At 39.0% G+C, this 72,089-nt stretch overlaps 3 protein-coding genes and 1 long non-coding RNA gene across 4 annotated transcripts; 2 read left to right on the forward strand and 2 right to left on the reverse strand.

Moving 5' to 3' along the window:
• Positions 1 to 24,712: 24,712 nt before the first annotated feature.
• LOC104244222 (uncharacterized) lies at positions 24,713 to 26,494 on the reverse strand. Its single transcript, XM_009799598.2, has 2 exons — positions 26,157 to 26,494; positions 24,713 to 25,445 (listed from the first exon to the last, which is right to left on the reverse strand). The coding sequence occupies exon 2, from the start codon at positions 25,438 to 25,440 to the stop codon at positions 24,751 to 24,753; it is 690 nt and encodes a 229-aa protein (XP_009797900.1). The 5' UTR covers positions 25,441 to 25,445; positions 26,157 to 26,494; the 3' UTR covers positions 24,713 to 24,750.
• LOC138880358 (uncharacterized) lies at positions 25,263 to 27,090 on the forward strand. Its single transcript, XR_011402985.1, has 2 exons — positions 25,263 to 25,350; positions 26,494 to 27,090. It is a non-coding gene; the product is annotated as an uncharacterized lncRNA (long non-coding RNA).
• Positions 27,091 to 27,795: 705 nt separating this feature from the next.
• LOC104244223 (probable voltage-gated potassium channel subunit beta) lies at positions 27,796 to 33,801 on the reverse strand. The gene is made up of 4 exons (XM_009799599.2): positions 32,947 to 33,801; positions 31,015 to 31,158; positions 29,037 to 29,201; positions 27,796 to 28,161 (listed from the first exon to the last, which is right to left on the reverse strand). The coding sequence occupies exons 1-4, from the start codon at positions 33,514 to 33,516 to the stop codon at positions 28,048 to 28,050; spliced, it is 993 nt and encodes a 330-aa protein (XP_009797901.1). The 5' UTR covers positions 33,517 to 33,801; the 3' UTR covers positions 27,796 to 28,047.
• A 13,567-nt stretch (positions 33,802 to 47,368) lies between these two features.
• On the forward strand, positions 47,369 to 48,998 carry LOC138879012 (uncharacterized). The gene is made up of 4 exons (XM_070158584.1): positions 47,369 to 47,427; positions 47,833 to 48,059; positions 48,487 to 48,587; positions 48,720 to 48,998. The coding sequence occupies exons 1-4, from the start codon at positions 47,369 to 47,371 to the stop codon at positions 48,996 to 48,998; spliced, it is 666 nt and encodes a 221-aa protein (XP_070014685.1).
• The last annotated feature ends 23,091 nt before the right edge of the window (positions 48,999 to 72,089 follow it).

The raw sequence follows: 72,089 nt of genomic DNA on the forward strand, positions 1-72,089 counted from the left end.
CCAGCTGCATTTAGTGTATCAGCATCCTGATCCACCTTCTTAGGATTTGGAGATTTTTCTACACGTTCCACAGGTGCTACAATATCTATATTAAGACAGGTAAATGCAGCTCTATCCACTGTTGTATTCAGTGCAACATCAATCTCCATATTTGACCCTATAGTATTAGGAAATTTTACATCTTTTTCAACATCTCCTGCCCCTTGACGATTCTGTCCAGATAAAGTAACAGCTAAATAACTAGCAGCCTTCAAAGCACCAGCTGTTGCTGCATTCATTCGTTCAAAAACTGTTGCAGTAGGGATGTCAGCTGGAGGTTTGACTTTCATAGGAGATGATGCATCACCTACTGCTATCCCTTGTTTACCAGCATGAATTCCTTCATCATCCCCCTTTTGTCCAGTATTAGCCAAAACCAAATAGGCATTAGCCTTTTCATTAACATTAACACTTTGTTGTCCTCCATTGGGATGCAAAATCAACTGGTTCACGACTACACCCTCAACCTTTTTCCCAGCTTGATCTTGCACTTGTTGGACCTGTATGTCCTCAATTGTCTTGTTCACAACCACCTCTTTACTACCATCATTCACAGTGGCCTTCAAATTATTTTTCTGCCCAGAAATTGTATTTTTTCCAGGTCCTTCAATCAACAGTTGGCTAGCTCTTTTTGAATTTAAATAGTCTCGTGCATCACCCTGTAGTTTCTCCATCACACCTGTTGCATCCATTTCATCCTCCACCTGTTCATCATGTGTTACTGGTTTTTTTCCTAAAAGGATGCAACATGTATATTCGTCATGTCCTTGATGCTTGCATTGGTTACAATACAAAGGTAAATTATCATACGTAACTTGTTGAAGCTGTTCAACAATCTTTCCAGTTCCTCCATCAACATATTTGAGCCTTATTTGTTCTGGATGTTTGTCCAAAATATTCAGAATCACCTTGACCCTGGTTGTACTAGGTCTAGATCTAAGTTGAGTAGCCTTATCAATAGCAATAGGCTTTCCAACAGCTGCTGCAATAGACATTAAGGCACGCCTAGCAAACAACTCAGGGGGTAAACTTGGAAACGAAATCCATATCACTGCCATAAATGTCTCTTCTTTTGGATTGTATCCAATCGTCCATGGAAACACTCTAACCTGATATTCTTTTCCTTTGTTCGAAAAATAACTAACTGACCTTGCAAGACAAATTACAAAGTCTTCATATTGATCCAGACGAACGAGAATCTGTCTTTGCGCAAGAAGTCCGATCCAATAGTGGCCTTTGACGCCAAACTGTTTTGGAAGGATTGTACGCAATTCTTGCAATTATGGAGCATTAGGAGAAACCTTCACTACAATGGCTTGATGTAAACCTTCCTCCCTTGCAAAGTCTTCCCGTTCCTCCATTATAAACTGTAACGTTGGGATTCCTTGAACTACTTCGTTTGGCTTCAAGATTGTTTTTGTAACTTGTCCAGTTGTTTGTTTATGGATCAAACTTGCTGCATATGAATTGGGTTTGTTGTTTATGGAGTTATTAAGGATTGGAGGGATGATTTTAGATGGCTCTCTCACAGCTTGGAGCTGGGGAGAGACGACAACATCCATGGCTGCTCAAGACGTCACCATATCATTGACGTGAAGAGCAAAAATTAACGATAAAATATTGAAAAATCTGGAAAAAGAGTTGCCTGCTACAGTAACCGCAAACTAAATTCAAGATCTCTTACAAATGGCTATGGATTTGAGGATGAAAACAAATGGGGTTTGTGCGCAAAGACTAGATGTTTCTTTTGACACCAACTTTGCGAAGATCCACCACCGGATGCCGGAGTTGAGGCGCGTGAATAGTGACGGAATTACTATTCACCCTTCTTCCTAGAGAGAATGAGGAGGATTTTAGAGAGAGATGGTTTTTAGACATCATTAGTGTCTTCTTGGAAATGACAAGATGCTCTTTTTTATTGGTTTGAGAAGTGGGGCTTGTATGTTGAGTTGGAAAGGAGTAATATTTCATCTAGTCTCATTTGGGTTAGATGTAACACAGTCTTTAAAGACCTGTGTAATTCTGTATGCATTTTGATACTGTTCTTTGATCAAAATTGCAGAAGAGGAAGGCGTCTGACATGATTGGTCCTCATTGGAGTGAGGAAGACCTGACACACTTCTATCAAGCGTACCGCAAGTATGGTAAAGATTGGGAAAAGGTCTGTCCAAATTCAAAGTATATCCATTAATTGAAGTTTCTTGATTATCCCGGTAAGCATGTTTTTGCTGTTGGTTGATCCCTGACGCCTTGCCTGTAAGAGCTGCTTTCTACTTATTGCAGGTTGCTGCTGCAGTGAAACCCCGAACTGCAGAAATGGTGGAAGCTCTTTACATAATGCATATGGTAGGCTCTGAGTGCAGACAACAAAGTCACATGTGTCTTTATTATTGAATCCTCTTTGCTTATGAAATCATTGAATGTCGTATCTTGATAGCAGTACTTCTCTTCATCTTCTTATCCATCTTATGAACTATGTTCCTGCTGATGTATAGCTGGACTTAAATGTCACCTATACTGATAGCATGGTGAGAGAGCCCATTTTGTCAGAATCTCGATCTAATGTTTCATGTTGTTGGCTTGTGAAAATTTCAATATAAGTTATTTGAGGAACACAATATCTAATAAGTCAAAAAAATTTCACAATGAAATCTGGTTAGGGTTGTCAACTTTTGTGGGGTCGTATTTTTCTGATGTTCAGATTCTCTTTTTCTGTAGGCAATCATATTACATTGCCTAAACTTGACCTTATAAAAAACATCATTTTACATTGCCTGCGTTGGTTACACAGCCTTTGTTTCTCTGTCTTTTGGAAATAACTTAGTCTTTTCTCTTACGTGGTCATGATTGCTGATAATATCATATGTGTTTCCAATTTGTATCATAGACGTGCGGATGTTATGAACATGCGCTCTAGTCTCCTATCTCCATGAGTGTGCTGTACATAATCAGAAAGTAACTTGTGTAATCACAATTTCTTATTTTGTACTCACCAGTTGTATAGATTTCAGCCGTTCAACAATAGGTTTCCATGAGTCCTCTAAGATATTCACGTAGTCGAGCACTTTCATACATAATTTTCTGTTTTCTACCTTGTTTCTCTATCCTTATTTGGAACACGTGTTCTAACATGTGGGTAATTGATGTTACTTGAAAAGATTTGTATCAAAGATGACCCTCAGATCCATAAATCTGCATTACCAGTTGGTGAAATGATTTGTTCATTTTCTTTTTGATGCTATTATGTTGCGTTAATACAGTGAAACAGCCTCCATATGCCATCATTGCATTTGATATAGAAAACTGTCATTTCCTGGTGAAGTGCATGATACTTAGAATGAGCCATCTCTTTCAGAAGAGAATACCAATAGTCTTTTGGATTAACATTTTGGTGAAAAAGAGTAATCGCTTCATTTGTGAACGTTGTTACCCCTTACATGGTTATATACATAAAATACATGGAGTGCCATGTTAAACATCATGAACCATTGTCTTTATGAAAAGATCATCAAAAATCAGGGTCTTGTGATTTTTTCCAGCAACAGGGATCAGCGTCAATTTTGTCATTGTTCTTGTGGTTATATTTTACGACAACAGATGACGCTGAATAATTATTCTACATGAATATATTGTTAAGTCATACGTGAAGATGAAAGTTACCTATTTTATTCTACTGTATTTTCAGGCTTATTTATCGCTTCCAGAGGGGACTGCATCTGCGGTTGGGCTGATTGCCTTGATGACTGATCACTACTGCTACTTGGTATGGCTTGAGATATATTGAGTGAGTAAGGGGAATGTGCGTTATATTACATGTTTTATCTGCCCATGCCTCACTCCCTTCCCCATCCACCAGACATATTTTTCCTTTTCCTATTTTTTTCAAGTGGAAGGAGTAGTGTTATACATGAAAGAGATACTAGAATTTTATCGTCGTGGCATCAGTGTATTGGAAACAACCTCTCTACCTCCACAAGGTAGGGGTAAGATCTGCGTACATACTATCCTCCCCACAGATCCCACTTGTAGGCTTTCACGGGGTATGTTGTTGTTGTTGGCATATTGCTTGAATACTTCAAACGAAAAGTGAAGCTTGTCTTGAACACAAATGTCTTTGCAATCTGTTATTAGATAAACATCAGGAAAGATGATTCTGTGCATTAGGCCACAGATTCTGATGGTCAGCAGTAGTTTCCTTTAAAGAGTAGTGAATATCTGCTCAATGCTATCTCTTATATTTGTTCATGATTTCTGAGTTCTAGTGTTTAAATTTTGTAGCTGAGTCTTTGTTTTTGGAAATTTCTGTTGAAGTACCTTGACTATGAGATATCAGGCAGAAAGCAACAGTGAGCAAGAAAGTAATGAGGATGCTGGAACATCTAGAAAACCTCAAAAACGTGCTCGGGGTAAAAATCAGCCTAATGTTTTAAAATCATCTGAGGTGGCATCCCCAACGTTAGAAACTACACATGGTTGTTTAACTTTGTTGAAGAAGAAGCAATCAGGAGGTGCGTTGTCCCTTCTACCCCTCCCACAACAAAAAAGGGATAAATTAAAACAAATGAAGAATTATTCATACAAAAAATATAGAGTAATAAAATAACTCTAAATAATTTTCCTGCTGGACTTAGATTTAGACTTTTCTTAGGTACATTTTACTGTCATTGCATTCTACTTACATGCACTAGTAGCTCTCTCCTTTTTTTTTTCTTTTTTTTTTATGTAGGTTGCTTTCCATATGTCCTATTTACATACTGAACTGATGCTTGACCTCTTTGAATGCTAACAAACAAAATCTTGCTTTTCATTTATTATCTGTAAATGCAGATAGAAGAGTACTTTCTTTTTCTCTTGTATAAGGATTGAGCCCTTGTCATGTGATATTATTGATGAAGTTTCTCTGGAGTTGCCTTTCAGGAAGCCGGCCTCGTGCTGTTGGAAAAAGAACCCCACGCTTTCCTGTTTCTTTTTTTATTGAAAATCCCAAGGGTGAGAAGTATTTTTCTCCAAGTAGGCAGAGTTTAAAACTACAGGCAGATGACACTGATGATGATACGGAGATAGCATTAGTTTTAACAGAAGCTTCACAAAGGGGTGGTTCTCCTCAGGTCTCTCAGACAGCAAGCCATTGGACGGATAGTGCTATGTCCTCACCTATTGAGACTGCTGAAAGAAAGGTATTGCTCAATTTTTGTTTAATATTGTGACTACTCTCCACAAACTATATGTGCTCAGCAGATCAACTTTTTGATACTTTCTTATTCTTTTTCTCGACTAGCGTGTTAAAATGGACATGGGCAATGCAAAGCTTCTTAGTAATGAAGTGGATGAAGAAGAGGAAAGCATGGAAGCAGTCACTCATGAGCTGTTGCGATATAATAATGATTTGGCGAGATCTGGAACCATTGGTCGAACAGCACAGAAGGGAAGGAAACCTTATGGTAAAAAGTTAGAAGTTGATGATAGTGGCGACAATCATCTTGATGATATCAAAGAGCCATGCAGTGGTACAGAAGAAGGTCAAAAATTGGGTGCGGTGAGGGGTAAACTTGAACTGGAGGCTACCGATGAAAAGAGTTCAAGGCCCTCTTTACAAGTCCCTAGAAAGAGGAGCAAAAAGGTTCCTTTTAGGAGAGGTATTACAAAGTTGTGTAGGTTACTATTCTTCAGAAACTTTCCATTTCAATAAACATACAGCATTTTAAATGTTCCTTTTTGTCCTCTTTGATTATAATATCTTATCTTTGCTATTAGTTAAGAGAGGGAAGGGGGATCCACGTATGGAAATATAAGAAAAGTAGAGGCCCTAATAGGATTTGAACATGCAACCTAGTTTGACAAGAGAGTGATGGATTGCGTATAGGTGTTCGTAACACGCAGCGGAAGACAATAATAATCCTAGATAAATCTTTTTATATTTAAAGTTTATTTACATGTCAATAGATCACATCTAAGACGTACCTGGTGAAGAGAGTCTCGTTTCAAAATTTCTTCAATAGTGCGAAGACTCTATGCGTATTCACACCGAGACTGATCCTTGCTATCAACTCTTTGATCAATGAAACCCGCGAACAAATTGAACGAAATATTGTGTTGAAATTTTTCACAAAAATCTCAACTCAATGTTAGAAGAACAAGAAACAGTTTTCTTGCAATTGTATTTTCTCTCTTGGCTTTGTATTGCACTCTCACTTTCACAAAGTGAGTTTTCTTCTCAAGAAAAAAAATTGTACAAATTTTTGTTCCATCACTCTTTATATAGCATCACCTATAAACCCTTTTCCTATTTGGTTGAGGTAGTGATTTACTTAGGGTAAAAATTTATTTCAAAAATAAACTTTGTACAATTTTTTCATAAAAAATTCGAATCCATCCAGATGGGTTTTGCCAAAGACGGTCACATGAATATTATTCCAACTCAAAGTTGGAATCTATTACTTTCATATTAGTAAAATACTAATCCCATTCCAATTGGGATTAAATATGCACGTGAACTATTCCAATTCCAAATTGGAATTACTAACAAGTCTTTTATTAATATTTTATATAACATCTCTTATATAAAATAAGTGTTAATTATATATATCATATATATATATATATTTTTTAACCAAGAGATATAATTTAATTTTCTATTCCAAATAGAAAACTTTAATTTATTCACAATATTAATCATACCCTTTGTGCTAGCAAAGAATATAATAATATTTCATTTGGACTAATAACTAAATTTATTTGACTAATTAAATTCCTTAATTTAATTATCAAATAATAAGTTAATTAATCCTTTAGCAAAGATCAGAACACTCGTTAGTGTGCGACCCCATAGGTTCAATACTAAGCCGGTAGTAAATTGACCACATCAATATACTAATCAAGGGTGGTGTCTAGCAACACTCCTTAACGACCAGATAGCATGAAGTATACAATTTACTCTCAAGAACCACTAGAAGAATAATGTAGTAATTCCTCCTGTCCTTATAGCTCTGGATTACCCTAGGATATGGTTCAACTGTCAAATCCTAATAGGCGACCAACTATGTGTTCATGTCAGATATAATCGACCATTGAATGACCTAAGAAACTCATTTCTTCTTTCATTCAATTGCCCTAGCCAAGGTCTTAGTTTGGTCATTTATAATTCATGACAACATGGAGCTTAAACTCATTACCAAGAGTTGACAGATTCCATCTTGATCAATCACGAATTCTACAAGTATTTAATCGTACCCAATATCCTTTCAACTATCGTCCTAGGGCCATAGGTGTCTAGTATCAAAGCACAATAAATAACTTGTCAATTACTATGACGATCTCAGGTCAAAGGAAACTTTTACATCACATTCTTCAAGAGAACATCCTATTGACAGTTATGGTAATTCTAACCATTAGGAATTATCCAATGAGTCGGTTCAATAATCATATCTCTATATGCATCATCTATCTATGTAATTTAGTTAATGAGATCAACTAATCTTTATTCCATAAAGACGATTACATAAATATTGATCTAACCGGATTACTAATATCCAAATTAATAATCCTACGATCAAGAACAAATTTAGATTAAATTATAAGAGACTTTTCTCTCATTATCATGATCTCTATCACGATGACAAATCCCAAAATTTAATCAAGGACCTTATCAAATTAATCAAACAATTGATAATAACTATGATAAAAGAATGCCATATATTTTTATATCAAATAACGTTCACAAAAATATGTTCAAATCATCAAATATGATATTGGATCTAGGGCATATCTACTTTATCCCTAACAATCTCCCACTTGCACTAGAGCCAATCGCTCTTGTACTTCATTCCCAATTTCCACTTGTGCTTGTCAAACTCCTTTGCGCCAAGAGCTTTAGTGAATGGGCCTGCAACATTTTCTTTTCCATCAACCTTTTGAATCTCGACGTCTCCACGTTCAATGATCTCTCTTATCAAGTGATACCTTCACAGAACGTGTTTGGACTTTTGGTGTGATCTTGGTTCTTTTGCTTGAGCAATGGCTCCAGTATTGTCACACAATAGTGGAACCGCACCTTCTATTGAAGGAACCACACCAAGTTCAGTTAAGAACGTTTTCATCCATACAGCTTCCTTAGCAGCTTCACTAGCTGCTATATATTCTGCTTCAGTCACTGTATCAGCTACTGTAGCTTGTTTGGAACTTTTCCAACTCACTGCACCACCATTTAAGGTGAATACATAACCAGAAATAGATTTGCTATCATCTCTATCTGAAGAGAAACTTGCATCAGTATAACCTTCAAGTTTCAACTCAGAATCTCCATAGATGAGGAATTGGTCTTTAGTCCTTCTTAAGTACTTAAGAATGGTCTTCACCACCTTCTAATGTTCCTCGCCAGGATTTGTCTGATAGCGGCTAGTCACTCCAAGTGCATAAGCCACATCAGGACGTGTACATGTCATGGTATACATGATAGCTCCCACTGCACTAGCGTATGAGATCCTACTCATGCGTTCTCTCTCTTCAGGTGTATTAGGACAATCCTCCCTACTGACAGTAATTCCAGTGCCTATCGGTAGATAGCCTCTTTTGGAATTATCCATATTGTACCTCTTTAAGATGGTATCAATGTACAAAGACTGGGAAAGTCCAAGCAGCTTCCTAGATCTATCTCTATAGATCTTTATTCCTAATATATAAGCTGCTTCTCCCAAGTCTTTCATGGAGAACTGTTCAGATAGCCAAATCTTGGTACTTTGCAATGCCGGTATATCATTCCCTATGAGCAATATATCATCAACATACAACACTAAGAATATAATTGTGCTCCCACTAACCTTTTTGTACACACAAGGTTCTTCTTCGCATCTAACAAAATTGAACTTTTCAATTGTCTTGTTAAATCGAATATTCCAACTTCGAGAAGCTTGCTTTAATCCATAAATGGATCTTTGTAGCTTACAAATTTTACTATGATCATGTGAAACCTTCAGGTTGTGTCATGTACACATCCTCTTCTAGCTCACCATTAAGGAAAGCTGTTTTCACATCCATTTGCCATATTTCATAATCATAGTATGCTGTTATAGCAAGCAAAATCTGAATTGATTTGAGCATTGCCACAGGAGAGAAAGTCTCGTCATAGTCGACTCCTTCTTTCTGACGATATCCCTTGGCAACAAGACGGGCTTTATAGGTCTCCACCTTTCCGTCTGCTCCAATCTTTTTCTTTAAAACCCATTTACAACCTATAGGTTTTATATCCTTTGAAGGTTCAACTAAAGTCCATACTTTATTTTCCTTCATAGATTCCATTTCGGATTCCATGGCCTTTTGCCACTTCTCATAATCAGAACTTTGTATAGCCTCTTCATAGGTCTTAGGGTCATCATCATTATGATCAACCTCATTTGATACATCATCTTGTACCAATAAATTTAATCTAGTTGGTACATGATGTTCTCGTGTAGACCTTCTAAGAGGTACTTGTACAACCTCTTCACCTTGTGCTGGATTTGATTGTTGTTCAATTTGGTTTAGAACTGGTTCATTAACCTGTTCTTGAACTTCAGTTAGTTCTTGAACTTCAACCGTTGAAGATGGCAACTTCCTTGGCAACTTCAAAACATCCAATAAAGGTTCTTCAACTTGGGTCTCATGATCTTTATATTGTGTTGATTCATTAGTTTCTTGAACTTCATCAAGTTCTATTTCTCCATTATAATTTCCTTCTAAAAAGAAATTCCCTTTCCAAAAAGGTTGCTCCTCTTTCCACAAACACTTTATGGTCAGAAGGGTGATAGAAATAATATCCCATTGTTTCCTTGGGATACCCAATGAACCTACACTTATCTGATCTTGAGTCAAGTTTATCAGACTGTAGTCTCTTAACATAAGCTGGACAACCCCAAACTTTAATATGTTTAAGGTTAGGCTTACATCCTTTTCATATCTCATATGGTGTTGTAGAGACTGACTTAGTGGGAACTTTATTAAGTAAGTATGTTGCTGCTTCCAAAGCATATCCCCATAAATTTATTGGAAGATCAGTGAACCCCATCATAGATCTCACCATATCTAATAAGGTTCGATTTCTCCTTTCAGACACATCATTGTATTGTGGTGTTCCTGGAGGTGTCCACTGTGAGAGAATCCCATTCTCTCTGAGATATCTGGTAAAATATTCACTAAGATATTCTCCACCTCTATCAGACCTTAGTACTTTGATACTTTTACCAGTCTGCTTCTCAACTTCACTACGGAACCTTTTGAACATTTCAAAAGATTCAGACTTGTGTTTCATAAGATACACAAATCCATATCTTGACATATCATCAGTGAAGGTGATGAAGTAAGAATATCCACCTCTAGCTTGAATTTTCATGGGCCCACAACCATCTGTATGAATTAGTCCCAATAATTCAGAAGCTCTTTCTCCACTTCCAGTAAATGGAGATTTGGTCATTTTTCCTTTGAGACAAGATTCACAAGTTGGATATGATTCAAAATCATATTTGTCAAGGTACCCTTCCTTGTACAACTTGTTAATTCTTTTCTCTCCAATATGACCAAGCCTACAATGCCAAAGGTATGCATGATTTACTTGATCATCTCTTTTCCTCTTAAGACTTGAAACATGCATAATCGAATTAGCATTCACATTAGGTAAGACATAAACGTCATGTTGGAGATAGCCATTCACATATAAATTATCACTATAATAAATAGAGCAAATACCATTGCCTATATTAATGCGAAAACCACGTTTGTCTAACATAGAAGCTGAAATTATGTTCGAAACAAATTTAGGAACGTAATAACAATCATCCAACATAAGTACTTTGCCCGTAGGCATTATTAAAGAAATTGATCCTACAGCTACGGCCGCAACTTTTGCACCATTTCCAACTTGTAGATTAATTTCTCCTTTCTTCAACTTTCTACTTACCTTGAACCCTTGCAACATATTACAGATGTTATAACCACTGCCAGTATCTAATACCCACAGTGAAGAATTAGTAGTAGCTAAAGAAACCTTGAAAACATTTTTCATTAATGTCTCACCTTGTTTCTTGTCCTTTAGAGTTGCAAGATACTCCTTGCAATTTCTCTTCCAATGCCCTTTCTTCTTACAGTGAAAACATTCAGCATCATATACTGACTACAAGATCAAATCTTCAGAAAGCTCTTTACCAAGCTTGTACCCCAACTTCTCATATTCTTCTGTAAGAACAATCATATAATTGACAAGGGGTACAACTGGAGAGTTTTCAATGTCCAATTGTGTATCAACCATCTTCTTAAGATATTCAATGATTGCAATTGGATCCATATTCTGATGTTTCCTCTGGAGTTCAGAACTCATAGAAGCGAGAATGATGTGTTTAATAGCAAGACATTCTTCCAAGTATTTCTGAACATCATTCTCTGGTGGAATTATCTTTGCAGGCTTATCGATCACATCAATGAGCTTTTCATGCATGAGAACAATTCTCAAATTTCTATACCAGTCATCAAAGTTTGGTCCTACCAACTTGTTGGTCTCAAGTATTTCGCGCAGTGATATAACAGACATATTGAGAAATCTAAAATATAGAAAAGAAAAGGCAATAATATAAGAACATATTTGCATATATCATAAAGACATGGACTTTTATCTAAATGATATTTTCACTAATTATTTTAAACTATTTACCCTCATTATAGTTTAAGAAATCTTTATTTCTATTAGTGGAGTAAAGGAATCCTTTAACAATATGTATGAGCCCCTTGGAAGTCAAGTCATTTCTCACATATATTTTAAAGGTAGGTACTTTTACCAATTGTATCCCCATACAATTTCCTTAAATAGCTCTATGTCAAATAGCCCCCTGGTAGTCAGGTCGATCCTATTAGCATAGTTGAGTTCAACCATCATGATAGCAAAGAACTTATTAAATTTTATATTCCCCGGGTAGTCCAGGCATCTAGTATAAAATTGAATAATTCTTTCAATCCATACATCTAATGCAAATAAATAATTTTAATATATTCTCGAACTATAAGTCTCCTGGTAGTCAGGCCGCTCCTTATAAGCAATAAATAAGTAAAATTATTTACCTTGATGGATAGCTCTTATAATAAAATATCTTATATTTTATTATTTAAGAACTCATATTTTAGTAAGAGGAAATTGTTACTAAAATAATTTTTAATAACATGAAGATCAAATCTTTTGTAGCATGTGAATTTAGTTCAAGTTGTCTACATGTTTAGTCCTAAATTGATTTACATCACATGTAATAAATAATTCAAAATTATGTAATGAACAAGCACGTGACATAAAAATAAAATTCAACATTCTTCTAACATGTTTAATCTATATATCACATATATCACAAAAAAGTAATTTATGCCAGAATATCATTATTAGTTAACATCTCATGAACTAATAACAATTAAAAATAACAATAGAATCATGTAACCGATTATAGATTCCCATTGTATCTAATACAAAATTTTAAATTCAAGTTATGAACTATCTCAATAGTTCAAACGATTTAACTATTGCACAAGACACATGTATTATGGTTTAAACTCTTCAAATATAATATAAAAATATTTCGTAAATAAATTTTAGACACGATAAACCACTACTCTGATACCACTGATGGATTGCGTATAGGTGTTCGTAACACGCAGCGGAAGACAATAACAATCCTAGGCAGATCTTTTTATATTTAAAATTTATTTACATGTCAATAGATCACATCTAAGACGTACCTGGTGAAGAGAGTCTCGTTTCAAAATTTCTTCGATAGTGCGAAGACTCTATGCGTATCCACACCGAGACTGATCCTTGCTATCAACTCTTTGATCAATGAAACCCGCGAACAAATTGAACGAAATATTGTGTTGAAATTTTTCACAAAAATCTCAACTCAATGTTAGAAGAACAAGAAACACTTTTCTTGCAATTGTATTTTCTCTCTTGGCTTTGTATTGCACTCTCACTTTCACAAAGTGAGTTTTCTTCTCAAGAAAAAAATTGTACAAATTTTTGTTCCATCACCCTTTATATAGCATCACCTATAAACTCTTTTCCTATTTGGTTGAGATAGTAATTTACTTAGGGTAAAAATTTATTCCAAAAATAAACTTTGTACAATTTTTTCATAAAAAATTCGAATCCATCCAGATGGGTTTTGCCAAAGACGGTCACATGAATATTATTCCAACTCAAAGTTGGAATCTATTACTTTCATATTAGTAAAATACTAATCCCATTCCAATTGGGATTAAATATGCACGTGAACTATTCCAATTCCAAATTGGAATTACTAACAAGTCTTTTATTAATATTTTATATAACATCTCTTATATAAAATAAGTGTTAATTATATATATCATATATATATATATATATTTTTATATATATATATATATATATTTTTTAACCAAGAGATATAATTTAATTTTCTATTCCAAATAGAAAACTTTAATTTATTCACAATATTAATCATACCCTTTGTGCTAGCAAAGAATATAATAATATTTCATTTGGACTAATAACTAAATTTATTTGACTAATTAAATTCCTTAATTTAATTATCAAATAATAAGTTAATTAATCCTTTAGCAAAGATCAGAACACTCGTTAGTGTGCGACCCCATAGGTTCAATACTAAGCCGGTAGTAAATTGACCACATCAATATACTAATCAAGGGTGGTGTCTAGCAACACTCCTTAACGACCGGATAGCATGAAGTATACAATTTACTCTCAAGAACCACTAGAAAAATAATGTAGTAATTCCTCCTGTCCTTATAGCTCTGGATCACCCTAGGATATGGTTCAACTGTCAAATCCTAATAGGAGACCAACTATGTGTTCATGTCAGATATAATCGACCATTGAATGACCTAAGAAACTCATTTCTTCTTTCATTCAATTGCCCTGGCCAAGGTCTTAGTTTGGTCATTTATAATTCATGACAACATGGAGCTTAAACTCATTACCAAAAGTTGACAGATTCCATCTTGATCAATCACGAATTCTACAAGTATTTAATCGTACCCAATATCCTTTCAACTATCGCCCTAGGGCCATAGGTGTCTAGTATCAAAGCACAATAAATAACTTTTCAATTACTATGACGATCTCAGGTCAAAGGAAACTTTTACATCACATTCTTCAAGAGAATATCCTATTGACAATTATGGTAATTCTAACCATTAGGAATTATCCAATGAGTCGGTTCAATGATCATATCTCTATATGCATCATCTATCTATGTAATTTAGTTAATGAGATCAACTAATCTTTATTCCATAAAGACGATTACATAAATATTGATCTAACCGGATTACTAATGTCCAAATTAATAATCCTACGATCAAGAACAAAATTAGATTAAATTATAAGAGACTTTGCTCTCATTATCATGATCTCTATCACGATGACAAATCCCAAAATTTAATCAAGGACCTTATCAAATTAATCAAACAATTGATAATAACTATGATAAAAGAATGCCATATATTTTTATATCAAATAACGTTCACAAAAATATGTTCAAATCATCAAATATGATATTGGATCTAGGGCATATCTACCATATCCCTAACAGAGAGCTGAGCAGTAAGTTTCTTTTTTTACTATTGCACTAACCCGATTAGGGCTTATTCCCTTGGAAGGAGAAAATGACATAGTATGTTGTTTCATTACAGTGACCACTAATTCTTTGAACCAGGTTAAAGTGCATTAAGAATGAGTCCCGGAGAGTCTTATCAGGAGGTAGTGAGATAAAAAAAATAATGGAGAGCTTAACTAATTGCTCAACTCAAGCCACAAGGATAACTTTGCAAATCTTCAGCTTCCATGATAGACAAGAACTTAGCTACAAGTAGAATTAGACCTGCAGAAGTAAAGGATGTCATGGGAAACATGAAAGTTAAAAACTTGTGGACCAGAAGGCGTTCCTATAGAGGTCCGATACATCGAAAAGACTGAAGTAGAATGGGTTACCACTTACCAAGTTATTCAATACTCTATTGATGAGTGGAAAGATGCCTACCGAGTGAATAAGATTACTTTGGTTCCCATCTGCAAGAATAAGGGAGATTTTCAAAGTTGTGCTAATTATGGGGCATTAAACTTATGAGCCATGTAACAAAACTGTTGGAAAGAGTAATTTGTGCGGAGACTTAGGTCCACTACAAGGATGACAAAAAACCAATTTAATTTAATGCCTGATAGTTCTGCAACATAGATTATATTTTTTACTTAGAAGATGGATGGAAATTTATTATTTGGATTTATGCTTAGTAGGTCTACTTAGAGAAAGTATATAATAGAGTGTCAAGAAGTGTCCTTCAATGGATATTGGAATAGAAAATAATTCGTGTCAAATGTATAAATGTCATAAATGATATGTACGAAGGAGCTGCTACAAGTGTGAGAACAATAGTAGGAGAGACGAAAGAGTTCCCTATTACCGTGGCTTTGCATTAGGGATCTACGCTAAGCCCGTACCTCTTTCCCTTGTTATGGATGACCTAACCAGGATGAGGTATCATGGTGCATAATCTTTGAATGATTAGTTAATTGATGAAGCTAGTGAGGGTGTCAATCGAAAGCTCGAGTTGTGGCAAGCTAAATTGCTCCGACACGGCAGTTTAGGTGCTGCACCCATGTCGACACGACACTAGTATGGGTGGCGGTATGGGACCCGTACCGGATCTGGTCAAACAATTTTGGGTACTTTGGCCACGACAGATGAAAAAATTCGAGACGAGATACAATTTGATTCTCAAAATCAGAATCAAAACTAGGGTAAATTTGAAGAAAATAGCCTACCTTGTCTAGGAAATCAATCTTTTACTTATCTACAACTTGAGAACAAAAAAGAAATCTACACTTTACAAGCTATACATAATTATTCCACACAATTTCTCATAATTCAGAGATATTTTTATATTTTTATTTTTTGAATTATTTTTAGCCGGATCCCACCACCCGTTTCCGTACTTGGATCTGTATCCCTTAATTTTAGAATTTATATCTCGAAAGATCCGACCTCTAGATCCGCATCCGTGTCCGACACGTGCACCGGTGTCCGAGCAACTTAGGTGGGAAGCACTGCAAGTTGAAGTTCCTAACTGTAAACAATTCAGATATTGTTTAGATATCTAGGACCACAGTTTTAGGAGAATGAAATGATATATGAAGATGTTATGCAGGAGATTAAAGTAGGATAATTGAAATTGAGTAGTGCCATAGGAGTGTTATGTGATAGGAAGATACCTACCAAAGCAAGTTTGTAGAACAAATATGTGGCCAACAATGTTGAATAGGGAGTGAATGTTGGGCCTCTGCAGTCTAGTATATCCATAAGACGAGTGTCGCAAATGCATATGTTGAAATGGATGTGCAATCATGCAAGACCAGATAAAATCATAAATGATCACATCAATCATAAGGTGTAAGTAGCACTATAGAGGAGAAAGTGAGATAATGTCGCTTGAGATGGTTTAGCAACGTGTTACTTATGCTCAAGATGCGCCATTTCATAGATATGAAAACATGATGATTGAAGGTGTTAAAAGAGGAAGAGGTAGACCTAAAAAGTAAAATCACAATATCACATTGAAAAAGTTATCTTAAAGGTTAAAAGGTTTAGAATTCTTGGAATCCCGGCAGATCTAGCAAAAGATAGAATCCTATGGAAGTTGAAAATCCGTATAGGTAATACCAACTAGAAGATTAGTGCTTATTGGAATAATCTTTATATATTAGAAATATGACGACTAGAGCATATTAGAGACCCTAGTGTTAGGTAATCCTTTAGTATGAATTTTTGAATATATTCTGGACCCAAACAGAGCATTTACAATTTTGATGATTAGTACAACCAATCCCAAACTAGTTAGGGATTGAGGTGTCGTCGTTGTTGTTGGTGGATTGTCCCATTAAGTAGTGGGTGAAGGCCTAGTAGATTAGAGCTTCGACGTACAACCATGCTTAAATTATTAGGACAAGCTGAAGTATTCTTTGGACAAACAAATTATTGTTAGGAGAGAACTTCATTCTTCCAGTTCCTAATCAAACTGATGTTTCCTTTTTTAATCTCTGTCTTTTGTGATGCTTTTTTCCCTCATTCAGTTATTCCTTTCTGCAATCTCCCTTCTAGTCTTTTATATCACATATTTTCATAATCAATCAAAGCATTTGTACATATTTTCAATGATTACCCACCTTTGTTTTTTCAAAATTTAGTTAATTGAGGCGAAACACCACATCAAAGCAGGCCACCTGAACAGAAAGGGTTTATTTCTAAGTTTTTCGATTTAAAGGCTGAACTTTAATTTGGTTTATATCAGAATTGGAAAACCAATCAACATGGTTGTTAGTAGATTTCATGATTACCATTTTAATTTTTTATCACAGCAGGGAAGGGAAAGGGGATGCTATGCTACTGAAGGGGTTTGAACCCTCCACCTCAACCCTCCACCGCAGGAATCAAGGTTCCTTGTCAACGAGATAATAGAAAGTTCAAAAATCAAAGCCCGAGCTATGGTAGATGCAGCCGTGCAGGTACACAGTCATTCAATTGTTATTTCTGTTGGGATTATTTCTAAAAGCAACGCGTGACCCTAATCGTTTTTAAAATGATGTTTGAAAAGTTTCTAAAGATGTTATGATTAAGCATAGCATGTCAATATTTATCAGTTTCTTAGAAAACTGCATTCACATGGTTTCCAGGCCGATTTATCCCTGACCCACATGCCAACTGTAACATCTTTTAGCATGTGTCTATTTCACAATTGATTTTGGTGCATTGATCTGTTGCAGCTACCTGATCCTAAATCGAAGAATATATCAGATAGAAACAAAGCAGAAATTCCTTCAGATTATCACTAAATGCGTTGCGACTTTGCTTATGATTCAGGCAAATACAACTGGTTGCTTCAGTTCTTTTCCTGTGTTCTGTTGACAAGTTTTTTCATACCGTAATTCCAGTACATTTTCCAAGTTTTTATATTTCTTCTGACTGGCTTAGTGGCTTTTGTGAAAAGATTATTGCTCTAGAACGTTCAGAATGGAAATTACCTTGCTTGGATTACTGTTAGGAAACCAGAATTTCTCCTAACTGTAATCAGTGAATTTGCAATACAGAATAACACTTCAACTATTCTTTATTGCTACCAACAAACAGAATAAGTTCGACAGAGAAACAAACAACAATTAGAACATCAATACACCTAACAACCAAGGTATTTTGAGGAACCTTAACCTCCAAATCTGCCAGAGAAAATACTACAGAATAAACTGCATGTCTTCCTTTCTTCCTAATATAATATAACACAAAATACCTGCCTGAACTGCTAGTTAACTGCTAGGTAACTACTACCAAAACAGATACATAATAATACATAAATAAAACAATTACATTTAAGCCTTATTTTCACCCTTCTTTCTGCGGTTATAGACCCTAGTAACAGCAGGTCTAATAATACCCGCCCCAACAAGTTTCACCTTGTCCTCAAGGTGAAAATGAGGAAACTGCGCATCAATGACTTCATAGGATTCCCAAGTGTTCTCAAAGTCTGGTAAGTCCTTCCACTTAATCAAAACTTCTTGGGAGCCATTCAAGAGTGTCCGACAATCCACTACACTTTCAGGTTGCACTTGCATTTCAAGTTCTTCAGACAAGAAAGGAGGGAGCTTTTGAACTGGAGTAGAATCTTTCACACCACGCTTTAGCCAAGAAACACGAAATACGGGATGCACCCGTGAATGAGGGGGTAGATCAAGGCGATAAGCAACTTCACCAATTTTGCTCAAGACAGTATATGGCCCATAGTAACGAAGACTTAACTTTTGATTAACCTTTTTAGCAAGAGAGCGAAGCTTGAAAGGTTGCATGCGAAGATAAACCAAATCACCAGGCTGAAATACAACTTCACGACGCTTAGCATCAGCATAAAGTTTCATTTGAACTTGAGCATGGGTCAAATTTGCTTTGAGTTCATCCAGAATTGTGTTGCGAGCAACAAGCTGCTGGTTGACCTCTTCGACTGCAGAAATTTCATCAGTGAACCTCAACAAGGAAGGAGGATCTCGTCCATATAACGCTCTAAAGGGAGTCATCTTGGTGGAACCATGGTAAGTGGTATTAAACCAAAATTCAGCCCAAGGAATCTATTTTGGCCACTGTTTTGGATGTGCCCCTGCAAAACATCGTAAATAAGTCTCCAAGGAGCGATTGACAACCTCAGTTTGACCGTCGGTCTGAGGGTAATAACCTGAGTTTAATTTGAGGTTAGTGCCGGACAATTTAAATAATTCCTGCCAAAATTGGCTGATAAAAATCCGATCTCGATCTGAAGCAATAGATTTGGGAAAGCCATGCAGTCGTACAACCTCACGAACAAACAACTCAGCAACACTCTTTGCTGTATATGGATGAGATATGAGAAGAAAATGGCTATATTTGGTGAAACGGTCCACCACAACTAGTATAGTATCGTACCCCATTGCTTTTGGTAATCCACTGATGAAATCCATAGAAATATCATCCCAAACTTTGGTAGGAATAGGCAATAGTTGCAGCAAACCAGCGGGACTAAGGGCTTCATACTTGTTCTGCTTGCAAACTTCACAACTAGCCACCCAGTTTTGCACATCTCTTTTAATTCCATTCCAATACAATACCCGTGAGATACGCTTGTATGTCCGAAAAAAACCTGAATGACCATCTGTAGGTGAAGAGTGAAATTCTTTAAGGAGCATAGGAATGTGTAATGAAGAACGGGGAATCACCAACCGACTTTTGAAAAATAGGCAGCCATTTTTTAGAGCATAATTCGGTTGTGAAGCTGGATCTCGAAGCAAATCTTGTGTCACTTGACGAAGTTGATCATCTTGTTGAATTTTCGTGACAAGATCATCTAAGGTACTGTTGTGTAAAATAGAAAAGGCCATGAAATGAAACTGGCGGGACAAAGCATCAGCTGCCTTATTCTCACAACCGGGCCGATATTGAATCTCAAAATCAAATCCACAAGTTGACCCATTTTTGTTGCTCTTCAGCCATGACATGCTGGCCCATGAGAAATTGGAGACTTCTTTGGTCCGTCCGGATAATGAAATGTTGACCCATTAGGTAATGACGCCATTTTTGTACAGCTAAAACAATAGTCATTAACTCTCTCTCATATACTGATTTAGATTGTGCTCGAATAAAGAGTCATTGGCTGAGAAAAGCAATGGGTCGTCCTTCTTGCATTAAGACAGCTCCAATCCCAAATCCTGAAGATCCTGAAGCAACAGTTTCAAGCACAAACACCTTGTTAAAATCCGGTAGTGCCAAAACCGGCAAAGTGACCATAGCCTTCTTAAGAGAATCAAAAGCTAATTGAGCTTCATTATTCCAACTAAAAGCATCTTTCTTGAGCAATTGTGTGAATGGCCTGGCTATCTTCCCATAGCCACGAACAAACTTCCTGTAGTAACCAGTAAGTCCCAAAAATCCTCTCAAACCTTTAACATTTTTGGGAATTGGCCAATTAACCATACTTGTTATTTTGGAAGGATATGCTAAAACTCCATCTGCTGAAATAATATGCCCCAAATACTCCAGTTGTTGCTGTCCAAAATGACATTTTTTCCGATTGACGACCAAGTTATGAAGTTTTAAAATTTGCAGCACCTCCCGCAAATGATCCAAATGAGTAGCAAAATTTGCACTATAAACTAATATGTCATTAAAAAAGACCAATACAAACTTATGTAAGTAAGGACGAAATATATCATTCATCAAGGCTTGAAAAGTAGATGGAGCGTTGGTTAGTCCAAAAGGCATGACCAAAACTCATAGTGGCCTTTATGTACGAAAAGCTGTCTTCGCTACATCCTCCTTGCAAACCCGGATTTGATGATACCCGGATCTTAGATCCAATTTCGAGAATATAGTGGCACCTCCAAGCTCATCTAATAACTCATCAATTGTTGGAATTGGAAATTTATCTAGAATAGTAATCTTATTAAGGGCCCGATAATCCACGCAGAATCTCCAACTACCATCCTTTTTGCGAACTAGCAATACTGGACTAGAGAAAGGACTTGTACTTGGTTGGATGATACCAGCTACTAGCATTTCCCTTACAATTCGCTCAATCTCATTTTTCTGGTAATGGGGGTAATGATATGGACGAATATTGGGTGGATTGGTTCCTGTTTTAAGTTGGATAGCATGATCATGGCTCCTATTAGGTGGTAGCCCTTTTGGTTGCTCAAATAACGTTCCAAATTCTTCAAGTAATTGCTGCAAATCCAAATTCTCTTGTTCTTCCCTTACTGTTAACTCATTCAGATCAACATAATATCCTTCTGCATCTTTTTGCAAGGCTTTAAACAGATTTTTGAGTGAAGCCACCGATTTGCACAATGATGGGTCGCCTCGAACAACTTGTGTTTGCCCCTCTATTTCAAATTTCAGCGTCAATGTTTTGAAATTGGCTTGGATATCACCCAAAGTCTCTAACCACTCGATTCCTAACACTACATCGGCACTGCCCAAATCAAAAAGAAAATAATCATGTATTCATCAATCCACAATTCCACTTCTTTGCAGCTTCCCATGCTTTTTACATGTTGTCCATTCCCAACTTCTACCAAAAACGGCTTTGTTTCTGTTTGTTTTAACCTTAATGCTTCAGCAACTGTGCGAGAGATAAAATTTGTTGATGCTCCGCTATCAATCAACACAATAACCTTCTTCCCCAATATTGTTCCCCATACTTTCAAGGACTTTTTTGAGGTAAATCCTGTAATAGATTGCAAAGACAACTGCATTAACTTTTGTGGTTCCGTCTGTCCTAGAATATTTAATTGGTCTATCTCTGCACTAATTACTTCCTCTGTTTGCTCTTTTAGGCCTCCTTCTTGGTCATCCGCTGCTGCCACAATAAGTAGATTTAACTGTTTGAAATTACACCGGTGATTAGGGCCATATTTTTCATCGCAGCGAAAACAAAGCCCTTTTTCTCAATTTATCTTGATATTCTGCATTAGATAGCCTTTTGTATGCTCCTCCACGCCTTGCAGAAGTTTCTGGTGCTGCTGGTACGATTTCTCCTCGCTTTTGCTCGTGAAATTGCCGTGGTACTGTTGTAACAGCTGTACGTGCAGAGTTAAAGGGTGTTGTGGCTACACGCACATGAGGACTTGTAGTGTTTCCTGTTCGGTTGTTGTCAGTCACAGGGAAATGGGTTAGACCCCTAGGAAGTGCCATACGCATATGCCTTGGCAAGTGTGCTTGACTGAGAGCCCAATTCTTCTCTTCAATACGCTGGCTTGGTCCATTATTTGGGTTAGTGTTCCCAATTTGCTAAGACGCAATTCTGCTTTGATCTCCTCTCGCAAAAAGTTTGTCACACCCCAACCTTGGGAGGTGTGGCTGGCACCCGATGCCCGAAGGCCCGAGCGAACCAACCATGAGATATGATCTGAAATATAATAACCTGCAGGCAGAAGAGCCCAACACGATATATATATATATAACCTATATATATATATATATATATATATATATATATATATAAACTAGGCCAACAAGGCTGTAACAACAGTATAACAGCTATCCAGAAGGCCGATATGGCGATACAAAAAATATATATATACAATGACCGCTAGTCTGCAAGCCTCTAAGAGTGTAAGACAATCTCAACAGGGCGGGACAAAGCCCCCGACATGCCCAAAACCACACATATACATCTGTAATAGTACCTATGGACTCAAAGTCAGCAACTCCGAAGAAGTGGAGTGCGAAACCCAACGCTGATCCTGGGGGTCCTACTGAGGAGGCACGCCACTCTGTCTATTCGAACCTGTGGGCATGAACACAGCGCATAAAAATGCGTCAGTACGAAATATGTACTGAATATGTAGGGCGACAAGTGTAACATGAAAAATGTAATTAACAAGAGAAGAGACATAGAGATAATTTGAATTCTGAAACTAGCCTCGGTAGGAAACTAAAATTCAACATGGATATAAATGTATGCTCGTGACACCGTCGTTCACTATCGCTACTTATAATATATCACATTATATAATAATAAATCCCTCTGTGGGGCTATAATATCCATAACATACCCGGCCATAATAAAGGCTCGGTAGAATCGTACCCGGCCACGTGAAGCTCGGTAATCCCAACTGATCAGTGGTTACACAATATGTGTCATACCCAACCGTCTATAATGCGGCTCGGTAATGAAAGTAAATACATACATATACTAAATCATGAATTATATAGGTGCAATGCGAAACCAACCTTAAAAGACGTATTCTAAGAAGAGTCGAAGTGGCCTATCATCATTATTCCCCGACTATCATGGTTGTGGCTAAAAAAATTTAATTTTCAACTACAAGCCAACAAGTACTAAGAACATGAGAGTTGTGTATTATGAGCACCTTTGAAGTAAATGTTACTTATTCATGATTTATATGAACGTCGAAAGGAGAACGAGTAAAAGGCTCTAGTTCTTTTTAAGCAAGGAACAAGGAAATCCGAGAATTCATAGATATCCTCTAGAGTAAGCAATCTATGAGAAAAGATCAGGTCTAAGCATCTTTATAAGTTGAAGGTGAAATAACTCGAATCCGACGAGACAATTCGATAAACGTTTATTCGAATTCTAGTCATGCCGAAAAGTATAGCGAAAGCCCTACATACCTTGTCGATGGAGTTATATACTGTTTCCAAGACCTCAAAAGCCTTAGGAATGATTTCCTACATAATACAAACCATTCAAAATCAAATTCAAGCTCATAGCTTAAATAATTCTTCATTTAGACATTTACGCGAACAACTTGTGGCCATGAATTTGTAGACTCTTTTGTAGATTAATTTCCCCCCAACACACCACCAAATTTTACTTTACTACATCTCCTCATCAACAGAATTCCATCCATGTCTTCACAGATCCAAACAACACAATAAAACCATATAGAACAGCCCCAACAATCAAGTCATATTAAGACGTGTTTCATCTATTTCTTAAGATGAAATATTTCTATAGAGGTTTCAACTATTTCTTAAGAATTCTTATGGTAGAAGTTTACAAAGATCAAAGAGAAAGTTAAATCATACCTTATGTGACCAGAATTACTCAAAATTCGAAATTACAAGACGAAGTCTTGCTATGAAAAGTGAAACACCGAAGAATTCACGATTCCGAAGCTACCATGGTGTTCTCCATCTTGAGGATGACTAAATTGTTGTTATGCTTGGCTAGATGGATGGGAGAAGTTTGAGAGGAAATCTCTAGGTTTTTGGTTCTGTTTTGGAGAAGATAAAACGCAGGGGTTCTGTTTTAAAAATTGATTTAAATAAAGAAATTTTGACTAAACCCGACTAGGCACACTGTTCCCGTAACAGTGTGCACCCCTATACGAAAATGTTAATATCTCTCTACTCCGAAGTCTTATTAACGAACCATTTATTGCGTTGGAAACTAAACTCATAGACCTTCGATTCAGTAGGTAGAACACACCATAACTCCCAGTATATTGAGAGAAACGCTCATCAACATTTTATCCAAATTCCAGTGAAATTTAAACCCGTAACTTACGCGCGATCTTTGTCGAATATTTAATCACAACTCAAATGACTTCCAATCTTAACGTATAACTATCGCATCATTTAAATATCTCATAGAAATTATCTTCCTCTCGAATTATCCCATTTACATCATGATAACGCCGAATACACAAGGTGTAACATCATTGATAAATATTCCCATCAAAACCTCATCGTCGGCATCTTTCAAGGGTGCTGAGAGTAGTTCAAAATCTTCTCTGTATTGGGCCACGCTTCCAGTTTGTTGCAACCCTATCAAAACTTCGTATAAGCTCCCCAACTGTGATGGAGTATATCGTTGGAGTATGGCTACTCGAAACACATCCCATGTGACAACTGGAATTCTTGTCTCCCGCCACTGGAACCAATTTAAGGCTCTTCCTTCAAGACAAACAGCAGCAACCTCCAATTTATCCTTGTCATCAATGCCATTGAAATGAAAATAACGCTCTGCTCTATTAAGCCACCCATATGGATTATCACCAGAGAATAAGGGTAATTCTAGCCTTCTAGGACGTGTTTCATCACGAAATTGTGGTTGAACCCCCTCACGTTGTCCATCGCCTCCCTGATTGCCGCTATTTTCTGCCATTATTTCTGCCTCTTTAGTTGGATCTGCTTGATTTTTCGGATTTCCCTTCATATGTTGAAGAATTTCAGCATCATGTTCATCCTTTTTCTGCATCCACTCCCGTAACTGGCCTAGGTAATCCCGTACTGACCCAATCTCCTCTTGTACTTCATTCATTGTTTTCTCTAACCCTTCAATTCGTCCTTCCATTGTGGTTGAAACCATGAAGACTATGATACCAAAAATGTTAGGAAACCAGAATTTCTCCTAACTGTAATCAGTGAATTTGCAATACAGAACAACACTTCAACTATTCTTTATTGCTACCAACAAACAGAATAAGTTCGACAGAGAAACAAACAACAATTAGAACATTAATACACCTAACAACCAAGGTATTTTGAGGAACCTTAACCTCCAAATCTGCCAGAGAAAATATTACAGAATAAACTGCATGTCTTCCTTTCTTCCTAGTATAATATAAACTGTCCGAACTGCTAGTTAACTGCTAGGTAACTACTACCAAAACAGATACATAATTATAAATAAATAAAACAATTACATTTAAGCCTTATTTTTACCCTTTTTTCTGCGGTTATAGACCCTAGTAACAACAGGTCTAACAATTACCGATCACTTTCTGTCCTTTGCTGGAATTCGGATTTCAGTGTTGGGTTGCTTTTGCATGACATAAAATGCTTTATAACCTCCAGAAGATGCTTCTCGTTCTTTTCAATATTTTTGATAACAATTTTAATCTTTATCAATCTAGTAGACAATGTATTATGAATTTGAATAACTTTATAAGGGAAGCGAGACAAAGACACATTCACTTTGCTTATACCGTTCCTACCTGCAGTGTGAAAACACAAACGCATCTAATAGCAAACCAAATCTAGCTCTACCTAACAAATATTTTCAAACAAGAAAAAAGAAGATACCAAGTTTGAGATTTGGTCCTCTTCATTTGCTATCACCCCACTTCACCGAAAGAAACGCATATGTTCTTTTGTGAGGAAAGTTCAAAACTTTTGCGTGTATTGGCCTCGAGAACTTTGTGATACTCGAGTGTTGAGTGTATCTGATCTCATGTAGTGATTTTTTTGCTCCTTCAAGGCCGTTGGTTTCCCGCTTGGCTTAGAAGGTCTTCCACCTAAAAATATAGGTCCCTTCTTAATGTGAATATTTCTGTGGGCATTCTGCAATTCCCAACAATACCTCTGGATTTTCCTTCTTTATGCTTGACATTACTTGTTTATCTATTGTATATTATTGCAGAAGTGTACCGAATGACAGTTTCCACCCGCTGATGTGGCAAAAGTGCTTGATTCTGCTGTAACAAGCTTGCAACCCATTTGCTCGCAAAACTTTCCAGTCTATGCTGAAATACAGACGAGCATGGGAATCATCAGAAGCCAAATTCTGGCTTTAATGCCAAGGTAGACCATGCATTATCAACACTTATCCTTTTACCTCTTGTAAATTCACTATGTAGATAACTAACCTTATTCATGGTTAAGCTCTCTGATCAATGCAAAGTCAATTTGCTGTCCCTCTTCCCGTTATTCTTTTAGAAGGGGAGCCTTGGCGTAACTTTTAAAGTTGATGCCTTGTGACCAGGAGGTCACGGGTTCAAGCCGTGGAAACAACCTCTTGCAGAAATACAGGATAAGGCTGCATACAATAGACTCATGTGGTCCGGCCCTTCCCCGGACCCCGAGCATAGCGAGAGCTTAGTGCACTGGGTTGCCCTTTCTTCCCATTGTTCTTTAATGGCGCTGTTATGTATTTTTCCTCATGATGGAGGTTAGTCTTCACTTGATCTGTTTCCACTACGTTTAAAGAAGGCATGAAATGATGAGATTTTCCTCAAAATTCAGCTGCTTGTCCATTTCCCTCTATATGGATTTCCAAATAAAATATGCTCTCTTGACATGGAAGTTGGAACTGTAATACAGTACCCTCAGCACCATTTGATGTGAATTCATGTGATGCTTTTGGCATCACAATCTAAAGATAAAAGAATACTAATCCGGTTTTCTGAAAACAACGTGCTGGTTTTATGGGTTCTTTTTATGAAAATTCTTTTGAAACAAATTTGGTTTTGGATTAATTATAGAACAATTTAGAAGAAAAAGATTTATCTGGAGAAATTTGTGGTTAGATTTTGTGAAAACTTAAGTTATTGTTATCTGGAAACATTTTGATTTAATTCCTAAATTTCGAAGTCCGTTTTTCAGACCAAATATTTTGTTTGAGAACAAGCCAAAGTTCAACTTGGAGGTTTACTGGAAACGACAAATACTCAGTTCTTAAACCAATTGCTGAGTCTAAATTTATCTGGGAGGTCACGGGTCCGAGTCGTGAAAACAGCCTCTTGAAGAAATACCGGGTAAGACTGCATAAAATAGATCCTTGTGGTCTGGCCCTTTCCCGGACCGCGCACATAGCGGGAGCTTAGTGCACCAGGCTGCCCTTCATATCACCTAGAGCTCAATAGAAGTAAAATTTTACATTAAACTTTAATAGGTAATCTAGAAGAAACGTAACCATTATAAGTCACAGGATAAACATAAACAATTTGAGAAGTATGTTAGTCTCTACTCACAAGCAGAGACTAAAGACAATATTCATTCCAACTCTGAAAGCCAACATCTCATCCACCCAAAGAAAAGTAGAAAATTCACCAAAATCAAAGGTTGGTTCAGAAACAACACCAACTCTTAATGTACTTAACATAAGACAAGCAATAGGAGTTGCAAAATACATCGCAAGGAAAACTCATTCTGGAAATAGTAGTGCTCTTAAGACCTAATGGATCTTAAAATTTATCTACCTATACGAATCTTGGCGCTTTGGTTTGCTTTGAACAACAGCCTCAATCTTCTCCATCACAGCAGGTGTTAACATTGGAATGACATTGATAGCTTTCATGTTCTCTTCAATCTGCATTAATGAATATGTAATGATTAATATGAAGAAGCAATCTATAACAAACAACTACGCCTTAATCCCAAGCAAGTTGTGGTCAGCTATACGAATTCTCACTGCCCATCTCGCCCATTTAAGCCCTCTCGGCAATATTATAAAAACTTAGTTTCTCTAGCACAATGAAGAAGCTATTAGTAAAAGGAAATTGATTGTAATTAGAGATTGGTAAGCTGATCATAATCCAGGGAGAGATGTCACCAACTTCGGAGACTACGTTAAAGCACATAAGGAAGTTACAAATTAAGAATTCTTGCTCTGCCAGCATGATACAAAGTTAAGATTATGCTAATCAAAGTACTAGAAGAGAACAATCCGAAGAGAAGATTGTATCGTTTTCTCCGTGGATGTCTCTAGAAATTAAGTTAATTAGAGATTAAGAGTAAAAACAAATCAATAAGAGAACTTATTTCAGAAAGCAAAGTAAGAGGACTTCCTTTTCTCCCTTTTAACTTGTTTTGGAGAGGGGGCATCAGGCCTGAATTCAGTTAATAAATATATACTAGAAAGTAGAAAATATAAATTGTGTTCAGAAAGGTTTAACAGACCAACATGATTAACTAAAAAGAAAGACAAACATGCAATAATTGGAAACTTTTGGTTAAAAACTATAAATATAAATGCAATACGTGGCATACAATAAAAATACTCTATATCATGCCATGTTCAAAATGCATGCGAAAAAAAAATACAATTTAAAAAATAAAATAAAAAATGTTCGAGATATCAATACTTGAACTGAGTGCTAACAAAATTCAGGCCAAGACTAAAGAAAAAGAATCATTGTCTGAAAGGGAAAGCTCGGGGATAGCATAAATGGAAAACTAACGGACCTGATACTCTTTGGTGGCACCAGTAATAACGGATGAGACATTAGGATTTGCAGCACACCAGGCAATTGCCAGTTGCGGTAGAGGTACACCTAGTGACTCAGCAATTGGTTTCAATCCATCTACTTTCCTCAACACATCATCCACCAAAGATCTGTTGGCAAGATTCTGCAATGTATAAGATTACTAGTCATGTTTCTTGAATAGGAGAAGTTTAGAAGAGTGACAATTGACAAAGAAAATGTTTACATGAACAACAAAGTATGCACATGCATACAGATCAATACATGAAGTTTGGATATGTCCACACAAGCATATATCTGATCTTATTTGCAAGGACAACTTTCACTTTCCACTATTTGACCTGTGTTCCTCTATTTGGAATGCAACTCAAAAATCTTGAACCTCTTCTGACAAATACAACTCCTAAAGAACAATAAAAAAAATCTCTGAAGCGACCTGCCAATAGCATTTTTATTCCTTGTTTTTTTAGAGACTAGCGTGACTTTTATCTCATACTTCAAGGTTTTAGCACATAAGACAAGGTTAAATCCTTTGATGTTCTAGATTAGGATTATACAAAAACAGGACAATGATATCTGCACACAAACATTAGGAAATAAGAACTACTTGCTTGATATCTACATGTCTAAGGGAAGCAAAAATTCCTTTTGGCAGAGAGAAACCGTCCATTTTCATAAATGGGGATGCTGGTTGAAAACCACAAAAACTAATTGCTTGATATATCCTCAGATCATTTTAAATTTGGAGAACTTTAACTCTTCAATACCATCTTATTCATGGAATGTAGTACAAAAAAAAAAGGAATTATTGTGATGCTAAACCTGGTCTAATATTTGTACTAGCATCACTCTTTCTTTACTATAGTTTTTCGCTGTCATTACGTATTAGTGGTTAAAAACTGCAACCCTTATTTTTTTGAAAAGTAAACAAAGTGTTAATGAATTAGCACCTATGTGGGTGCTGAAATGTACAATGTGTGAGATTAAAAAAGATGAAAGTCCTAAACAGTCGTCATTTTATAGGGATGAAGGTAGCTTCACGTACACTCAAATACAAATGATGAAAGTCCTACTATTACTGTAGAGTGTCGAGGAACTCAAAAAGACTATATAGGTTGTACACATGTTTTAAGTTAGTACAAAAAGTAAATAAGTAGAAACATTTGTATTTGAGTGTACGTGAAGCTACTGTCATCCCTATAAAATGACGACTGTTCGTTTCTTTCCATAATAGTTATTACCCACAGAATGTAGGCTGGTATAGTGAATTAGACAGCATTAGACAGTATTCTCAACAAAAAAAAAATTCTTCATCTTTCTCCGCAACCAGCTAATAATAATAGCAAGCCTTAGCTGTCCAGGCAGTCCCATTAACATCAGAGACGCAAAGAAATAGTTGTATAGTTGAATAGTCACCGGTCAGTGCAAAGAGAGATGATTAATATCTTCTGAGTTGCGGAGCAAAGATTTTTTTGAGAATAGTTGTTGGATCAAAAAAATTAAATCTATAGCACAAGGCAAAGCCTCTTCTAAGCAGATTCGAATGAGTCGGGCAACCATTATTCACTTAGATCTCCAGGCGTGGTTCATCTAACATTAAACTTTAATAATTCTTGCAAATCTCCTCTCTTTTTCAAAAAAAAAAGGAAAAAAAATTTAGTTCCCTTGGAAAACTTTCACCAATTATTGGTGCAACTCTTTATGAAGTTCTTTTCTCTTACGATTAAGGGTATTTTAACTAGTTGAGCCCCAAAACTCTTAATCAACTTTTGCAACTTGAGCTTCCTTTAAGTCTAACTACTCAACCAGCTGGTCATAGAAATTTCCGATTTAGTTTTTTAGGAAGCTATGAACAAGGAACTATTGACGACCATGAGTAAATATAAGAAATCCAATTAGAATGGCAGCATACAGTTTTCAATAAACAGGATTTTCTTGTAAAACTTTGAGGGTTTTACCTTGTAATTTTCCAGTGCAAATCGACTGTCCGCTGGAATGTTCCCTGCATTATATTTTCCAGTCAGAACACCTGAAGCAAGAGGACTCCATGTCGTAAGACCAATGCCATAGTTGCTATACAGAGGGAGGTACTCAGATTCAACCTGCAGCAATTCGATGAGGTCCATATTGCTAGAAATAAAACAAATGACGAATTGTACATACAGAGAACGACATTTTTGCAAAGTTAACATTGGAGCTACAGGCAGAGACCAAATGCGATAAAATCTGACAATTCATGTAGTGATCAGCATAAAGATGGCAAGCAACTAAGATTCTGGAAGCCAAATCACTCAAACAAAAGCAGCGTAAATCAAAATCAGATCCTGAAGAAAAAGCAACATCGGACAATATTAGACCTCCTATAGCATACTCAGACAAGGCGTTCACAGAAGTTTCTACAGCTAACAACATCTTTTCTCCTCATACGACAAAAGGGTGAAGGATTTTGGCCATGTATAAATAGCAAAATTAGACTTGCAACGCCTTGAAAATCCTACACTGAAGCTGTCACAACAGATGTACAGCTGTAAAAGAATGCAGTTTTGAACCCACTGGGTACAAACAATTTCCGAGGGCCATCGGACTGGCTAAAACCTGAATTAACCGTGGTGCACCTGCGGGAAACTCCTTGCCGAGGGCCTGTGCACCCCCGGGATTAGTCGGGGCTCGAAGAGACTCGGACACCCGGTGCAAATCAAAAAAAAATGCAGTTTTGAAATAAAATATTTGGCTGTAAAGAGACCTAGAGGATACAACAGCAACAACTAATACTATGCTCAGACCTCAATACCAAACGGCTTGGGGTCACGGACCGTATTTCTTCATTAAAACTCAACTCAGGCCACTATTATACAAAATAAGAATAAAAAGTAGTAGCAGTTCTCTATATTTTTTACTGGTATGCAAATCTCTGCTAGGGTTAAAAGACTCCTAGAAAGAAACGATTGACTGAACCAAAGGACTCCTACAAAGCACAAGACTTAAAGTAAACGTACTAACATGACTAAAGACAACCCTCAACTAATTAGTATAGCCTATATAGAAATATCTATTATTTTACCTCGAACCCCCAGTCATGTATTATCACCACTAACCCACTCCTTCCATATTGCCTATACAGAAAAAAAATCTCTTATTTTACCTCAAACACCCTGTCATGTATTATCACCATTAACCAACTTCCTCAATATTTCACATTTCACTTGTCTGACTATCTTATATTGATTTTTGAACTCACCGACTCTAGATCCTAAATTCACATATGACAAAAAACAAATACTTAGCTGTCCCAATTAATGTGATACCCTTTTTTTTTTAATTAGGCCCAAAAAGAATGTCGCATTTCCTTACTTTAAAATAATTTATCTTTAGAATTCCTATTTTACCCTTAATTAATTGATTTACAACCACACAAATATCTATGATTTGTTTTAGATCACAAATTTTAAAAATATCCCTTTCTTTCTTGAACTCCGTGCCAAAACAATCCAAACTCATTGTTTCTGGCTCGAACTTATGTATACATATGAAAATACATAAGATCACCTTTATTCTGAACTCACTGACTCTACACATAAGATCACATTTATTCTGAACTCGCTCACTCTACACACAAGATCACACGTATTGTGAATTCGCTGACTCTACATAGATCACATTTATTCTGAACTCATTGACTCTACACATAAGATCACATTTATTCTGAACTCACTGACTTACACTAAGATCACATTTATTCTGAACTCATTGACTTCACACATAAGATCACATTTATTCTAAACTCACCGACTCTACACATAAGATCACATTTATTCTAAACTGACTAATTCTAGATCTTGAATTCGCATTTGACAAAAGGAAATACCAAAATCAGAGTCAAAAGATAATACCTTGTGCCTAGACAACAAGTTGTACTCAGGCTGTTCAACAATAGGACCCACAAGATCCAATCTTTGAGCAACACCCCAAGCTTCAGTAATCTGTTGAGCTGACCATTCACTTGTTCCCCAATAAAAAGCCCAACCTTTATCAATCACATAATTCATAGCCCTAACAGTTTCTTCAATAGGTGTACTAGCATCAGGCCTATGACAATAAATCAAATCCACATAATCCATATCCAGTCTTTTCAAACTAGCTTTCGTCCCTTCAATTATATGTTTCCTCGATAAACCCTTATCATTTGGACCCGACCCGCCCCAGAAAATCTTAGTAGATATAACAATATCTGATCTTTTCCAACCCAATTCACGAATTGCTTGACCCATTATTTCTTCTGCTCTTCCATTAGCGTAAACCTCGGCGTTGTCGAAGAAATTGACACCGTGGTCACGACATTTTTGTAAGAGGGATTTAGCTTCTTTGACATCGAGTTGATTGCCGAAAGTGACCCATGCTCCGTATGAAAGTTGGGATACTTTTAGGCCTGATCTGCCTAAATTCTTGTACTGCATTTGCATTTTTTCGTATTTTGGGGGGCAGATCAAGAAGAAAAAAGAGGGAATGAAGATTTGCTGTTTTAAGAGGAAGAAACAGAAGGAGAAAGGAGTAAAGTGGGGAATATGAGAATTTGGGATGGAGTTGAAGTGGTGAAATTTCTTGTAGTAGCTTAGCTGTTTCCACTTGGCAGAAATTATAAGGATTGTTTGAGTGTGATGGGATCTACTGCGCTAAGCAGTGACCTTCCCTGTGATCTGATGCACTTTTCATAATTACTCACCGTCACTTGTTATTTTATCAAACACATTTTTTTGAGTGATATAAACAATGACAACAATATACCCAATGAGTTTCACGAGGAAATGTGTAAACCGACTTTACACATGGTAGAAAAATTGTTTATGATAGATCCTCGATTTAAAAAAAATAAATAAAATAAGGCAGAAGTCACAAAAAAAAAGTTAATAATAATAACAGACAGAAAAAATAAGATAACAACAAAAATAATAAAAACTCAGTGTAATTCCATAAATGAGATTTGGAGAGGGTAGTGTGCACATAAGCCTTACCATAACCTTATAATGGAGTCCGAAACCTAAATGCCAACTTTTTGGACTCAAAATACGTTTCTATTGCCTAAAAAAAGATATTTTTCTATATATAGCGCGGTGTAATACCGCGCTATACCTGTTCGTGGGCCCACCAATTAGTCTCATGCATTTAACTGACATAACTGTAATTCAAATATATATATATATATATATATATATATATATATATATATATATATATATATATATATATATATATATATATCGGTTTGTGAGTCCACCAATAAGTCTCTTACGATTAACTGACATAACAATAATTCAAATGGGTATAGCGCGGTGTCAAAAAATTCAGCCTCTCGAGCGAGGCATTGCCTTATTTAAAAGGGTTAAGATTTTATGAGAATCCATTCAAAACATATACTAACTTCCGTTCAAACTTTTCTTCTTGTTATCAAACATTTTTTATAATGTCTAAAGAGCAAAAAATAAGGGTTTCATTATATTTGGGGGTGAGGTTGTAGTGGAGAATAACTCTGTGAGGTATAGTTCATCACCACACTATCATGTTAAATTGTCGCTTACAATGGAGTACGATAAATTGGTATTGTTGTTGCGTAAAAAAATGAGTGTGAGGAAACGTTCGGTGAACCTTAAAGTAACTGGTAGATTTCCGTATTCTGTGACTCCGCAGGGGTTTGCTTGTTATTCTGAGATTAACATCGAAGATGATGAAACTCTTAGAGATTTTTTGTGGATTTCGAATGAATACAGGGAATTTATTGTGATAAAATTGTTGGAAATGTACGTCAAGGCTGAAGACATTGGCAATAATGAGACTGCGTAAAGCAGGGATAACCCCCAATCATCGGGTGGTTATTTTGGAGCAATTTTATCCCAACAGGTTCCGGCTGAAAGAGTTTGGTCGGATCTTAACTTATCTCTGCGGGCGAACGAGGAGCGAGGAAATAATTTCTCTCATACTTTACATAATTCACAAGACGACTGGTAAAGTTCAATTTTCCTTTCTGTTACGATACTTATTTTTTGTTGAATTGAATTTGTATTAACACTCATATTTTCCACAGAGGATACCATTTGGATATGAATTTTACAAGTTGTGACCCCACACCCAGTTGGAATATACGTAGTTCTGGCGTGTTGGATCACGGTGGTCCATTCGGGAGTCATCACCACCAAGAAAATGTCCATCATGAAATGTCAACGCAGTACGACTTGTAAGTGAAGTGATATAGCTATATGTAAAATATTTATCAATTTGAGTAGCTTATCATTTTGTTCTTTTTGTGCAGTGAAAACGAGCAACTTGATGGTCCTGATCTCACTTAGTTGCCCGTAGACGGCGTATTTACTCGTGATTTGGCAGCTGCGCAGAGTCATGAATATAATAGTGATTATGACAACAATATCGATGAGTTTGGAGATGACACACCCTTCCCTGACGAGGGTGATGAAGAGGAGGAAGTGAATGTCGAACCTGAGCTGACGAGAGAGCATGCTCCTCCACCTCCTGTTAGACCAAGAGTGTACGAGTCCCACGTGCCGTTTCATGAGCGAAATATTCCCTACCTTGATAATTTACCAAGTATGCCGGATGTGGATGCCTTCACAAGGGATGATGACGAATTTCGGTCAGCAATGTGGGATGAGTGTAGACCAACGGTGCTGGATAATGACATGTATTTTTCCGATAAAGTTCGCCTATCTAGGGCTTGTAAAATGTACAATATAAGAGAGTGTCGTGATATGACAGTAAGGGAGTCAACTCCGGAGGTAGACAAGGTCATATGCCGTAGATACTTTATGGGTTGTAACTGGATGTTGCGTGCGATCAAGAAGGAAATAGGGTTGTGGAAAGTGGGTAAATATATTAGCACCCACAGATGTGAAATGGACACATTCAATCAGAACCACTTCAACTTAGATGTAGACTTGATTTCTCTTGTCTTGATTCCACACTTGAAAGTGTCCATTAGGTACAAGATCAAAGAGTGTATTACGTCCGTCCACCAGGAATATAGATGTACTATAACCAAAAAAAAGGCATATCTGGGGCGCAAATGTGCATTTGAAATTATTTATGGTGACTAGGATAAGTTATTTTCATCTCTACCCAGGTACATGGAAGCACTGAAATACTTTAACCCCGAGACTGTTGTTGAATGGAGGCATGAGTGGAGTCTGGGAATACCGGAATATATTTTCAACTATGTGTTCTGGTTATTTAAACCAGAAATTGATGGTTTTGTGCATTGTCGTCCGGTAATTTCCATAGATGGTACTCATGTCTATGGAAAGTATGATATTAAGCTTTTGATCGCAGTTGCAGTAGATGCCAACAGACAAATATTTCCACTAGCTTTTGCCATTTGTGCCAATAAAATCAAAGAGACGTGGATGCTTTTTTTGAACCACTTGAAGCAGCACATTGTCAAACAACGTTCAGGTATTTGTCTAATATCTTATCGGTATGGTAGTATATTTAAGTTATGTACGGCATTTGCCTGAATGGTAGGACCCCTATGCATACCATCGTTACTGTGTGAGGCACTTGAAGACCAATTTCCGGAAGAAATATCCCGACAATGCCTTGCATGATTTAATGCGGATGAATGCAACTGAGCACCAGCAGTGCAAATTCACGAGGCGCATGGAAGCGATCCGGCAGTTAGACGAAAGAGCCTATAATTGGTTGATGGGACATGAGCTTCACAAGTGGACATTGCATGTTGATGGTGGCAGACGATGGGGGAGCCCTGGCTACAAATGTATCGGAGTCATTCAATGGCTTATTGAAGTCTGCACGTGAATTGCTTATCACTGCAATGATCCGGATGACGTTCAAACAGATTGCGGAGAGGTTTGTTGAAAGGTGTAGAGCTGCATCGGAATTGATGGACAGGGGTGTTCAATTTATGCCAATACCGATGAGAAGATTTGAGAAATACATGAGGCGAACACATTTGCATTCATTTTTACAGTATGATCACGATTGGGGTATTTTTGAAGTTCGCACCGCTATCCGTGGACACCGGGGGGAATAATCTACAAACCGTGAATAAAGCCAGCATGTTTTGTTCAAGTGGGAAATGGACCATCTATCACATGCCGTGTGCACATGCCATGAAGTGCTTTCAACAAGTTGGTTTAGGGGCAACCAACTATGTTGCTAGGCAATACAATATTGCTGCATATGTAAATACATATAGTAGGCAGTTGCAGTCATTGGGTGCTGAGCATTATTAGCTGCCGAAACCATTTAGAATGTTGTGTAACAAGGAGTATTTGCGCAAGCTGCAAGTGCAAAAGAGAACGCGTATACAGAACCAAATGGATGTTGGTAATATCGTTTATGCGCGTAAATGTGGCATATGCTCGCAAATAGGACACGACCATCATAAATGTCCTTCAGCTGGTCTGGGTGGAGGTGGTAATCCAGCTCCTGATGCAAGTTTGTCTAATGTACCCAAACTATCAAGGATACACCTAGTGTTTTGTTTTCATAATATTTTTTGTAATAAGTGTCTGTACTTGTTTATGTTGCAATATCTATCAAATAAAATTATGTTCCACAATCTTGTTACATCTTATTATCTAACATGACCTTTTGAATTGGGATGATGATATGATAGTTCCAACATTCAACTTATTGATGTTAGTAAAGAAAACCAATATGAAGATTGAAATTTCATAACAAAATACTTGAAGAGAAAAAAGCATAACAACCATAACTAAATCAACATACATGAAAATAAAAGATAATAAAAGGATAAATCAAGACAAAGCTGTTTCATTTCAGAAAAATCAATATGTATAGAGCAGTTAAATACTAAGTTTTATGTATTGTCTTGTCGGTCTGAAAAGCTGACCGATTGCGAAAAAGATATTTTGTTTTAGAAAAATCAATATGTATAACGCGATTAGATACTACGTTTTGTGTGTTGTCTTGTCGGTCTGAAAAGTTAACCGACTACGAAAAAGTTATTTCGTTTTAGAAAAATTAATATGTATCGCGCGGTTAAATACTATATTTTGTGTGTTGTCTTGTCGGTCTGAAAAGCTTACCGATTGCAAAAAAGCTGTTTTGTTTCAAAAAAATCAATATATATAGCGCGGTTAAATACTACATTTTGTGCGTTGTTTGGTCGGTCTGAAAAGCTGACCGATTGCGAAAAAGCTATTTCATTTCCGAAAAAGTCAATATGTATAGCGCAGTTAAATACTACATTTTGTATGTTGTCTTGCCTATAAATAACGGGTGCATTCTAGTTATTTTTTGCGCTTAACAATAACCAATAGCAAATATTTCCATAAAAGCAAGGTTTTTTTATGCATTAATAAATGTTTGAACCCCTTTATGTGCCAAGGTGCGAGTGCGGCAAAAAATGCATGTTGCAAGACTGTTGGAATGATGGTGAAGCTGGACGCCGCTACTAAGCGTGTATGAACAAGTTTTATAGGGTTCCCGACGAACCTATTTGTAATTTTGAGGTATGGATTTATGAACTCTGTTAGCAGGAATACTACAAAGAAAAGTTGCAGCATCTTCATTATTTGTGTTTGAAACAGTGGGAAAGAGAGCGACAATCTAAACGAGAAGTTGTTGAGTTGAAGGAGAAACTCAAAGAGGTGGAAGAAGAAAAAAATAAGCTGGAAGAAAAATTTAAGTGGTTGGAGCAGAGAATACTAGGCAGTGGTGACTAAACAATGACATGTACGTGTTGAGCGTAGTAGTGTATCTTTATGCTTCCCATGTCAAATGTTTTTATTAGTTGTACTAAATTTAAGTTATATTAAGTTTATATGTTTGTGTTTGTATTGTACTGTTAAAATAAAGAAGAGACGGAGTAATAAAAATATAATGCGCATATTATGTAAGCATAATAAATAATAGTTAATATTTACATAATTTATTATTTACATAAAATACAAAAAAAAGAAAATCAATGAGTCCCACAACCCTTGTGTTTCAATGCAACCGCTGGCCTGAGTCGCATCCCCTCCCGCCCGAATACACTATCAGGATCATACTCATCATGTTGCCTCTTTATATGAGGATGCGTTGCAGCATGATTGTCAGTTGGGCTGGCAGGGTCGGTAGAAGGGGTCGTCGGTCCATCAGCAATCTACAAAACAATAAGTAAGCTCAGTATATGAAAATGTATATTAGTAATGTACATGTTAAGTCAAAAACATTTTCTTAATATGGTCTCATCGGGATCCTGAATATAATCATACGTGGTGTCCTCAGCATCACACAAAGTGGCCTCCGTAACGGGATGGGATGAAGCTTTAATCAGAAAATTAAAAATTAATTTATGGCAAAACAATGAGAAAAAAAATTAAAATTTAATAGTAATACAAACATACCTGCGCCTGTGATAGATTCGCTGCACCCGACGATGATTTGCCAAAACTCAACCTGCGCTCACCATTCATGTCTCGGGTTGGCCGATCCTCAGCCGCGGTCGATGAGACTGAAAAAAACTGCTCCCAACCTCCGGAGAATCTCGTGCTTGTAATCAACAATAGATCTGACGGGGTCACCTATGATGTTGAAGGTTGTACGCCAGCATGCTGCTGGGATGCTCGTCTGGCTAAGGAATGTCACCCGGTAGATAAGCTCCAACCTTCTCATCAGGTGTTTCAATGCCCCCTTGCTGGGGACCACCTCATCGCCGGCCCTCACGACCCCATAGGGCACCTCGTGGGGCACCCCGCCTCGCGGGACAGCCTTGCCTCGTCCTCGTCCTCTCGGACGCGCGACAGGCCTACCCTCCTGATGGTGCTCTGGTGCCATATAATTAGGGTCGTGATCTAAGCGCTCGCCCTCTCTAGCTCGCTACAGTGTCCGAAGAGCCAGCTCTATCACCTGCCAGCCATACGTAGCAATCGCAAGATCGTCGGTATGCTGTTGCATCTGCAGTCCCAACTGGTAGAATAAATGATGACCAATAGCCTGCACAATATTTAAACTATTAATTACAGAACGCTATATCACAGTTATAAGTAAGAATACCAAATAACATACCAGTGTCTTGTGCCTCTCGGCGTATGATCTGTACCGACCGCCAGCTTGATGAATGGGGTTCCTGATAAAAAGTTGGGTAATGTGGCAGTACCATGACATATACATCTAAATAGTCGCCACCTGGATCTGTGAAGGTGGGGCGAAATCAAGTCCCCTCGTCGGTCCCAAGTATGGACCTGTGCCTCTAGTCATGCTAAAAATACGTCGTCCTCCCTCAAACGATCACCCCGCTGATAATGTGTAGCCTTCCATGTAGTCCCCCTTGGTATGGTCTGCAGACGGCCAAAATGGCGATGTACCCGCTTTGTGACATGATGCTCCACAATATTGAGGCACATCAGCGGGACGGAAGTGCTCCAAATCAGTCAGTCGGCCGAGTAATAATCGGGCAGGCCATCTATCAAGTCGTCATTGTATGGCATCCAGATGAACTATCAAATAATAACATAAAAATGAGTATGCACAACACAAGTGAATTTATAAAAAGTAAGTTTAGGTATACATTTACCTGTGCGTCTTCCAGCATATCCAACACATCCCTGACAAGGGGGAGATTGTGATGAACATCAATGGCTCGATAATTTCCACGCCGGAGAACCCACCTCGTAGCTAGAGGGAGAAACGGAGGTTCTACATCCGGAGGTAATGGTGGTAGAGGTGGCTGTAACTGCAGGAACCGCTCCCAGACCCAAACCTAACATACAAGGTTGACGTAAAGTTTAAGAAAAATTTCGACTAGATAGAATTGGAAGTAATGAACAGAGTATTCGAATATGTTGTCACTTGTAGAAGCGGCAGAAAACCACATACGTCACTCTGGGTGCCCATGCTCGCCCGGCACATGCCTATACAGGTAAGCAAGAACAACAACACCCCAACTGTAATGGGATAAATCATCTAGCTGCTGAAGATGATGTAGAAATCACAAATTCACTAGATTTTCCGAAGTGTTCGGGAATAAGAAACCCCCAAAAAGAAGGAGCAGCACCAACCTCGTGTACCGGTAAATATGTAGATCATTTGTCTCGCCGGTGATGTCAGGGTGCAATTTCTCCAAATGCTATCTAATAGCTGTCAAAGCCATGCGGCTGGCCCCTGAAGCTGCAGTCTCATCCTGTGGCCTGAAACTAGTGAACTGCTGCAGCAAGACCAAATACTGGGCACTCGACATAGATATCATATACTGAGGCAGTGCAACGGGCTGTCCATATGCAGGCAGCCCATATAAAACCTCAACATCCTGCAGCATGATGGTGGCCTCGCTAATGGGCAGGTGGAAAGTGTGTGTCTCCGGTCGCCACCGCTTTATCAAGGCTGTGATCAGAGACCAGCCGAGCTGCAGCCACCCAATCTGAAAAATCCTATAGAAGCCCGTATTCCGCAGGCGCTGGACTACACGGGGATTGAAATCTCTACCCCTCATAAAGTCCCACAAGTCGTCCACTCTCCTTGCGCGGAGAGTCTGATCCAGTAGCTCTCCCTCTCATACGTAGGCGGACCTATGACCACCCTGTAACACTACTAGCTCATTGAAGAAAGGTCCAGGATGCACATGCGGCATGTCCATGTCATCTACTGTAAATTAAACAGTATTAATTGTGTGTTTGTTTTGTAAATAATTAATATTTAATTATTTAATTGGACAGAGTATATATCTATGGGTTCCAGACTCGATATTTGAGGTCCAGTAGCACCAAGCTATCATGAATTCTTATGTGTGTCAATTTTAATTTTTTCATTTAATTGTGTGTTTGTTTTATAAATTAAATAATTAATTTTTAATTGGACAGAGTATATATCTATGGGTTTCATGCTCGATCTTTTAGGCCCAGTAGCACCAAGCTATCCTGAATTTTTATGTGTGTCAATTTCAATTTTTTCCATAATTTTGTGTGTTTTTTTATAAATTAAATAATTAATTTTTAATTGGACAGCGTATATATCTATGAGTTCCAAGATCGATATTTGAGGCCCAATAGCACCAAGCTTTCCTGAATTCTTATGTGTGTCAATTTTAATATTTTTATTATTTTGTGTGTTTGTTTTGAAAGTTAAATAATTAATCTTTAATTGGATAGCGTATATATCTATAGGTTCCAGGCTCGATATTTGAGGCCTAGTAGCACCAAGCTATCCTGAATTCTTATGTGTGTCAATTTTAATTTTTTCATTTAATTGTGTGTTTAATTTATAAATTAAATAATTAATTTTTAATTGGACAGAATGTAATGACCCGATTGGTTGTTTTACCTTTTAGAACCTCGTTCCCTTAAATAAAACTTTCCGCGCTTGCTTTAACTAATTTACGACCTGCGGGGATAGTTGGTTTGGGATTTGGAAGAGTTTGGAGTAAAATATACCCATTTGATTCCTTAGGATTTTCTTAAAAGGCTAAGTTTGACTTCGGTCAACATTTTGAGCAAACGGACCCGAATTCAAGATTTGACGGTCCCGAAGGATTCGTAGGAAAATATGAGACCTGGGCGTATGCCCAAAATCGAATTCCGAGGTCCCTAACCCGAGTAATGAATTTTTATTAGAAATTGTTAATCTGAAGTTTTAAAGATTTAAAGAAACTAATTAATTATTGATCACATGGGTATCAGGCTCGCATGTTGGTTCCGGAGCCCGGTACAGGTCCGATATAACATTTAAGACTTGCCCGCAAAATTTGGTGTCAATCCGAGTAGTTTAAGGGCGTTTGGGCTCGTTAGAGAAAAATTAAGAACTTGAAGTTCATAAGTTTGATTCAATTGGTTTTAAGGGGTGAATTCTTAGATTTAGCGTTGTCTCGGGCGTTCCAAAAGTTCGAGTAGGTTCATTTCATGATTTCAGACTTATCGGTATGTTCGGGCGGGGACCGTGAGCCCCCACCGTCAATCGGACGAGGCTCGAGTGAAGTTGGAATTTTTGAGAAGTGCCGAAGCATCTGCGTCTATCATAACCGCACCTGCGATTGGTTGACTGCAGGTGCAAGACCGCAGAAGCGGCCAAGGCAGGCCAAGCCAGGAACAACAGAAGCGGCTCCCAAGCCGCAGAAGCGGCTTCAAGATCGCAAAAGCGGTCCCAGCCCGCTTGGCCCATTTTCGCATATGCGGTCTCTTCCTCGCAGAAGCGGGACCGCTGATGCGGAAATCGCTGAAGCAGTGAGCTTCATTTAATATCGGTTCTAAGTCACTTTTTTACCACTTTTCACTCCCCCATTGGCGATTTTGGGTAGAAGACTTCCACCTAGCATCTTGAGGTAAGTTTATCCTCCTAATTCTTAGTTTAATACTTGTGTCTTAGGTAGATTAAACACTAGAATTTAGGTAAAATCAAGGGGTTAGAGCAAAACCTAGGGTTTTAATAAAAGTTAGATTTAACCACGAAATTTGTTATGAAATGAATTAGAAAACATATATTATTGATCCTTAGGTTATAGAGCACAACTTCCTTCGAAAATTTTCGGAATCCGGGCACGTGGGGCCGGGGTCAGATTTTAGGAAAACTCGTGTTGAGGATTGGGAAATTTCTTAAATAGTTAGAATACGATCTTGTGAGTTTATATTGACTAGTTCCTACTTCATTTAACTAGTTTTGGATCATTCGGCTCCAAATTGAGAGTTTGGGCTCGTTCTTAGCATTTGGAAGTATACTTGGAGCGAGGTGAGTCTCCTTTCTAACCTTATAAAAGGGAATTGTCCCCATAAGTGTAATAATTGAATTAATTGCTACTATATGCGGGGGCTACGTACGCACTAGGTGACGAGAGTCCGTGCGTAGCTACTATTATGTTATGTCCGGGTAGTCTAGGACCCAAAAGCATGCTCTATGTGTTATTCTTGTAACTTGATGTTTAATTCGGATTCGTATAAATCATGTTGATCAAGGTAATGAGACTAGTAAGAGGAACCTTATCTTCCTTGACCTTTTTAAAGAGAAATTGAATATTTCTGGAATAACTGTTTCTCAGATATACACTATTATCTGCTTGTTATTGAATCTATATATATTTTGACCACGTCGCACGTGTGATTCGCGAGTGGGGTAATAGATGCATCTATGGTTCGTGCCGTTCGACCCTCGGCAGTGCACAATTTACTTTTATGTTGGATCGGGTCGTACGTCCCTCGTTGTTACTTGCGCATGCTTTACTTAGTATTTTTCTGTGGACTGAGCTTCGTATAGGCCTTGAAATGTAAATGGATACCCATGATATTATCTGGAAAAAGAACTGTTATTCCTTGCTATAAAATGTTAATTATTTGTGCTATCCATGCTTAGTATAAATTCTTTATCATATTATTTGACCCTAGTAAGTATCAAGTTGACCTCTCGTCTCTACTTCTTCGAGATTAGACGGGATACTTACGGGGTACATATTGTTTATGTACTCATACTACATTTCTCTACTTAATTGTATAGGGTCTGAGGCAGGTGTCTCTGGCTATCAGTCTGGTGCGCATCTCTGAGCGAATTTCAAGACTTCTACGGTGAGCTGCTTCTTTTCCCATGCCATTCAGCGGCCTGAAGGAGTCTCTCTTATGTATTTTTGTTGTCTATTATGTTTCGGACAGTAGGATAGTGTGATTCATTTGTATATTCTACTAGTTGCCCACAGCTTGTGACACCAGGTCTTGGCACACACATTAGTAGACTACTATTTTGGGATTGTATAATTATTTTTGGCTTTACTAATCATTTCTGATTTTTATTTCAACTTAAGGAATCATTGCAACTATTTTGGGTAATAGAAAATGAGAACTTATTTAGTATTTTTCGCGTTGGCTTGCCCGACAATGGTGTTGGGTGCCATCATGATCTATTGTGGAAATGGGTCATGATGACATAGTATTAGAGCACTAGGTTCACGTAGGTTTCACAAGTCATGGGTAAACCTAATAGAGTCTTGTGGATCGGTACGGAGACGTCTGTATTTATCTTAGAGAGGCTATATAGTGTTAGGAAAGACTACTCTTTATTCATTGCCTATCGTGCAGTGGTTGGTATGCTAAATTTCCCTCTTCTATTCTCCCACATATAGTGAGGATACGCACGACTGATGTACCAAACCCGGGCATTACTGCTCCCCCCGTTGCTAGAGGTCGAGGCAGAGGCCGGGGGAGGGCACCAGCCCAAGGTAGGGGACGAGGGCATCCCAAAGTTATCCCTGTAGTACCACTAGCAGATCCTGCGGGAGATCCTATCATCGAGGAGCAGGGTGAGGTGCCCGCAGCGAAGCCTACCCCGGCGGACTTTATGACAACACCGGGATTCCAGGAGGTCATGGGCCGTATACTATGGTTCATGAATTCTATGACTCAGGCTGGTTTATTTATAGCAGATCCAGCTATATCACAGGCAGGAGGGGGAGCACAGACCCCTACTGCTCAGGCTCCTAGACATGCAACTGCAGTGTACCAGATTTCGGGTACACTAACCGCATATGGGACCCAACTAGTTGCTGCAGTGGCGCCCCAGCTTGGACTAGTTGCAGACGGTGACCCGCAGAAGTTATAGGATAGATGGACTGGACTTCACCCTCCTATATTTGGGGTTAAGTGTCATGAGGATGCCCAGGATTTCATTGATAAGTGCAGGGACAGACTGCACAATATGAGGATATTGGAGTCGCATGGAGTTGACTTTACTACTTTTCAGTTGGAAGGCAGGGCTCGTAGATGGTGGCAGTCCTATGTTCTTGGCAGGCCAGCAGGTTCTCTTCCCCTCACCTGGGGACAGTTCACCTAGTTGTTCTTGGATAGGTATATTTCACCCTCGGAGAGGGAAGAGCTACGGTATCATTTTGAGCATCTTGAGTAGGGTCAAATGTTTGTGACCGATTATGAGGCGAGGTTCTCTGAGTTGTCTCGTCATTCACTCATGATACTTCCCACAGATGCAGAGAGGGTGCGGAGATTTGTTGCGGGGTTGCACCCCGGTATTTGAGCTAGCATGGCCCAAGAGGTGGAGATGGGTACTGAGTATCAGCTAGTGGTAGAGATTGCTTGCAAGATTAAGGGGTATCTCCAGAGGGGTAGAGAGCAAATTCAGCAGGAGAAGAGGGCTCGGTTTTCGAGAGAGTTCAGAGGCGCCCCAGCTAGGGGTAGAGGTCACTTCGGGAGGGGTCAGCCCAGTAGAACTCCGTATTCAGCACCACCACCCCCTCCCCAAGGTGCTCTAGTGAGACCTTATTTCAGTGCGATGCCAGAGAGTTCATATCACCCACGAGTTATTCAAGGTTCCTCCAGCGGGTATTCTGGCCATCAGGATTCTTCTAGTGCTCACTTCAGTGCCGTGCCAGAGAGTTCATATTGCCCACCAGCTATCCAGGGTTCCTCCAGTGGGTATTCAGATCAGCAAGCTCAGACTTCAGGGCAGCAGGCTATGGTACCGAGAGTGTGCTACGAGTGTGGAGATCCGGGTCACATGAAAAGGACATGCCCCAGACTTCGGGGCAAGGCAGTGCAGTAGGGTTAGCAACCTATGATTTCAGCACTGGCTTCCCCGCCACCTAGAGGTGGAGGGAAGACTAGTAGGGGTCATCCTAGAGGTGGAGGCCAGACAGGGAGAGGTCAGCCAGCTATTGCTCTGTCAGGTGGAGGCTAGCCAGCCGATGCTCCAGCAAGATTCTACGCCCTTCTGGCCAGATGCATTTGCCTCAGATGCCGTCATCACATGTATTATTTCCGTCGGTGGTAGAGATGCTTCGATATTATTTGATCCAGGGTCTACTTATTCATATGTATCATCTCTGTTTGCTCGTTTCCTAGTTATTTTCCCTGAGCCTTTGGGCACTCCTATTCATGTGTCTACTCTTATGGGTGATTCTATGGTTGTGGATCGGATCTATCGGTCCTGTGTGGTCACATTCTATGGTTTTGAGGCTAGATCGGATCTCCTATTACTTGACATGATCGACTTTGAGGTCATCCTAGGCATGGATTGGTTGTCTCCATATCACGCCGTCCTAGATTACCATGCCAAGACTATTTCATAAGCGATGCCAGGGTTACCGAGGTTGGAGTGGAATGGTTCCACAGTCGATACATCTAGTTGGGTTATTTCTTTCCTGAAGGCTCGACATATGGTCGAGAAGGGGTGTTTGGCTTATCTAGCTTATGTTCGGGACACCACCGTAGAGTTTCCGATGATTGATTCAGTTCAGTGGTTCGAGAGTTCGCGGATGTGTTTCCTTCTGATCTTCTTGGCATGCCACCGGATCGTGATATTGATTTCTGTATTGAATTGACTCCAGGCACCAAGCCTATATCTATTCCACCGTACCGCATGGCTCCTAAGGAGTTGAAAGATTTGAAGGAGCAGCTTGAGGAGTTGTTAGCAAAGGGGTTTGTTAGATCCAGTGTATCACCTTGGGGTGCACCAGTGTTATTTGTGAAGAAGAAGGATGGGACTATGTGGATGTGCATTGATTACCGTCAGTTGAACAAAGTCACCATCAAGAACAAGTATCTGTTGCCTCGTATCGATAATTTGTTCAACTAGTTGCAAGGTGCTAGTATGTTCTCTAAGATCGACTTGAGTTCTGGGTACCATCAACTAAAGATTCAGGACTCGGATGTTCCGAAGACTACATTCTGAACTAGATATGGCCATTATGAGTTTTTGGTGATGTCCTTTGGCTTAACTAATGCCCCAACAACATTTATGGACTTGATGAACAAGGTGTTTAGGCCTTATATTGATTCATTTGTAATCGTCTTCATTGACGACATCTTGATATACTCCCGTAGCCTGGGGGAGCACGAGCAGCATTTGCGAGTAGTGCTTCAGATCTTACGAGAGCAGAAGTTATACGCTAAGTTCTCCAAGTATGAGTTTTGGCTGGATTCAGTGGCATTCTTGGGGCATGTTGTGTCAGGAGAGGGTATTAAGGTGGATCCCAAGAAGATTGAGGCAGTTGAGAGTTGGCCATACCCTACCTTAGTGACCGATATAAGGAGTTTCCTAGGGTTAACAGGTTATTACAGACGATTCGTGCAGGGCTTTTCATCTATTGCATCACCACTGACTAGATTGACCCAGAAGGATGCCCTTTTCCATTGGTCCGATGATTGTGAGGCAAGCTTTCAGAAGCTCAAGATAGCCTTGACTACAACACGAGTTTTTGTGTTGCCTTCAGGTTCAGGGTTGTATACGGTATATTGCGACGCTTCACACATTGGATTGGGGTGTGTATTGATGCAGGAGGACGATGATCATTCATGCTCTTAAGATATGGAGGAATTATATGTATAGGGTGTCATGTGAGGTTTGTACGGATCGCAACTTACAACATTTGTTCAAACAGAGGGATCTTAATTTGAGGCAGCGCAGGTGGCTTGAGTTACTGAAGAATTATGACATCACCATTCTTTATCATCCTGGCAAGGCAAATGTGGTCGCAGATGCCTTAAGCAGAAAGGCAGAGAGTATGGGTAGCTTGACATTCATTCCAGCAGAAGAGAGACCACTAGCTTTGGACATTCAGTCCTTGGCTAACAGACTTGTGAGTTTGGACATTTTGGAGCCCATCCGAGTTCTTGCGTGTGTTGTTGCTCAGTCTTCATTATTGGGGCAGATCAAGGCCCGGCAGTTCGATGATCCACATTTGGCGGTTCTCAGAGAAACGGTGATTTAGGGAGGTGCGAAGGAGGTTTCTATTGGCGAGGATGGTGTTTTGCGACTCCAGGGTCATCTGTGTGTTCCTAATGTTGATGGTCTGAGGGAGAGGATTCTAGATGAGGCACACAGTTTGTGGTATTCCATTTGTTCGGGAGCTACGAAGATGTATCGTGACTTGAGACAACATTATTGGTGGCGGAGGATGAAGAGAGACATAGTTGAGTATGTGGCTAGGTGTTTGAATTGCCAGCAGGTCAAGTATGAACACCAGAGGCTGGGTGGCCTACTTCAGTAGATGCCTATACCATATTGGAAGTGGGAGTGCATTACCATGGATTTCGTAGTTGGGTTGCCGCGGACTTTGCGGAAGTTTGATTCAATGTGGGTCATTGTTGATAGATTGACCAAGTCGGCCCACTTTATTCCAGTAGCGACTATTTATACAACAGAGAGGTATGCTCAGATCTACATTTGGGAGATAGTCTGATTGCATGGTGTGCCTATTTCCATCATATCAAACAGAGGCCCTCAGTTCACTTCCCATTTCTAGAGAGCCGTTCAAAGTGAGTTGGGGACCCGTGTAGAGCTTAGCACAACATTCCATCCTCAGGCCGACGGGCAATCCGAGCAAATAGTTCAGATTTTGGAGGATATGCTCAGAGCATGTGTGATTGACTTTGGAGGGCAGTGAGATCAGTTATTGCCCTTGGCAGAGTTTACGTACAACAACAGCTATCAGTCCAGCATAGAGATGGCTCCATATGAGGCTTTATATGGTCGATGTTGTCGTTCTCATATCGGGTGGTTTGAGCCTGGTGAGGCTAAGTTATACGGTACAGATTTGGTACATGATGCCTTGGACAAGGTAAAGTTGATCCACGAGAGGCTTCGCACAGCGTAGTCCAGACAGAAGAGTTACGCGGATCAGAAAGCGCGTGATGTATCATTTATGGTTGGCGAGAATGTCCTTGAAAGTCTCACCAATGAAGGGTGTTATGAGATTCAGGAAGAAGGGCAAGCTGAGCCTAAGGTTTATTGGCTCATTTGAGGTGTTGAGGTGAGTTGGGGAGGTTGTTTACGAGCTTTCTTTGCCCCCAGCTTATCGATGATTCGGAAGTATCATGTCGACCTGTCCCATATGTTAGACTTCAGTACTATTCAGCTGGATGAGAGTTTGGGTTATGAGGAGCCAGTTGCCATTATTGATAGGCAATATCGCCAGTTAAGGTCCATGAGAATTTCTGCGGTGAGGATCTAGTGGAGGGGCCAACCAGTCGAGGAGGCGACCTAAGAGTCCGAGGAGAACATGCAGAGCAGATATCCACATTTATTCAGCAGCTCAGGTACTTTTCTATGTCCGTTCGAGGACGAACGTTTGTTTAAGAGGTGGAGAATGCAACGACCCAACCGGTTGTTTTGCCTTTTAGAACCCTGTTCCCTTAAATAAAACTCTCCGCGCTTGCTTTAACTAATTTACGACTTACGAGGATGGTTGGTTCGGAATTTGGAAGAGTATGGAGTAAAATACGTCCATTTGATTCCTTAGGATTTTCTTAAAAGTCTAAGTTTGACTTTGGTCAACATTTTGAGAAAACGGACCTGGATTCATGATTTGATGGTCCCGGAGGATCCGTAGGAAAATATGGAACCTGGGCGTATGCCCGGAATCAAATTCCGAGGTCCCTAGCCCGAGTAATGAATTTTTATTAGAAATTGTTAATCTTAAGTTTTAAAGATTTAAAGAAACTAATTAATGATTGATCACATGGGTATCGGGCTCGCATGTTGGTTCCGGCGCTCGGTACAGGACCGATATAACATTTAAGACTTGCCCGCAAAATTTCATGTCAATCCGAATAGTTTAAAGGCGTTTCGGATCGTTAGAGAAAAATTAAGAACTTGAAGTTCATAAGTTTGATTCAATTGGTTTAAAGAGGCGATTCTTAAATTTAGCGTTGTTTCGGGTGTTCCGAAGGTTCGAGTAGGTCCATTTCATGATTTCAAACTTGTCGGTATGTTCGGGCGGGGCCCGGGAGCCCCGAGCGTCAATCGAATGAGCTCGAGTGAAGTTGGAATTTTTGAAAAGTGCTAAAGCATCTGCTTTTGTCATAACCGCACCTGCGGTTGGTTGACCCCAGGTGCGAGACCGCAGAAGCGGTCCTCCTATCACAGATGTGACCAAGGCAGTCCAGGCCAGGAACCGTAGAAGCGGCTCCCAAGCCGCAGAAGCGGCTTCAAGACCGCAGAAATGATCCCAGCCCGCTTGGCCCATTTTCGCAGATGCAGTCTCTTCCTTGCAGAAGCGGGACCGCAGATGCCGAAATCGCTGAAGCAATGAGCTTCATTTAATACAGGTTCTAAGTCATTTTATTACCACTTTTCACTCCTCCATTGGCAATTTTGGGTGCTTTTGAGAGAAGACTTCCACCTAGCATCTTGAGGTAAGTTTATCCCACTAATTCTTAGTTTAATACTTGAGTCTTAGGTAGATTAAACACTTGAATTTAGGTAAAATCAAGGGGTTAGAGCAAAACCTAGGGTTTTAATAAAAGTTAGATTTAACCACGAAATTTGTTATGAAATAAATTAGAAATCATATATTATTGATCCTTAGGTTATAGAGCACAACTTCCTTCGAAAAATTTCGGAATTCGGGCACGTGGGCCTGGGTCAGATTTTAGGAAAACTCGTGTTGAGGATTGGGAAATTTCTTAAATACCTAGAATACGATCTTGTGAGCTTATATTGACTAGTTCCTACTTCATTTAACTAGTTTTGGATCGTTCGACTCTAAAGTGAGAGTTTGGGCTCGTTCTTAGCATTTGGAAGTATACTTGGAGCGATGTGAATCTCCTTTCTAACCTTGTAAGAGGGAATTGTCCTCATAGGTGTAATAATTGAATTAATTGCTACTATATGCGGGGGCTACGTACGTACTAGATGACGAGAGTCCGTGCGTAGCTACTATTATGTTAAGTCCGGATAGTTTAGGACCAAAAAACATGCTCTATGTGATATTCTTGTAACTTGATGTTTAATTCAGATTCGTATAAATCATGTTGATCAAGGTAATGAGACTAGTAAGAGGAACCTTATCTTCCTTGACCTTTTTAAAAAGAAATTGAATATTTCTGGTATAACTGTTTCTCAGATATAAACTATTGTCTGCTTGTTATTGAATCTACTTATATATTGACCGCGTCGCACGTGTGGTTCGCGAGCGGGGTAATAGATGTATCTATGGTTCGTGCCGTTCGATCCTCGGCAGTGCACAATTTACTTTTATGTTGGATCGGGCCGTACGTCCCTTGGTGTTACTTGCGCATGCTTTACTTAGTATTTTTTTGTGGACTGAGCTTCGTATAGGCCTTGAAACGTAAATGGATACCCATGATATTATCTGGAAAAAGAACTGTTATTCCTTGCCATAAATTGTTAATTAATTGTGCTATCCATGCTTAGTATAAATTCTTTCTCATATTATTTGACCCTAGTAAGTATCAAGTCGACCTCTCGTCTCTACTTCTTCGAGATTAGACGGGATACTTACTGGGTACATATTGTTTATGTACTCATACTACATTTCTGTACTTAATTGTACAGGATCTGAGGCAGGTGTCTCTGGCTATCAGTCTGGTGCGCATCTCTGAGCGGATTTCGAGACTTCTACGGTGAGTTGCTTCCCTTTCCATGCCGTTCTGCAGCCTAAAGGAGTCTCTCTTATGTATTTTTGCCGTCTATTCTGTTTCAGACAGTAAGATAGTGTGATTCTTTTGTATATTCTACTAGTTGCCCCCAGCTTGTGACATCGGGTCTTGACACACACATTAGTAGACTATTATTTTGGGATTGTATGATTATTTTTGGCTTTACTGAGCATTTTTGATTTTTTTTTCGACTTAAGGAATCATTGCAACTATTTTGGGTAATAGAAAATAAGAACTTATTTAGTATTTTCTGCGTTGGCTTGCCCGGCAGTGGTGTTGGGCGCCATCATGACCTATTGTGGAAATGGGTCGTGACACAGAATATATATCTATGGGTTCCAGGCTCGGTATTTTAGGCCCAGTAGCACCAAGCTATCTTGAATTCTTATGTGTGTCAATTTCAATTTTTTTTCCATAATTTTGTGTGTTTGTTTTATAAATTAAATAATTAATTTTTAATTAGACATCGTATATATCTATGGGTTCCACCAAGCTCGATATTTGTGGCCCAGTAGCACCAAGCTTTCCTGAATTCTTTTGTGTGTCAATTTCAATATTTTTATAATTTTGTGTGTTTGCTTTGAAAATTAAATAATTAATCTTTAATTGGACAACGTATATATCTATGGGTTCTAGGCTCTATATTTGAGGCCCAGCAGTACCAAGCTTTCCTGAATTCTTATATGTGTCAATTTCAATATTTTTATAATTTTGTGCGTTTGTTTTGTAAATTAAATAAATTGGACAGAGTATATACCTATGGATTCCAGGCTCGATATTTGAGGCCCAGTAGCGGCAAACTATCCTAAATTCTTGTGTGTGTCAATTGTAATATTTTTCATAATTTTGTGTGTTTGTTTATAAATTAAATAATTAATTTTTGTAAATTGTAATTGGACAAAGTTTGTGTTTGATCTATCAATATCGTAAATACTTAAACTACAGGGATTCTACGCTAAAAGACTCTACATTTTACTACGCTAAAATGCTCTATATTTTACTACGCTAAAAGGGTACTAGTCTTTAAGCAAATAAATAATCTAAACTAAATAAAAATAACAAATATATTATAATAACATAACAGTCACAAAATTACATATATAACAGTAAAAAGAATTTATGAATATTTTTATTAACAAAAAAAATTATTTCTCAACTTTTAACTATTTTTTTAAAATACTAATATCTTAATCCGGATAAAAATAACATACTAGTTTAATCACAAACAAAAAATAAAACAACATGAAAACACATTCAAGACAACTAATATGCATTATTATACGAGTTTTGACATAAACTAAATCGGAATACCTCGATTTATATTTTTAGAAAAGTCAAAAAATTAAAATTTTGAGCCCGTAACGAAGAAACCATAACAATAGAAGGCTTGGGTTGGATGCGGGACCTACAATCTTATCTTTTTATGTGACGGGTGGGGTCCACTCAGATTTTTTTTGGAGAAAAAAAGGGGGACCGCTGGTTCTGTTTTTTAAAAAATGGGGGAAGGGGCCTGTTTCTGTCGTTGGGGGAAGAAGAAGGGGTTTTTAATTAGAAGGTATAACGCGATATTATACCATGCTATATATAATGCGGTATTACACCGCGCTATACCTTAACGGCATAAATACTGTTAAAGTATAGCGCGGTATAATACCGCATTATATGCAGAAAAATATCTTTTTTGGGGCAATAGAAACATATTTTGAATCTAAAAAGTTGGCATTTAGGTTTCGAACTCCCTTATAATGATTGAGAGGTTGTGTAACAACTAAATTTCGCTCCTGAAAAATAATAATCAAAACAAGAAATATAGCGACAAATATTATATTCAATTTCAAGTGATGGGGTTACAATCTCTAAAATATCTCTAAATCTAAAGAGATGTAGTCATCTGATTCTTCTCCTCATGGACGATGGTTCAAGAGCTTGATCTTGAACTTGACTGATTTCAGATTTGTAGTATGTCACGAACAATTTGAAGGACGATTGCAGATATGGATGAAGACCTTGATCTATTTTCAGAGCTTTTTTAGCCTTTCGTTCTGCTTACTTGCTTGTGTCTTAGCCTTCTCCTTTGATCCCTTTATATAGGTGTGGGGTGGAGTAATCTCCAAGAAAATCCTAGTGGGTCAATGGGCTTGAGGCTTCTGGGCCGATCCATTTGATATAAGGCCAATTGACGGGCTAGCCCAATAATACATTGGATTTTTATTTAAATCAATTTATTTTAAATTTAAATAATCGACCCGATTATACTAGCCCATAGTATCATTTGGACTAATATATATTTAATATATGATAAAATCTAAATTACTTATGGATTCAAATTTAATAAAATTTTAATTGTCTACATGTTGTTTCCGATAGACCACCGGATCAAAGAATAGTAGAGATAAGATAAAGCAGCCAAGTAGTAAACAAAGGTGACAACAATGCATTATGATGACAGGCGTGAAGGACACAACAACAACAAACACAACATATAATAATAAAAAAAAAAACATGACTAAGATAATACAAAAATAATCTAAGTATTATTGATAGGCCTAGGAGGAACACACTACTAACTGTCAACCTACAACCCTAATCCTTGACCTCCACACCTTCTTATAAAAATCTAAAACTAGAAAATACAAAAATAATATTAATATTGAATGATGTACAACAACAACAATAACAAACCGAGCGTAATCCCATAAATAAGGGTCTGAGGAGGGTAGTGTGTACGCAGTCTTATCCCTACCTTGTGCAGGTAGCGAGACTATTTTCGATAGACCCTCGGCTCCAAGCAAGCATGCAAATCACAACAGTATAGAGAAGAAATATTAATATAAAAGTCAGGAAAGCAGTAACAACAAAAAGGAAGTAGAACTACCAAAACACAAGCAATATGAGGTAATAATAGAATTTTAAGCATATGGAAATAAAAAAATAAGCTACTACTACCGGAAGGAAAGAGAAGACGTGCAAATGCCTACTAGCCTTCTGCCCTAATCCTCGCCTTCATCACCCGCCTATCAAGGATAATATCCTCGGTGAGCTGAAGATGTCATGTTCGGCCTAATCACATCTCCCCAATTCTTCGACATACCTCTACCTTTTCTCATACCCACCATTGTCAATTTCCCACACCTCTTTACTAGGGCGTCCGAACACTTCCTCTTCACATGCCCAAACTATCTCAATCTCACTTCCCGTATCTTGACCACGACGGAGGCTACACTTACATTGTCCCAAATATCTTCATTCTACAAAGTGGTGGTTAAACCAACTATGTTATATCAGACGGATTGTTGACCAGTCAAAACTCTCATGTATTATTATTTATAAATAATTTAATTTTAACCTTTTTCTCTTTTAATGTTATAATAATATTTAAGACCCTTTTTATTATAAGCTTTTAAAATATTTGTTTTTTTAAATTAAACTCCGTATCCTTCACATAAAGTATGAGGGAGAGTGTAACTAGAAAAAAAAAATTATTTTCTTGTAACTAGAGAAAAAAATATTTCACCTTTCAAATATTATTATTATTATTATTATTATTATTATTATTGGGAATCAACACTGACATTCGCTGGCACTGCCATGTGATGGAGAGTACTTGTTAGGCCAGATCTGATTGGCACGTTTTTCTTTTTTGTTCGTTTCTATCAAATTGGAGTATCATTTTTGCACATGCAAAATTTAATTGTGTTTGCATTTTTAGTTTTAAGGTTGTAGGTTAATAGGTAGTTGAGTGTTTTTGGGACAATTCCAATGTTATTAGTGGCAGTCTTGTATTTTAATATTGTAGATTTTTATCACTACATGTTCTTTTCGCCTTATTTTCGTTTATCTTGTTCTGCTCACTGCTTGTGCTCTATTCTCATTTTTTCTCGTGCCGGGGGTCTACTGAAAATAGTCTCTTTGCATTCAATATTTGGGTAAAGTTGGTGTATTACCCCCTCAAACCTTACTTGTAAAACTATACTGAATTTGTTATTGACATGATTGATCATACTCCTGAGTAAGAGTAGGTTAAAAAGTTGTGTTTAGATATAAATTTTTTTTTGAAGAAAATTCACATTCAAATCAGTATTTTAGTATTTCACTTACTTTCAAAGAGACCTCCTTCCAGGTTTGACTTGGTAACACTTGCCTTCCTTTTGGGTTGCAATATTACACTTACCTTCCTTATTTTGATTTTCTTGTAACATTATTTTAATTTATTTATTATTAATACAAAATAACTATCATCTGACCAATTTACCCTTCAAAATGTATATTTTTTCATGTCAATTTTATTCGAGTTTTAGGATGAACATGACATATGAACACGCTTCAAACGTAAGTATAAATGCAAAAATCTACATAGAATTTCACTGTATATGTGTGGAATAAGATCCCTAACCATTGTTGCCAAAAATATGCCATGGAAGTTGATGATGGCCGAAACTAAATCAGCGATAATCTTCAATCTCCATATTAAATGATTGGATTTTACCCCATCCCTCTCGACATGAGACATGGTTCATTAGAACTCTTTGGTATTTCTCTTTGCAGAATCCCCTTTCTAATATCGTATGTTTTTGATGAGTTAATTTTATAAATTACTCCAAGTAAATAAATGAATAAATTAAAAACAAGGAGAAATTAAATAAATTCATGAGACAGAAAAATGTTTGGAGGTAGCGAACTAGCTAAATTTGGTACTAAAACTTGGAGATTGTAAAACATAACAAGCTCCAATGGCGGCAGTTAATGGAAAAGGATTTAGGTTATTATAAAGAAATTACTTAAAGAAGATATTCAGTAAGTTAATCAATCAATCAAAAATTTAAAAGGATAAATTAGTCATTTAGTACTTTTTTTTTACATTAATAATAAATAGGTTATAATAAATAGGTTAAAAGAAATGTTACAAAAAAATCAAAATAAGGAAAGTAAGCATAATATATTGCAAATCACAAGGGAGGTGAGTGTTATCGAGCCAAACTTGGAGGGAAGTCTCTGAAAATATTCTTGACAACATTAGTTCATTCTAGACATGTTCAGCATTTGAATTACTCTAAATAAAGCGATCTAGACCTTTACTTTTTGGGATCTTTACATAAGTAGATGATGTAATGACCTGGTCGGTCGTTTCATGAGTTACCGTTCCGTTTTTCTTATTTTTACTTCTTTATGTGTTGTTCAGCTTCATTTCATCGTATCGTGTCGGTTGGTTCGGGTTTGGAGTAGTTTTGGAGTGTTATGAGACACTTAGTCTCTTAAGTTGACCATTTAGTTGGAAAAGTCAACCGGAAGTTAACTTGTGTGAAAACGATCTCGGAACTTGGTTTTTATGGTTCGGATAGCTTCGTTAGGTGATTTGGGACTTGGGAGCATCATCGAAATGTATTTTGGAGGTCCGTGGTAGATTTAGGCTTGAATTGGCGAAATTGAAATTTTGGCGCTTTCCGGTTGGTAGTGAAAATTTTGATATCGGAGTCGGAATGGAATTCCGAAAATTGGAGTAGGTCCGTTGTATCATATGTGATGTGTGTGCAAAATTTTAGGTCATTGAGACGAGGTTTGATAGACTTTTTGATCGAAAGCGAAATTTGGAAGTTTTGAAATTCTTAGGCTTGAATCCGAGGGTGATTTGATGTTTTGATGTTGTTTTGAGCGTTCCGAAGGTTGAAACAAGTTTTAATGATGTTATGGGATGTTTTGGCATGATTGGTTGATGTCTTGAGGGCCTCGGGTGAGTTTCGGGAGGTTAACGGGCCAAGTTCTTATTTTGGAGAGTTGCAGATTTCTGGTATTTTATTGCAGAAGAATTGCTCTTCGCGTTCGCGGAGGGGGATCGCGTTCACGAAAGTATGGCCAGTCAAAGGACCGCGAACGCGAGGAGATGGACGCGTTCGCGAAGAGAAAGTGGAGCAGCTGGGCCCCCAAAAGTTTGTACTTCGCGTTCGCGTTCGCGATAGCCTGGACAACTGAAGCTCCGCGTTCGCGAGATGGGACTCGCATTCCCGAAAGAGGATTTTGAGCAGTGGAATTTTTGTGCTTCGCGAACACGAGGCTTTGACCGCATTCGCGAAGAAGGAATTAATGCCTCGGCAGAATATTTAAATAGCCATCTTCGCGATTTTTAGGCCATTTCTCGCCATTGTTGGCCGGATAAGGATTCTATTGATGTAATTTTTATCGGATTCCAAGACGTGGTCCCAGGGGTCGGGTTTGGCCAATTTTGAGATTTTTGATGTAATTTGATTATTTTCGCATGGGCTTCGTTTCCTTAATATATATTGATGTTATGATTCTGATTTTGGATAGATTCGACGCGAGTTGAGGCCGAGTCGAGAGGCAAGGGCATAGCGGAGTAGTATTTCATCCGATTTGAGGTAAGTAACGATTGTAAATCAAGACCTGAGGGTATGAAACCCCGAAAATTTCGTACTATTTTTGACAAATGAGGTGACGCACATGCTAGGTGATAGACATGTAGGCGTGCACCCGTCGGAATTGTGACTTGGTCCGTCCTGTGGCGACTGTATAGTTGCATATTTTGATATATTGTATATGATATCCATGTGTTTTAGAAATTGGTTTGTTAACTTGGGCTGAATGCCATGTTTGGGGTCTTTGTGCCGAACTGTTTAGACCCTTAGGGGTATTTTACTACTTTCCTCATACTGTTTGGATTTGAAAGCATATCCTCAGTCATGTTTTACCTGTTATTGTTAATCTGGTTTCATTACCCTTCTTCTTAATACATGAAAACTGTTTGGGCTGAGTTTCCCTGATTTTTTACTGATATGCCCGAGTGGCCATGAGGTTAATGACTGAGAGAGGTTGAGGATATTTATATATTATGGATCGGGCTACATGCCGCAGTGATAACATATATATATATATATATATATATATATATATATATATATATATATATATGTTATGGATCAGACTGCACACCGCAACGATATGTATTGGATCGGGCTGCGTGCCGTAGCGATATGACGTTTGGGCTATAGGAGCCCCTCCGGAGTCTGTACACCCCCAGTGAGCATAGTCAACTATATATATTATGGATCGGGCTGCACGCCGCAACGATTATTATTATTATTATTATTATTATTATTATTATTATTATTATTATTATTATTATTATTATTATTATTATTATTATTATTATTATGAGATATCTATTGAGCCGGAGTGCTGAGTGTGAGTACTGATTGACGAGAGCTGAGTCACGAGTGACTGAGAGGCTTGCCCGAGGGGTTGTACTTATGAGTGATACCTTGCCCGAAGGGGCTTGCTTATGCTATTTTCTGCTTCCACTCTTCTTTTATACTAAACCTCTGTTGAAAATATTAAATAAATATTTTTTAAGGATTTTTAATGGAAACTGAAGTTTTTTTCGAGATAATTGGCTATTGAATTGCAAATTTTGACTTGATATATCTATTGAGATTTCTTAATAAGTATTCATATGATTTTTAAATGTTCGTCACTGCACTCAGACTTTATTTACTTTAGTTACTTACTGAGTTGGCGTACTCACATTACTCCTTGCACCTTGTGTGCAGATCCAGGTGCCCGAGCATCAGAGTGAGAGGTTCCAGCACTCTCAGAGTCTTATCCGGAGATCGCAAGGTAGCTGCACGACGTTCGCAGCCCTACCTTCCTCCTTCCTATTCTAGTACTTTATATTTCAGACTTGTTTTGTATTGAGCAGACAGTGTTAAGTGTATTTAGTGGCTCATGACTAGTGACACCATATTCGGTCTGTGTTGATGTATTTTCGTACTTATTCTACTTATTTCTTTAATATTTTAAAAATTGAAAGCTTTGAGACTTAATCTGTTTTGAAAAGTGGATTTATAAATGGTCTCTGTATTGTTCCTGTTGTTTTTGGGCTGGCCTAGTACTATGGTAGGCGCCATCATGATCGAGGTATTTGGGGTTGTGACAAGTTGGTATTACAACCTAGGTTACATAGGTCTCATAGGTCATGAGCCGGTCCAGTAGAGTCTTGCGGATCGGTACGAAGACGTCTGTACTTAGCCTCGGGAGGCTGCAGAACCTTTAGGAAACTTCACATTCTTGAAATTCCTGTCGTGCGAATCTATTGATTCTAGTACTAAGCTTTTGTTATTCTATTCTCTCATAGATGGTGAGGACACGCGCTACCGGTCAGGACAAACGACCACCAGTACCACCAGTTGGGGCCACTAGAAGCCAAAGGCGCGGTCGAGGCCGTGGTAGGGGCAGGGGTGTAGCCCGCACAGCAGCTAGGGCATCACCTGCAGATCCACCAGCCGCCCTAATTCATGATCAGGTCCTAGTTGGGGACGCTCCAGCAATACCAGCTCAGGCACCAGCTGTGCCTATTGTGATTCTAGGCCTTTAGGAGGCCCTAGCCCAGATTCTATCAGTGTGCACTGGCCTGACTCAGGCGATCTCAGTTACTACGGATGCAGCTACTTCTCAGGGCGGAGGAGGTACTCAAACTCCTGCTGCTCGCACACCTGAGCAAGTAGTGCAGGGACTTCAGACACCAGGGGCACCTCCAGCCCAGCCGGTTGCACCAGTCCAGGATTATATGGTACCAGTTATGCCTGACGACGAGCAACGTCGATTGGAGAGGTTTGGTAGACTTCAGCCTCCGACTTTCAGTGGTACAGAGAGCGAGGATGCCCAGGGTTTCTTGGACAAATGTCAGAGGATTCTTCGTACATCGGGTATTTTGGAGACCAGCGGGACTTTTTAGTTTTTTGGAGATGCCTTTACTTGATGGGAGGCTTATGAGAGGCGTACACCTGTTGATGCAGTGCCCCTCACTTGACAGTAGTTCTCCGTTCTCTTTTTGGAGAAGTATGTGCCACAGTCTCGCAGGGAGGAGCTGCACAGACAGTTCGAGTAGTTGCGTCAGGATGATATGACTGTGAAGCAGTATGAGATGAGGTTCTCGGAGTTAGCTCGCCATATTGTTTGGTTGGTTCTTACGGATAGAGAGAGGATCAGGAGGTTCGTTGATGGCCTCACATATCAGCTTCAGATTCTCATGACTAGGGAGAGGGTGTAAGGTGCTACTTTTGAGGATGTTGTCAACATTGCTCACGAGATTGATTTAGTTCGTCGCCAGCAGAGATATGAGAGGGAGGCCAAGAGGCCTCAGGGATCTGGTAGTTTTAGTGGTGCTCCTTCGAGAGGTTAGTTTTAGCACGGCAAAGGCCGTCCATTTAGACATGCTTAGTCAGCTCGCCTAGTTCATCGTGGGGAGTCATCGGGCCATGGTTCTCACAGTACACATCAGGGCTATTCATCACTCTGTGCCCTACCAGCCTAGAGTTTGTCCCGTGCTCCATCGGTTCAAGGTTCCTCCATGCCAGGTCCTTCTACTAGTCATTCCGGTGCTAGGGGTTCCCTTTAGTCCCCGTTCCTCACACTAAGGAGTTGTTATGAGTGTGGAAAGTTTGGACATATGAGGAGGCAATATCTTCGTCTTCTTGAGGGTCTGTCTCAGTAGAGGAGTCAACCCTCAACTTCAACTCCAGTTACTTTACCACCCACTCAGGCAGCTAGGGGTAGGGGTCAGCCAGCTAGGGGTCGCCCTAGAGGGGGAGGTCGATCAGGTGGTGGTCAGGCCTGTTTCTATGCGCTCCCAGCCAAACCAGGTGTTATTGCTTTAGATGCTGTGATTACAGGTATTGTCTCAGTCAGCCACAGAGATGCATGTGTATTATTTGATCCTGGTTCCACTTTTTCATATGTGTCATCATATTTTGCTCGTTATTTGGATTCGCCCCGAGAGTCTCTTGTTTCATTTGTTCGTGTATCCACTCCGGTGGGCGATACTATTATTATGGACCGTGTATACCGGTCGTGTGTGGTGACTATTGGGGGTCTAGAGACCCGAGTGGACCTTTTGTTGCTTTGTATGGTGGACTTTGATATGATATTGGGCATGGATTGGCTATCTCCGTATCGTGCTATATTGGACTATCATACTAAGATAGTGACGTTGGCTATGCCGGGTGTTCCACGGATTGAGTGGTGAGGTTCGACTGATTTTGTTCCCAGTAGGGTGATTTCGTTCTTGAAGGCCCAACGGATGGTTGGGAAAGGTTGTCTTTCATACTTGGCCTTTGTGAGGGATGTTAGTGCAGAGACTTCTAGTATTGATTATGTTCCTGTAGTGAGGGATTTTTCTGATGTGTTTCCTGTAGACCTGTTGGGCATGCCACCGGACTAGGGGTGTTCAAAACCGATCCGAAACAGAAAACCAAACCGAACCGAACCGAACTGAAACTTAATGGCTTACTGGTAACGGGTTAACGGACAAGGAACGAATTGAAATTTTTTATTAACGGCTTATCGGTTTGGGGGCGGATTATTCAATTTTCTTAATGGATAATCCATTAACCCATTAAGAATATATATATATATTAAATATAAAAAAAAACAAAAACCCTTGACCCTTCATGTAATTGAAATAGGAGAAGAAGTAGAGATGGAAGTTGGAACCGGACAATGTGGGACACATGAACAATTGCAGAAAACAATGTGTACAATTTTAAAATGGACAGTGCTCATTTTAATACTTTGCTTTGGGATGTACTGGACAATGTACAATTGTACACATTTGCACAATAAAAGTATTCTTGAAAACAAATGTGTGCAATTTTAATACTCTGCTTTGGGACAGTGTTCATTTTAATAAACTGTAGCATACAATTTAGTGATTTACAAATGTGTTCTACTTTTCACTCATTGTTATGTAGGCAGACCAGTAGTTTCGAGTTTTGTATGTAGACTCAATGTGTAATTTCAATTTCTGAATTTGTATGCTAGGTTGTTACCAAACAACTAACACACGCAATATAGGTTGAATTAGGCCGATAAACCGCCCGATAAGAATTAAACCGATACCAATCCGCCTGATATCTTATCGGATGGCTAGCGGATTAATACATTTAAAAGTTGATAACCGTTAAGCCAAACCGTTAAGAGTAAATAACCGCCCAGTCCACCCGATAAGCAGCCCTACACCGGACAGGGATATTGATTTAGTGTCGGGCACTAGCCCATATCTATTCCACCGTATCGTATGGCACCGGCGGAGTTGAAGGAGCAACTTCAGGAACTCCATGATAAGAGGTTTATTCGACCTAGTGTGCCGCCTTGGGATGCACCAGTTCTATTTGTGAAGAAGAAGGATGGTACAATAAGGATGTGCATTAATTACCGGCAGTTGAACAAAGTTACAATCAAGAACAAGTATCATTTGCCTCGTATTGATGATTTATTCGACCAACTTCAGGGAGCGAGTGTGTTCTCCAAGATTGATCTCCGTTCAGGGTATCACCAGTTGAAGATGAGGGACTCAAATATTCTTAAGACAACTTTTAGGACTCGATATTTTCATTATGAGTTCTTTGTTATGTCTTTTGGACTGACCAATGCCCCAACAACATTCATGCATTTGATGAACAGCGTGTTTCGGCCATATCTCGACTTGTTTGTGATTATTTTCATTGATGATATTCTAGTGTACTCACATAGTCAGGAGGAGCACGCCGAGCATTTGAGGGTTGTATTGCAAAGATTGTGGGAGGAGAAGCTTTATGCAAAGTTCTCCAAGTGTGAGTTTTGGCTCAGTTTGGTGGCTTTCTTGGGGCACATAGTGTCCAGCGATGGTATTCAGGTTGATCCGAAGAAGATAGAGGTAGTTCAGAGTTGGCCCAGACCGTCTTCAACCATAGAGATTCGCAGCTTTCTTGGTTTGGCAGACTATTACCGTCGGTTCGTTCAGAAATTTTCATCTATTGCATCACCCTTGAACAAATTGACTCAAAAAGGTGCTCCATTCAGGTGGTCGGATGAGTGTGAGGCGAGCTTTCAGAAGCTCAAGACTGCCTTGACTACGGCTCCAGTGTTAGTTTTTCCATCAGCTTCAGGTTCATATACAGTGTATTGTGATGCTTCGAGAGTTGGTATTGGGTGTGTGTTGATGTATGAGGGTAGAGTGATTGCTTATGCTTCTCATCAGTTGAAGCCCCATGAGAAGAAGTACCATGTTCATGATTTGGAGGCATTATTTGTATGGTGTATCTTGTGAGGTGTTTAGTTAAGATTTTTAAACTAAATACTCGATTCTATGATGATTTCTAACTATTTAGTCATTAAATTAGTGGGATTCAAAGCCTAAAATTGGGAGATTAGAGCTTGAAATTGGAGAGTGTAAATTGGGGATTTGAGGGACCATTTGAGGTCCGATTTTGATGTTCTTGGTATGTACGGACTCGTGGGAGGATAAGGATTCTATTGATGTAATTTTTATAAGATTCCAAGACGTGGTCCCGGGGGTCGGGTTTTGCCAATTTCGGGATTTTTTATGTAATTTGATTATTTTTGCATGGGCTTCGTTCTCTTAGCATATATTGATGTTAGGATTCTGATTTTAGATAGATTTGACGCGAGTTGAGGCCGATTCGAGAGGCAAGGGCGTCACATAGTAGTATTTTATCCGGTTTGAGGTAAATAACGATTGTAAATCTAGACCTGAGGGTATGAAACCCCGAAAATTTTGTACTATTTTTGACAAATGAGGTGACGCACATGCTAGGTGACGGGTGTGTGGACGTGTACCCGTAGGGATTGTGACTTGGACCATCCCGTAGCGACTGTATAGTTGCATATTTTGATATATTGTATATGATATCCATGTGTTTTTGAACTTGGTTTGTTAACTTGGGCTGAATGCCATGTTTGGGGCCTTTGTGCCGAACTGTTTAGACCCTTCGGGGTATTTTACTACTTTTCTCACACTGATTTGATTTGAAAGCATATCCTCGGTCATGTTTTACATGTTATTGTTAATCCGGTTTCATTACACTACTTCTTAATACATGAAAACTGTTTGGGCTGAGTTTTCCTTATTTTTTACCGATATGCCCGAGTGGCCGTGAGGTTAATAACAGAGAGAGGTTGAGTACTTAATGGTGAGGTTATTTATATACTATGGATCAGGTTGCATGCCGCAGCGATATTATATATATATATGTTATGGACCGGACTGCATGCCGCAACGATATTTATATGGATTAGGCTGCACGCCACAATGATATGTATTGGATCGGGCTACATGCCGCAGCGATATGACGCTTGGGCTGTAGGAGCCTCTCCGGAGTCTGTACACTCCAGTGAGCGTAGTCGACTATATATATTATGGACCGACCTGCACACCGTAACGATTATTATTATTATTATTATTATTATTATGAGATATCTATTGAGCCGGAGTGTTGGGTATGAGTACTGATTGACGAGAGCTGAGTCACGAGTGACTAAGAGGCTTGACCGAGGGGTTATACTTATGAGTGATACCTTGCCCGAATGGGCTTGTTTATGACATTTTCTGCTTCCACTCTTCTTTTATATTGAGCTTTTATTGAAAAATATTGAATAAATATTTTTAAAGGATTTTTAATTGAAACTGAAGTTTTTTTCGAGATATTTGGCTATTGAACTGCAGATTTTGACTTGATATATCTGTTGAGATTTCTTGATAAGTATTCATATGATTTTTAAATGTTCGTCACTGCACTCAGACTTTATTTACTTTAGTTACTTGAGTTGGCGTACTCACGTTTGTCACGACTCGAGTTCGCCCTCCGTGAACTGTCATGACGGCACCTAGTCTCTACGACTAGGAAAGCCTAACAAATTACGGGAAAAAAAGAAACAAAAGATAAAACTAGCCAAAAACTGCGAATAAAATATAATAAAAATGTTTAAGATGCAGCTCGGCATATACAAATACACACTCTCGAAACTGAATCAACTCCCAAAACTCGGAATCTCATGAAATCACAAGATGTGGATGATATATAGTGTTCTAACTCTAGAATATCTAATCAAAGGAAAATACAGAAGCTATAGCTAAAAGAGAGAATAGAGAGGGACTCCCCAGTCTGTGGACGTGGCAGATATACCTTGAAGTCTCTGAAGATCGCCTTGCCTTACTAATAGTATGGCTTAGCCGAAGAACCTGGATCTGCACACGAAAAACATGTGCAGGAAAGGGCACGAGTACACCACAACTGTACCTAGTAAGTGCCAAGCCTAACCTCGGTCATGTAGTGATGAAGAAGGTTAGGGCCCTATTGGTTATGTATATATATAAAACAAGGTAAAACACTAAGAAGTACGAGAGCATAATTAAAAACACTAATAGTTGATAAAGAGTAAATCACAGACAGAATAAACTCAGTACACAGAGATAGCAATAGGGAATCTCCCAAGATATCGTCCCGTAGTCCCAAACGTAAATATGCAGAGGATCTCCCGGGATATCGTTCTGTAGTCCGAATCATAAATATGCAGGGAAAACTCCCGGAATACCAATTCGTAGTCCCAAAGTAAATATCCGGTACGGGAAATCTATCGGGTGTTGTCCCGTAGTCCCAAACATAATGTACGGGGGGATCTATCGGAATACCGATCTGTAGTCCCAAAGTAAACATGCAGGGGTATCTCCCGGGATATCGTCCCGTAATCCCAAAGTAAACACACAACAGTTTCAGAGAAATTTACAGTTCTATTCGAGAATTAAACAGGAAATTCTACTCTAACATGCTGCACAGAGTACAAGTAGGCAGTTAAAGCAGGTAAGACAATTAAATCACATAAGCATGATTTTCCTAAACTAAGCAAGAGGCTTCAAGTACAAGTATTGCTCAATTACAAGAAAACAAAGGTATTGACTTAATGAAAACGGGATTTTTCAACAATTAGTACGTGTATGCACTCGTCACCTCACGTACACGACACTCAACTAACAACAATACCAATCCTAAGGGGAGTTCCTCCATGCAAGGTTAGGTAAGCCACTTACCTCGAACCAGCTCAATCAACTCGAAATCACGTTCTTCCCATGAGTACCCGACTCCAGATGGACCAAATCTATTCAAATTAATTGCATAATATAAATATAATTTAAAGTAACTAATTTAACTAATTAAGTCGAAGCTAACACACGAAAATTAAGAAAATCACCCAAAAAGTTTCCCGGGCCCACATCTCGGAATTGGATAAAATTTACAAATTCAGAACCCCTAATCACTAACGAACACACTCGAACACAAATTACGAAAATCCGACATCAAAATATCACTCAAAACTCGAATTTTTCAATTGGGGAACCTTTCTCCCATTTTCAAACTTTTACCCTCAATTTCCTTAATTAGAAGAGAAAAACAACAATAGAGTATAGTTCTAGGATCAAAATAAAGATAGAAATCGCTACCCAATGCTTCTCCTTCAAAAACCCTCGAGAAATCGCCCTTAACTGAGCTCCAAATTGTTTTTTTAAGTTATGAGTTCAAACCCTCATTTTTCCCTTTTACTGCCTAGCGATTTTTGCACCTGCGTGGGCCCTACCGTACATGCAGTCCCGCTTCTGCGGCCTTTTATTTGCTCCTGTGACTTGTCATTAAAGGGCCATAAGTCGCACCTACGACCCTATACTCGCAGATGCGGTTCGCTTCTACGGTTCTTGGGCCAGATATGCGACCAACTTCACTTGGGTCTCAGACCGCACCTGTTGTGCCGCAGCTGCAGTCCTTCACACGCAGGTGCGGTTATGACAGGTTCAGCAACTCAGATTTTTGCCTAAGTCCAAATTCCAATCCGTTAGACATCCGAAACTCACCCGAGGCCCCCCGGACCTCAACCAAACATACATCAATCCTAAAACATCATACAAACTTATTCCAACCCTCGAATCACATCAAACAACAATAAAACCACGAATCACCCTCCAATCCAAGCCTTATGAACTAGAAATCTCAAGAATCCTACACCCGATAATAAAACCAACCAAACCAAGTCCTTGACCCCAAAATTTGCACACAAGTTACATTCAACCCTATAGAGCTATTCCAACTCTTGGAATCGGATTCCGACCCCGATATCAAATTTTCACTATCTAACCGGAAACTTCAAAAAATTCAACCTTCGGTATTTCAAGTCTAAATAAGCTAAGGACCTTCTAAACACCATCCGAACACACCCTTAAGCCCCGAATCACCCAACGGAGCTAACGAAACCGAAAAAATTCCATTCCGAGGACGTCTTCACACTGCTCTGACTACGGTCCAAATTCTAAAGCTTAAGCTCTCATTGAGGGACTAAGTGTCCCAAAACACTCCAAAACACAAAACGAATCCTCCCGACAACTCACAATATCAGAAACAAACACGGAGTAAACAGTTAATAGGGGATTGGGGCATTAATTCTTAAAATGACCGTCCGGGTCGTTACATCCTCCCTCTCTTAAAACATTCATTTGTCCTCGAACGAGCATAGAGACATACCTGAAGTAGTGAAAAGATGAGGGTACCGGCTACATATATACTGATCGATCTCCCAGGTCGCCTCCTCGACCGACTGACCTTGCCACTGAACCTTCATGGATGCAATGTTCTTTGACCACAGCTTTCGAACCTGCCTGCCCAATATCGCCACTGGCTCCTCAACATAAGATAGATCCTTGTTCAACTGGATTGAACTTAAATATAACACGTGTGACGGATCACCATAATACTTCGGAGCATCGAAACATGAAATACCAGATGAACTCCTGCCAAGCTGGGAGGTAAGGCAAGCTCATAAGCAACCTCCCCAACACGTCGCAAACTCCGGTGATCAGTATAGATCTCACAAGGAACACCGTACAAATAATGACGCCAGATCTTCAAGGCATGAACAATAGCAGCTAGCTCGAGATCATGGACAGGATAATTCTTCTCATGTACCTTTAACTGTCTGGACGCGTAGGTAATCACCCTACCATCCTGCATCAATACCACTCCAAGGCCAATCCTCGAGGCATCACAATAAATAATATAAGACCCTGAACCTGTAGGCAATATCAAAACTGGGGCTATAGTCAAAGTTGTCTTGAGCTTCTGGAAGCTCGCCTCACACTCTTCCATCCACTGGAACAGAGCACCCTTCTGGGTTAGCCTGGTCATAGGTGCTGCAATAGATGAAAATGCCTCAACAAATCGACGGTAATAACCCGCCAAGCCAAGAAAACTATGGATCTCTGTAGCTGAGGATGGTCTGGGCCAACTCTGCACTATTTCCACTTTCTTTGGATCCACCTTTATCCCCTCACTCGACACCACATGACCCAAGAATGCCACAGAATCCAACCAAAACTCACATTTCGAGAACTTTGCATATAACTTCTTCTCTCAAAGTCTGAAGCACTGTCCTCAGGTACTGCTCATGATCTTCCCGACTCCGGGAGTATACCAGAATATCATCAATAAAGACAATGAAGAACGAGTCAAGATATGGCCGGAACATAATGTGCATCAAATGCATGAAGGCTGTTGGGGTATTGGTCAGCCCAAATAACATAACAAGGAACGCGTAATGACCATACCGAGTCCTGAAAGCAGTCTTCGTGATATCTAGCTCCTGAATCTTCAACTGATGGTAACCTGAACGCAAGTCAATCTTAGAAAACACTTGTATACCATGTAGCTGGTCAAACAAATCATCAATACAAGGCAAATGATACCGGTTCTTCACTGTAACTTTGTTCAACTGGTGATAATCCATGCACATACGCATAGAACCATCCTTTTTTTCACAAACAATACAGGAGCACCCCCAAGGTGATACACTGGGCCGAATAAAACTCTAATCAAGCAATTCCCACAACTGCTCCTTCAACTCAGGAAGAGCCATACGATACAGAGGAATAGAAATGGGTTGAGTACCTGGAAACAAATCAATGCCGAAATCAGTATCCCTGTCGAGCGACATGCCCGAAAGATCAGTTGGGAACACATAAGAGAAATATCATACTACTGGGACTGAATCTACCGTAGGGGTATCAACACTAACATCTCTCACATAGGCCCGATACATGTCACACCCCTTCTCAACCATTCGCTGAGCCTTAAGGAAAGAAATAACTCTACTAGGAGTGTGATCTAAAGTACCCCTCCACTCTGCTGTCGGTATACCTGGCATAGCCAACGTCACGGTTTCGGTGTGACAATCAAGAATAGCATAATAGGGCGACAACCAGTCCATGCCCAAGATAACATCAAAGTCTACCATGCTAAGCAATAATAAATATGCTCTGGTCTCAAAACCACTAAGAGCAACCAAACACGACCGATAAACGCGGTCCATAACAAAAGAATCTCCCATAGGAGTAGAAACATAAACAGGGGAACCCAAAGAATCCCTAGATACGCCCAAATGTGGGGCAAAATAAGAAGACACATAAGAATAATTGGAGCTTGGATCGAATAGAACTGATGCATCTCTATGACAAACCAGGATAATACATGTGATGACAGAATCAGAGGCAACAACCTCAGTACGGGCAGGAAGGGCATAATATCTGGCCTGGCCTCCCCCTCTAGGGCGGCCTCTACCTTCCCGACCTCCACCTCTAGCTGGCTGAGCAGGTGGGGTAGCAACTGATGCTGTAATCATAGCCTAGGAACTCTGCGGGGTATGCTGCGGCTAAGAAGCCTGTGGAAGTGCCCCCTCCTAAGTCTGGGGAAATCCCTCACCATATGGCGTGTGTTGCCACACCCAAAATAGGATCTGGGAGGACGTGGCGGCTGTGACTGGCTCGGGCTAGGTCTACTGGATTGACCACTAAAAGCACCTGGTGCAGGAGGCACACTAGATACTGGAGGTGCATCATAAGTCTCCTGAGGTCTAGGAAAAGCTAGAATACCACTAGCTGCTGGAAGAGCTGAATGAACAGGGCGACTCATATAACCCCTACCATGACGAACTGCAGTTGGGGCATGGGCACAAGAATAATGGCCCGACTCTCAAGACCTCTTGGCCTCCCTTTCCTCTCTATCCCGAGCATGCATACTCTCTACTCTCCTAGAAATGCTCACTACCTGCTGATAAGAGATATCCATCTCCAACTCCCGAGCCATGCTAGACCTGATGCTAGGAATGAGCCACTCAATAAACCGGTAAACTCTCTCACAAACTGTAGAAACCAAGACTGGTGCATGCCTAGCCAAGTCAGTGAAACGGGCAATATACTTCGAAACAGTCATAGTGCCCTGGCGCAAATGCTCAAACTCTGAGCGTCATGCGTCCCTAAGGCTCTGAGGACAAACTCTCTCAAGAACATATCTGAAAACTGAGTCCAAGTAAGGGAAGTTGCCTCAGCTGGACTGTCCAACTCAAAAGTACGCCACCACTGATAGGCTGCTCCTTGAAGTTGGAAGGCAGTGAAAGAAACCCCATTCGATCCTGATATACCCATAGTGCGGAGGATACGGTAGCACTCCTCCAGAAATTCCAGGGCATTGTCTGATGCTAAACCACTAAATACAGGAGACTTGTACTTCTTGAACCTCTCAAGCCTCTGTTGCTCATCCTCTGAAGCTGCTACCCTGTCCTCGGGCTGAAATGGGGCTACAGGCGGTACCGATATAACCTCTGGGATCTGATCAACCTGAATGCGCTGCTCAGGAATGCGGGCGTCGGGAGTCTTTCCTCCTCCCCCAACTTGGGATATGGCTGCAGTAAGGGGAATCAACCCTGCCTGAGATAGAGTAGTGTACATGCTCACGAACTGTGCAAGGGTCTTCTGAAGAGCTGGAATAGTAGTAGCAATAGGCGCATCAGGTGCCTGGACT

The sequence above is a fragment of the Nicotiana sylvestris genome, chromosome 10, assembly GCF_000393655.2.
Source record: "Nicotiana sylvestris chromosome 10, ASM39365v2, whole genome shotgun sequence".
In the NCBI taxonomy this organism is placed as follows: domain Eukaryota; kingdom Viridiplantae; phylum Streptophyta; class Magnoliopsida; order Solanales; family Solanaceae; genus Nicotiana; species Nicotiana sylvestris.

Excerpts from the sequence above, each read along its gene's own strand:
- LOC104244222 (XM_009799598.2), bottom strand. The coding sequence starts at position 25,440 with ATGGTTTCAACCACAATGGAAGGACGAATTGAAGGGTTAGAGAAAACA.
- LOC104244223 (XM_009799599.2), bottom strand. The coding sequence starts at position 33,516 with ATGCAAATGCAGTACAAGAATTTAGGCAGATCAGGCCTAAAAGTATCC. Across the intron at positions 31,159-32,946 it reads ACTTGTTGTCTAGGCACAAG|GTTGAATCTGAGTACCTCCC; the intron begins GTATTATCTTTT and ends GAATTGCTGCAG. Across the intron at positions 28,162-29,036 it reads GTGCCACCAAAGAGTATCAG|ATTGAAGAGAACATGAAAGC; the intron begins GTCCGTTAGTTT and ends TCATTAATGCAG.
- LOC138879012 (XM_070158584.1), top strand. The coding sequence starts at position 47,369 with ATGGCTCCTAAGGAGTTGAAAGATTTGAAGGAGCAGCTTGAGGAGTTG. Across the intron at positions 48,060-48,486 it reads GAGTTTCCTAGGGTTAACAG|ATGCCTTAAGCAGAAAGGCA; the intron begins GTTATTACAGAC and ends ATGTGGTCGCAG. Across the intron at positions 48,588-48,719 it reads AGTCCTTGGCTAACAGACTT|GGAGGTGCGAAGGAGGTTTC; the intron begins GTGAGTTTGGAC and ends ACGGTGATTTAG.